General features: G+C 48.7%; 2 protein-coding genes across 2 annotated transcripts; one reads left to right on the top strand and one right to left on the bottom strand.

The window, feature by feature from the left end:
- Positions 1 to 5563: 5563 nt before the first annotated feature.
- NUFIP2 (nuclear FMR1 interacting protein 2) lies at positions 5564 to 24645 on the top strand. The gene is made up of 4 exons (XM_065418320.1): positions 5564 to 5934; positions 13059 to 14774; positions 22766 to 22798; positions 23547 to 24645. Exons 1-4 carry the CDS (start codon positions 5697 to 5699, stop codon positions 23597 to 23599), a joined length of 2040 nt encoding a protein of 679 aa, XP_065274392.1. The 5' UTR covers positions 5564 to 5696; the 3' UTR covers positions 23600 to 24645.
- Positions 24646 to 35859: 11214 nt separating this feature from the next.
- CRYBA1 (crystallin beta A1) lies at positions 35860 to 46517 on the bottom strand. Its single transcript, XM_065418314.1, has 6 exons — positions 46487 to 46517; positions 43578 to 43642; positions 42335 to 42453; positions 39037 to 39178; positions 36952 to 37094; positions 35860 to 36007 (listed from the first exon to the last, which is right to left on the bottom strand). Exons 1-6 carry the CDS (start codon positions 46515 to 46517, stop codon positions 35860 to 35862), a joined length of 648 nt encoding a protein of 215 aa, XP_065274386.1.
- Positions 46518 to 54128: the final 7611 nt, after the last annotated feature.

Raw genomic sequence — 54128 nt, 5'->3', positions numbered from 1 at the left:
CAGATTCCTCAAATCTCTAACAAGAAAAAAATGTAGGAGTGGGAGTTAGAATTATGGTGGGAGAAGCTTTACCACCTACACAACAAAAATGCCCCCTGCTGTTTGATTTGTAAACTGCCAACTACACTTTGTATAAATAAAATTTGTAATCTGTAAACTCTGTGGGGCAGGGACTGTCTTTGAACAGCGCCCAGCACAATGGGGCCCTGATTCTGATCGGGATCTCCGGGCACTACTGAATTATAACCATTACAATTATGTATATTAAGGTTGCAAAGTCAAGCTCTCAAAAGTTAGGTAATGTCAGTTTTACGGTTGTCTGTGAAAGGTTAATTCAGCCCCCTTGTGTGTAGGCCTCATGATTAAGGCTGCGATTTAGTCATAGAGGTCGTGGAATCCATGACTTCAAAAGACCTCCGTGACTTTAGCCAGCGCCGCCACCGCTCCCAGCCACCATGGGTGGCAGGGGGTATCTGCTGCTCCTGGCCACCGTGGGCAGCAAGGGGGACCCCCACTGCTCCCGGCTGCTGTGGGTGGCAAGAAGGACCCCTGCTGCTCCCTGCCCATGCGGGGGTCGGGGGGACCCAGCGTCTGGTGCAGGGCCATCCCAAGGGGGGTGCAGGGCCCAGGACATAGGTGCAGAGTTTCTAATCTGTCGGGGGTGCTCCCCCCCACCTCTGCCCAGGCCCTGCCCCCACTCCATTCCTTCCCCCAAGGCCCCACCCCGCCCTGCTTCTTCCCACCCCCACTCTGCCCCCGCCCCACCTCTTCCCTGCCCAATTCCACCCCCTCCCCCGAGTGCGCTGCGCCCTTGCTCCTCTCCCCTGCCCCCAGCACCTCCTGATGCCACGAAACAGCTGATCCACGGCAGGCGGTAGGTGCTGAGAAGGAGGGGGAGGCACTGATCGGCGGGGCCCGCCGGCGGGCAGGAGGTGCTGGGGGGAAGGGGAGGTTCTGGTAGGTGGGCTGCCGGTGGCCGCCGCTCGCCTCCTCACCCTTCCCCCGCCCACCGCTCTCCTCCTCGCTATCTACCCACCCGCCTGCCTCCTCACCCCCCTCCCACCTGCCGCTCACCTCCTCACCCCGCTCGCCTCCCGCCTCACCTCCCCACAATTTTATCCAAGCGTGAAGCCCAGGGCGGTTGCCCCGATTTGCCATACCCAAGGGACAGCTCTGCCTGCCCCCATAATGGAAATAAGGCATACATTTTTAACAGCAAGAGTAATTAACCATTGGAACAATTTATCAAGAGCCAGGGTGGATTCTCCATCACTGATGATTTTTAAATCACGATTGGATATTTTTCTAAAAGATCTGCCCTAGGAATTATTTGAGGGAAATTCTCCGGCCTGTGTTATACAGGAGGTCAGACTAGATGATCACAGCGGTCTCTTCTGGGCTTGGAATCTATGACAAACCCCATCCTGCCTTATCTCCCTCTGTTCCTGTCCTCCCCAGTCTGCCCTGTCCTCCTCTGCTTCTGTCCTTCCCCACCCTGCTCCTGTCTGTGCTCTGCTCCTCACCCCTCTGCATTCAAGTTAAGGTGCTTCTTCCTTCAACTCCATGCTGCCTGTACACCACCAGGGAGCATTTTAAGAGAAAAGGAAAGACAGTCTCCCTGCTCTAAGTTCTAGTACCAAGCACCACAGTGGCTCCTGCGGCCCAGGAATAGCAATTGCAGGGAAAGTAGTGCTAAGCCCTGGAGCCCTGAGCTGGAGCACGCTCAGTAGAGATGCAATGTTTGGAGAATATAGCTGCTAAACTCTAACAAACCTCTTCTGAGCATGTGCACGTGGTGATTTCCAGAGAGTTGCAAATGTTGGTGGGTTTCACAATGCAGCAAAAAGCAGCTAACTCCAGAATGACACCTCCGCTCCAGTCAAATTTCAAAGTCCCCGCTGCAAAGATTGGCTACAATTTTTCAACAAAACCACTATAATAATTTTTTAACCTTGGCAAAACAACCTATTTTCCTCTAACCGTGTTCTCAGAAATGACAGAATCATTTTTGCTGAAGCTTTCCAGAAAAATTTAGCCTGAGGCAGACACCAGCATGGAAAATGTCAGCCCAAACAGTTAAAATTTGGCAAAATACAAGGAAATTAAAACAGTGTCTTTCTTACAGCAGAAAGTGTTAGGCAACCTTAATTATAGGTGTTGCTGCCTGCTTCTCGTGTAATACTAATAATTTTCGGATTAGATCCTAAAAGGCACTAACACAAATACAATACTGGAATTATAAGAATTCACAATTTCAATATCAAACACATTTGAAAGTATATTTTAATGACAACCTAAAAATATAAAGAACATATGCATATTACTGGTTTTACACTTGAGGGTTGAAGAGTCTCTTATTTAAGAAGCTCTGTCATCTAAAAATACCCCTGCAGCTACATCTTACTAATATAATTTCAAAAATGGTAAAGAATAATTCTGAGTAAGATATATTTTTTGTACTTCACACTTTTAGTTAATTTTAGTGCTGGTGAAAAATGCTGACTAACAGCCATGAGGACTGAAGGCCTCAATTTCTCCACAGAACAGGTTCTAGGTGCCAATGAAACCATTCAGGTAAAGTTCTGATTAAAAGCAACACAAAAGTTGGCATGACAGACAAGTGTAACCTGGAACAGCATGTGCATTCACTGACAGAGCTCTGAGCGTAAACTTGTCAGTGTTGTTCTGCTTCTAGGCAAAACTATAGGCTTCCAACTTGTCTGGGTATCAAATTCAGCCCAAATACTTTGTACAGAGTAGTCAACATAAGATATGGCATGAATGGCATTAGAACACTTTTTATTTTGGAAGGCTGTCCCTAAAATAGGCTATTTAAGGGTGACAAGAGAATAGTGACAGGGGTGACAGGTTTGTATAATTTTTGGTGGTGCCCATAACGGGTCCAAGTCCTACCCCCACACACACACCTGCCTAAGACTCTGGGAGGGAGTTTGGTGCGGGAGGGGTGTGGGCTCTGGGAGGGAGTTGGGGTGCAGGAGGGGGTTTGGGCTCTGGGACGGAGTTGGGTGCGGGTTGCGGGCTCTGGGCTGGGGCAGGGGGTAAGACAGGAGGTAATTGTCCTGATCTGTTCAGCACTGGAGAGGCCTCAGCTGGAGTACTGTGTCCAGTTCTGGGTGCCAAACATTGGGAGTGATGTAGATAAATTGGAATGTTCAGAGGAGAGCAACAAAAATGATAAAAGGTTCAGAAACCCTGACCTACAAGGAAAGGGTTAAAAAAATGGGTATGCTTAGTCTTGGAGAAAGGAGTCTGAGACATGCCCTTATAACAGTCTTCAAATATGATAAGGACTTTTATAAGGAGAATGGTGATCAATTATTCTCCCATCCACTGAAGGTAGGACAAGAAGTAATGGGGTTAATCTGCAGGAAGGGAGATTTAGGTTAGATATTAGGGAAAACTTTCTAACTCTAAGGATAGTTAAGCTCTGGAACAGGCTTCCAACGGAGGTTGTGGAATCCCCAACGCTGGAGGATTTTAAGAACAGGTTAGACAATATATGTAGACCATCCCTACCAGGGATGGTCTACATATATTTGTCCTGCCTCAGCGCAGGGGGCTGGACTAGATGACCTCTTGAGGTCCCTTCCACCCCTACATTTCTAGGATTCTATGTCAACAAAATAATTCTAAGACAAATAGTGCATAAATAACACTTATTTTCTTCCTTACTAGTATTGGTAATAACAAGGGATAGATGTTTCCTACTATGCGGAAACTTTTCTCACTAAAGACACTCACCTTGTAGTTATTTTCCTACTTTGTTTTGCCAAATTTGGTGTTGTACATGACTGAAGAGTTGCACGGGTACTTAAGTGATGAGATCCAGATAACGGGTCTCTGAGTGTTTGAGCGATGTGTAATTGATACCTTGTTGTGAATGGTGCAAAGCAAGGATACAACATCCTGCAAAGGTCATGGAGAATCTTGTCTGTCCCACATGTAACCATGTTTGTGGTTCTTGAAATGGTCTGACCTAGCAGGTTCACTTACAGTGTTTGCTGAATCCTTGTATATGGACATCAATGTGAGACTCCATCATTTCTATTTTGTATTTTGTTTAATTGGTTGAGTGTGCTTTCATCTGATAATCTGCTACTGGAGTTCTAGAATAAGACCGTATGTTCCAGCTCTCTCAGCCTACTCGTGCAGTTGAATTAAGTTTCTTTCTGAAGAAGCTGTGACTCTGACCAGGGGTGCTGGAGAGCCATTGAACCAAACTGTAAACCCTGCATACAATGGAAACCTCGTCAAGCCAAGGGGGTGTGGCAGCACCCACAGCACCCCTAGTTCCAGCACCTATGACTCTGACATCTTAAATAAGGGTTAATACAAATACAATAATTTATAATTTGCTAATTTAAATCCCTGGCTCAATCAATTTCAGTTTGCTCATTTTAAAAGTTATTTAAATTAAATTCTGCTTAAAACATACACCCATGCAACCTCACTGATTTAAATAGGGTTGCCTGGAAAGTGATGGCAGGATTTGACTCATTTATGTTTAAATGAGTATTTGCTTCTTCCCAACCTTCCTCTAATTTGATCCTGCAGTGAAGTCAGAATCTGAATTAGGACATGACATTCATTTCCAGGATGTGAGATTGTGGAGTTGCAAAACAGAATTATGACAGACTTTTCTGCAGAATCATGATGGAAAAAGCTTTTATTCAACCCTTAAAGGCTGAAATAATAGCAATTGGAATACAAAAAATGACTGGCCAAATACACTGTTTTTGAATGAGTTATTTCCCCCCCTAATTTAACTATTAGAAAAAAACATGGTAAAATATCCCCCACCCCCACCCCCTTTCATTTAAACTAGTCCTAAATCAGAACTTTCTCTTAGCAGCAAAACTGATCTTACCTGCCGTGTTTCATTTCCTTTTGGAAACTTTAAATGTTGATTCTTCCCTGTACAAAGGAAAAATTGGTTAAAACTGCACCGTGCCCTTTTAGAAAATTACACAGACACTGCCCGTGGAGCTTTATAATCCCTCCATGGAAATGAAGAGATTAGCATCTGAATGCAATGCAAAATGAATCCAGAATACAAAATGATTTGCAGGCTTCTTTAAACGTTTGCATTATTTATTTATTTAAATTACTGTTCAGTTGGGTTGGTGGCATTTTCCTTGTGCTTCAGCACCCCTCCTTCGTTAGAAAAATAAAATAACGAGAGAATTTGCAGTTTGCAAAGGGGGTCGGGGGGAGGGGAGGAAACAGAGTCGATGCAGAGGGAAATCAAAGTAAAAGGACGAATCGGATCGCTCCAGAAATGGAATCTGCTTGGCTGCACTGAAACCTGCCTGTTCGCAGTGAGTGTGGAAAGTGCTGTTTGCAGAAAGCAGAGTGAAGGAGACAGGCAGACAGAGACCATAGTGCTGACGTTGGAGGCCCAACCCTTGTGAGGTTGCAGAGGGTAAATGGTACGGCGCTGGCTGGCGATGGGGGGGGGCTGGGTCGTGGGCGGGGAAAGAGGCCCTGGAAGCTTCCTGATTGCTGGAGAGAAGCTGCCAGTCTGCTCGGATCCCCCAGTCAAGCCGAGCGCTAGGGAAAGAGCCACACTTCTCGTCTCCCCCAGCCGGAGTGTGAGCCGTGTGTGCCCGGCGAGCAGCCCCACGCCCGGACGGTGCAGCGCGCAGCAGCCAGCCAGGGAGCCCCAGCCCCTTTCAATGGAGGAGCAGCCCGGCCCGCCTCAGCAGCACAGCCAGCACCACCACCACCACCCGCAGCAGCACCACCACCACCATTACTACTACTACAACCACAACCACCACCACCACCTCCAGCAGAGCCCCTACCTGCAGCATGCGGCCGAGCCCGGCCCCAAGGCCCCGCCGAAGCCGCTGCTGAAACATGAGCACAAGCACGCGGGCCCGCAGCACCAGGACACGCCGAAGAAGAAAACAGGTGCGGGAGGCCGGGGCCCGGGGCGGGGAGAGGCGCGGGAGGCCGGGGCGCGGGGCGCCGAGAACCGGGGTGGGGGGCGGGAGCGGGGGCAGGGGTCGGGCGGGATCAGGCTGGGGCTGGGCTGGAACTCGGGGCGGGGCGGGGGTCCCGGGCAGGCTCGGCGGGTGGCAGTGACGGGGGAGGATGGGAGCGGCCCCTGCCGTGTCGTGTCACCGCCTCCCCCGGGAGCGGCCGGGCCGGCGTGACCTTCCCGGCTGCGGGGCGGCCCGGCTCCCCCTGGCCCTGCGCCGGGTCCTCGGGCGGGGGTTCGGCCGCGGCCCCCTCCCCCGGCCCGGCTGGAACATTCTCCGCGGCTCTCGGGCCGCTTCCTGTCCGCCATGTTGGGAGCCGGGCCCGGCGCGGGGAGCCGCCGGCCGGGCCTAGGGGCTGGGACCCACCCGCGACGGCCCCACCCGGGCCCGCCTCCCGCCGCAGCGGCCCCTGGGTGGGCCTGGGCGGGGGCGGCCCTCCGGGCCCGCTCTGGGGGGCCAGCGTTTCGGCGCGGCCTGCGCGGGGCTCGGCTCAGCGGGCACGTTTCCCGCTCCCCGGCTGGGCGGAGGGAGCTGTGTGGGGGGGCTTGGCGGGGGAGAGGGGCCGCGGGGGGGGGGGGGGGGGCTTGGCGGGGGAGAGGGGCCGCGGGGACCTGGCGAAGGCGGGGGGAGGGAGCTGGGAGGCCTGAGGGGGCGGCGGGGGCCGGGGCCTGGCGGTGGTTGGGCGGGGCCGGGCCGGGGGCCCGCGGTTCTGGCGAAGGAGGCGGCGGGGGGAGGCGAGGGGCAGCGCGCGGGGCCTGGGAGCTCGGCGCCGCGTGGGGCGCTGGCGGGGCTAGGCCTGGCGCTCTGGGTGGGACGGGCGGGGGCTGCGGGGAGGCCGGGCCGCCCCTTGGTAGTAGCAGCACATGGCCCGGGGGGCACGTTGGGGTGAACCCCGCTCAGCCCGGCTGCAGGGGCCCAGCTCCCACCCAGCGCCTGGGCTTGAAACACTTGGGCGGCACGGCCAGCTGCCTGTCCCCGGCCCTAAGCAGTGGGGGGCACGGGGCAGTGGAGATTTTATCCTTAATGGAGGTGTTCATTTGTGCAGCAAAGATGGCTATGTATAGCCTTCTCCCCCAGGTCCTTTGTGTGAGAGGAGTATAAACTGGCCCCTTTCCCCTCCAATACGTGTCTGGTTTTATGTTGGAGGGGGTGGGAAGGGGAGATTTACAAGCTTTACCTTAGGTTTGTTTAATGTAAATGTTGTCCGAAAGCTCCCCACTGTAAGTGAAGACAAACACTGGGTTGTAGGTTAGAGAGATTTGAGAGAAGCGCCTAGCTTCTCTGGAGTCAGACTTCAGTAAGCAGGATTAAGCTTAAATTGATTTTATTAGGGCTCCATGTTTGTGACAGTTTCTAGAACATCACATTGAAATATAAAATTTCAGTGCAGTGTGCATTCAGACACCACTCCTCAGGAAACCTTTTGTGCCCTTCAAATGCAGGCAATGGCAGCTTTGCCTCGATGTCTGGAGAAACTGGGGAATTCTTTAGACTCTCTGAGAAAACTTAGCTGGTGTTCTGGATTTGCTGAAGGATCAAAAAGAAATTACTCTGCTAATAATGTAATGGCAATAGATTTCTAAGGCCCTGATTCTGTGAGTGGAATCTTAGACTCATTTGGATTTTCATCACCATTAATGGGACTCCACATGGGGATACGGGCCTGCCTGCCTGCTCAAATCTGGTTGCAGGATTAGGACCTGAGAAATAAGACCCTGTACAATATGGGGTCTTTCAGTCTCACAGATCCTCAAGTGCTTTTTGGGTATATTGAGGGATTGTGTTATCTACCACTGAAAAGCAGCAACCTCTTGGGTGTAGTAGTTGTTTAACAAATAACACAGAAACCCTACATAATGGTTTAAGGCTGCAAAGTCAAGAATCCCATATCCATTTGAAACTATGGGTGAGACCCTAGACACATTTGAATTTGGCCATGACACGCTGTACATTCTTCACCGGGGCTAGGGCATCATTAATAACATAAGGGGTCAGGACCTTAGGTTTTCATCTTATGCCATAGATGGCAATTCCAGCCAATACAGTGCATCTCTCACCTCCCAGCATTATCCTGGCATGTGCTGAATTAACACCTCTGCTGCTGAATGGCTTATTCAATCATCAGCACCTTAGAAGTAGGGTATGCGCCTGCCACTACAGACCAAATGCCGTCATTCCTTGGCCTGGTCTGCACCTAAAATTTAGGTCAGCCTACCTACATCACTCAGGGATGTGAAAAATTTCACAGCTGTGCAACATAGGTCGAGGTAACCCTCACTGTAGGTGCAGCTATGTTGATGAAATAATTTCTGTGGACCTAGCTACCACCTCTTGAGAGGGTAGATTTACTACAGAAACCAAAAACACCCTTCCATTGATGTGGCAAGTGTTACACTACAGTGATGTAGTTGCAGGTGTGCCTCTGTAGCACTTGTAGTGTGGACATACCCTTGGTTTGTGAGAGCACAGGCTGAGGTAGTATAGTTGTGCTACTAAAAAACCTAGTAACACTGTTGGCTGGTATTGTGATATGACTGTGTGCACAGAGGAATTTTTTTTCTTGTTGTAGAATTAAAACTAAATGAACCGTAAATTCCCACAATGGTCCTATAATATATAAGAAAAATGTTCACTCTGAACAGTTCAAGCATGGATTAGAATGTGTTCTCATGAGAACTAATTCTGCTCTTATCCCCAGCACAAGAGTGGTTAATAACCTTCACTTCTGCCTTCAGGATGTGGGCTTTCAGCATGGAAAGACAGGCATTGATATTACATCTGACAGTGGCAGGGGCCTGCCACCATGATACCAGCACTGATCTTGGTACATGGGTGTAAATGGTAGTGCCAAGTGCTGGCAGATCTCTCCCCTGTCCTGGCATTATTTTGTCTAGCTAGTGTATTTAAAAATAAAATGTATTCGTGCTTGTCCATAACAAAAACAATTGGTCAAATTATAAAATGTGATATAAGACAACAAATAACACTACACATTCATTAATTCTCCACACAATTCAGCATCAGTATTTTAAACTTCATAAAGCTTCCTGGGAGAGTGACAGCACATTGTCTCGTTGTGATTAGAAAATCATTCCTCTGGTTTTCTTACTTTGCCTGCGAATTAGGTATATGTTGCAACTGCTCTGCAATATCTTCCTTTCAATACCCAGGTAAAATCCTAGCTTTTGTATTAGTGGAAGAAAGGCTGTATTCAAAAGTAGAGATCCCAGCCACTTCTCTGGGGGCTTGATTCTGCTTTCAAGGAAGCCCATGGAAAAACTCCCATTGCCTTCCGTGGTGTGAGACTGGTCTTTAAGTGATTTTATAACTGGCAGTCCAGAAGGTCCTTCAGAGAATTCATTCCAAATACCCCACTTTCATTCATTGAAAACTAAACTGTGGGTAAGGATCTGATCCTAAATCCATTGAAGTCACTCTGGAGTTTTTTTTATTGACTTCATTAGACTCTGCATGGGGCTGGGATTCCTAAATGCTATTCTCAAGGAGCTGAAGGGAAGAATCTCCAAACATTTCTCTGGCCCACATCCAGTTTAATGACAGGCACGTTTTAGGATTTTTTAATTTTTCTATTTCCCTGTTACAGAAGGTTATTTGTATGTTGGGTGAATAAGACCATCAGCACAGAAATTTGGAATTGTGTTAGCATCTTTCTACCAAGACCAGTATTTAAACATGGTTCTCCAGAAAAGTGGTAGCTAAAGCAGACTGATCCCCACCCACACAGAGTCCACTCCATACCCACACAGATCACATTGCAGGATCGGGGCCATGGTTTCAAATATCAGTGTGGCCAGGACTTCATTTTTACAACTTATATTACTGATGCCCATGTGAATTAATTTTTTTTTATTTTTTTTTTTGTGAACACTTAATGGTATGTTATAGTAAAGTTCAGAAAGCTGTTGGAATGCCATGTGCATTTAGTCTTTTAAGATGTTCTTTTGCTGGCTACCCAAAAGGCTATTAGGGACCTGAACTGTATCAAAAATAGATGTCGAGGTGCCCCAAACCTGCATGCTAATGAGTCTTGCACAATCATCTGCAGGTGAGTGTAATAGGGGACTGACTAAGTATATGCTGAAACAAGTTATTAAGCAAAATAACTGAATAAAAATAATATCCAAGTTTACCGCCTTTGGATATATTGGAAAGTTGTGTGCCTTTGGACTAATGCCTGTCAAATTCCAGTTTAAAAATGTCCTTCTGAGGTCTTTTTTGGGGTCTCATGGCCAAACAAAACATCTGGAAACATACTTCTGTGTTTCTAAAACTTGACAGTGGCAGAATAAGCTTCTCTATTTGAAGTGCACTTTTACAGCTGTCAAGCCAACACCTTGTATTCCAAGCATTAGCTTGGAGAGAATTTACGCAGTTCATGTAAATGCCTGAAAACTGGAGCTTGAAACTGTTGACACTCTTAATGAAGTCAAAAGCAAAATCCATTAGTTTTTCTCACTCCTGATGCGTAGTGGTCTTATGATCATTCTCTTTATTTTGTTTTATTAAATAGTGATGTCAGAAATCTGAGTCACAAAAGGCCTTATACAGTATCTTATCCTTGAAAAGACTTGCTCTCTGCATGTCATCCTGAAACTAATTTTCAATCCTTGGCTCATCCATCAGAATTCCATCAATCTGTGCTTGGTTGGGTTGAAGTATTTATGGTCAACAATATTAACACCATTACATTATTGGAAAACTTATAGCAGTTGCTGATAGTTACACACTGTCTTACTAACCTCCCTCAACAAGCTGAGCAATGGGGTTCTTGCAGGAATCTCCCTGGTTCAGAGTTCCACAAGATATGACCACTTACCCTCAGATGCCTGGCAGCTGAATGTCTGCACTATAAGTACTACAGCAACCCAGCTGCAGCTACGCCGCTGTAGTGTAGACACTACAGCAATAAAAGGGGTTTTTCTGTAGCAGTAGTAAATCCACTGACCTAGCTGTGTCTGCATTGTGGGTTAAGTTGACCTATCTGTGTTGTACAGAGCCTGAACTTTTTCACAGCCCTGAGCGATGTAGCTAAGTTGACCTTAGTTTTAGTTGTAGACTAGGCAGGAGTGTTTAGGATGCAAGATCCCTTAATTTTGAGAGTGACCGTTTTTAGCATAGCAGTTGAAGACTAATATTTCTGCTTGGAAAATATTCATTCTGAACTTGCTAGACCAGGGTGTCACCTGCCTTACACCATTTTTAAAACCGTGTAATGAATCAGGCCCAACATGTTTTCTGTTGAGGAGAACACATGAGTTTTCTTGCATCTGAAAAGTTTGACACACTCAAGCCATATTAAGGTAATTTGAGGCCCCAGAGATGCCAGGACATTGGGGGGGGGGGCTGGCTTCTGGCCCCCCTGCCCTTGAAGTGGCAGTAGTGATCACTCTTTCCCCCCCCCCCCAAAAGAAAAAGGTTAGGGGCAACACCCTGGATCTCCTTCCTTGTCCCAAGAGCTCCAGCAGGGCCCTCCCCCTCCAAAGGGGTAGCAGCAGGGCACTCCATTATTTACTTGTTTATGGTGGATGGACTGAGCCCACTGCATTCTTCCCCTGTCACAAATATAGTCCTCTGTTGATGTAGTGATGGTGGGGCCCTCCAGAGCGGTAGGTCTTGGAGTTGTGCGCCATTCATGTGCATGGGACAGTTCATGCTTTTCTGCAGACATCAATGCATCAGTTGCACCTGGTCATGTTTTTGAATTTCTCTTTGCAACCACGAGGGCTAGAAACCTACTTTTTCTTTTGAGGGAAGCTGAGATTCTGATGTAATCACGATTCAGTGAGGTGGGGATCTAGGTAAGGGCCTGTGTTTCCTGTACCTAAATCCAGATCTGCCAATACTTCCATTTTTCCCAGGGTGCCCTTGTAATACTGTAGTTTTTCAATGGCTTGGCCTCACACTGATGGAAAAGTTCATCTAAAGAATAGAAGATTATTTCTTTCCAGTTGTGTTATCTTTTTAAAGCTAATAACTCATGCAGGGAAGTGGTGGGCCTCCTATCACTTTTAACACTATTTTGAAATGACATGAAGGAATGTTACAATGGGAAATTTTCTAAAAGCATTTCCAAAGCTGATGAGCACTGGAAAATGTAGCTCACAGATGGTACTTAGGGGTAGGATGAAGTGAGAGTTGGGGCTATTTGTCTCTCACTGTCCTGGGTGCAAAAAGCAGTGTTTGAGAAACAATGACAAGGTGGAAACGTAATCAGTGTATGAATTGGATGAAGTCCTGTTGATCAACAGGGACTTTGAAGTAGCTTGTATAGCAATGTCCTAAGCATTCTTAAACTTACCAGAATCAAACCATATTATCGTGTATCTTTAAGTGAATAAGAATTTTACTAGGAAAATAGCATAATTTCTTCATCTTCACACCAAAAATACAGTCACATAACAAAGAGGTGGAATTTGGTCATGGTTAACTAAGAGGTATCTATCACTGACATTTGTGCACTTCAGCTTTGCATGGCAGTCAGTTCTAAATAGTATTGCAGACCTTAGAGATGGCAGGAGCTTATAAAAATTGGCCCTCTGTTCATAATATGCTGGGTTTTAAGAAATTGACTTAGCAAAGGTGGAAGATCCAGCTGTCCAGTTGTAGCTTCTTGGGAGTGAATTTTCCCCTTCCTTGATCTGAAAATCCAAAATAACGTTTCAGTTCTCTTCAGCATTGTGAATAGCCTGATTGCTTTCTGTATGCAAAGGGATATATTCTTTAAAAAAATAAGAGTCCAGAGGCCTGCCAAATGCTCTGTTGCATGTTAGAGTCCATAGAGAAGTGTTTCCTTCTAGTGGATTTATGTGCTTAACTCCCATCATTGAGGTGAGACCGTACCCTTTACTTTGACCTTAAGTGGTAAGGACTTGCTTTCACATATCAAAGGGTGGACGCTTTTTACTCTTTTAAAAAGCCTATTTGAAGAAGCTGGTTATGCTTAGAGGTTTAATTATAGCTTTTTTTTCAATCAGAAGTTTAACGTTTCACATTTTAATTCTTGCCTTTTTGTTGTTTTTTGCCTGTTTTTAGGTTATGGAGAGCTAAATGGTAACACAGGAGAAAGAGAAGTATCATTAAAGGGCCTGTGTGCTGATGAAACAACCAACCCATCTTCCAGGGTACCAAATGGCAGCCAGCAACTTGTAGACACTAATGTAAATCCAAAGCAGACTGATAAGGCCAGCACCTTTGGGAAAGCTGGAATCAAACCCAAGAACTTCATTCAGAAAAACAGTATGGACAAAAAGAATGAAAAAATTTATGAGAATAAACTTAGAGAAAATCAATCCTCAGACAAGCCAGAGGCAGTATCTATTCCAAATGGTGTTGTAACAAATAGTTCTGGTTATATCACTAATGGCTATGTAGGCAAAGGGGCAGATAATGATGGTAGCGGGTCTGAGAGTGGATATACCACACCTAAGAAACGGAAAGGCAGGCGTAACAGTGCCAAGGGGTGTGAGAACTTGAATCTAGTGCAGGACAAAATAATGCAACAGGAGGTCAATGCCCCATCCTTAAAACAGGAACTTGAGAGTTTCAAGACTGACTATAGTGAACAAAAGGGAAACCGAGTTGACAATACTAAGCCTGTTTGGAAGTATGAAGCTGGGCCTGGAGGAGCAGGCCGTGGGAAAACTGGGGTTGGGGAGGTACAACGAAAAAACTCTGATGCCAAACCTGGGATTAGCAGCAAAAAGTTTGATGACCGGCCCAAGGGGAAGCATGCATCAGCGGCTGCATCAAAAGAGGACTCGTGGACCCTGTTTAAACCACCCCCTGTTTTTCCAGTGGACAACAGCAGTGCTAAAATAGTTCCTAAAATAAGTTATGCAAGCAAAGTTAAAGAAAACCTCAACAAAGCAGCTCAAAACCCATCTTCGTCTCTGTCTTCTTCATCGTCGTCTTCATCTACTGGAGAAACGCAGGCCCAGATGCCGAGTCGACTGTCCCAAGTCCCCATGTCTGCTATGAAGTCTGTTACTTCTGCTAGCTTTTCGAATGGGCCCATTTTAGCAGGGACTGATGGAAATGTATATTCTCCAGGGACCCAGCCACTGCTCACAACTGCTGCTAGTACTTTAACCTCAACCTCGTCTGAGTCCGTACACCAGGACATAAATACAACTTCAACAGCTGTTGAACAAAAGAAGTCTAGCCTTTTTATCTATCCTTCAAATATGCAATCTGTGCTTTTGGGCGCAGCACAGGTAGATCTGCCGTCTCAGACAAATCAGCAGAACCTGGGGGATATCTTCCAGAACCAATGGGGTTTATCATTTATAAATGAGCCCAGTGCTGGGCCTGAGACTGTTCTGGGGAAATCAATGGATAATAAAATAATGGAAGTGACATTTCAAGGGGAATATCCTGCCACTTTGGTTTCACAGGGTGCTGAAATCATTCCCTCAGGAACTGAACAACCTGTGTTTCCTAAGGCTTATGAGCTGGAAAAACGGACTAGCCCTCAAATACTTAGTGCTATTATAAAGCCTGGGACTGCTAGTGAGATTGGAGTCTTGTCTTTGGAGCCACATCACATAGGTGACCTGCAAATGGCAGACACCAGTAGCCAAGGTGCTTTAGTGTTCCTCTCAAAGGACTATGAACTAGAGAATCCCTTGGCCTCTCCTACGAACAATTTGTTAGCCTCCGCCAAAGATCAGAGGTACCAGAGAGGCCTAGAAAGGAAAGATAGCTGGGGTTCTTTTGACCTGAGGGCTGCTATTGTATATCACACTAAAGGTAATGGTTCAATTTGTTTCCTAATGGAGCTCTCTCTTAATTGGTTTGGGAAAATCCAATCCGGTAAAGGTTGCATGCCTTGATCTTAAGAACGGCCTTGGTGCTCCCTGTCTTTGATGGCCAGCAGTATAAGAATTTTGTTTTTAAAATACTCTAGCAGTCACTTGATTTCATTCAAGCTATGTTAAAGGTGCTCACTTCTCTATTCATGTGGGTAAGTGTGTGAGATTTGGTAGAGGTAATAGTTAGCAGCTGTTTTACCTTTGGTGCCTGTTTGTGTCTGTTTAAATTCATGTATGGTGAGTAGATCTTCCAAAACTTCCTGACGTTGAAGAGGGTGAAAGCTCAGCAATGGACCCACTGGTTCACCTGGTCTGTTCCTCTTGTTTTAAGGCTGTCTGTCACAGACAACGCTTCAGGGGTTTTTTAAAAAGAAGAGCTGGGTGTTTGAGACGTGACATGGATATTTCCAGCTAGGAGCCAATAGAATAAAATGACTCAAATTTTTATTTACCCCTCGTTCTTGTTTGGCTCAGAAGTTTTTGAATGTTCACAAGCTCTCTGCCTCTTCTTGCCAGCTCTGCAGTTCAGTTAGCTAGGTCAGGGGCGGGCAAATTTTTTGGCCTGAGGGTCACATCGGGTTTCCAAACTTGTATGGAGGGCTGGTTGGGGAGGCTGTGCTTCCCCAAACAGCCAGGCGTGGCCTGACCCCTATCCAACTGCTCCCTGTCCCCTGACTGCCCCCGGGACCCCTGCCCCCCCAACCCCCCCCCCTGCTCCCTGCCCCCCCTGCCCCCTTACCACGCTACCTGGAGCACCAGTGGCTGGCAGTGCTACAGCTGTGCCACCTGGCTAGAGCCAGCCACGCCACCGTGCCGCACAGAGCACCGGGTCAGTCCAGGCTCTGCAGCTGCGCTGCCCCAGGAGCTCACAGCCCCGCTGCCCAGAGCATTGCGCCGGCGGCGGAGCAAGCGAGTGAGCTGAGGCTGCGGGGGAGGGGCTGGGGGCTAGCCTCGCGGGTCAGGGGCTGGGCAGGAGCGGGCCATAGTTTGCCCACCTCTGAGCTAGGTGCTCTTTTGACTTGCTGTTGCTTATCTACCTTTTGGGCAATTCCCTTTTATTTTATTTTTTACTATCTCTTCTTCTTCCCCCCACCACCACCACCAAAAAAAAGGGAAGATGCTCCAGGCAGTCTTACATGAAGTATTCCTTTCAGGGGAGAGCTGAATGATAGCTGCTCAGAAGTGGGGGACAAGATTTCTTTAATGGCCTAAGTGGAAATTTAATGCATTATGACCCATTGCAGAGAGAGAGTGCAAAATTACCTCTCCAAGGCCTTCATAGTTCATTCAGGTAAAGCATAGAAATCTTGGTGGCTTTGTTTGCTATTAAGCAACTCAAAAATTATTCCAGGTCATCACACTGTAATTTCGTAACCCTTTATGCTCTAGTATTCTCATTGGGAATAACAACCTAGTGTTCATCAATTTATTTTTATCTACACTTCAGGATTTCTTTTAGTTTCTTTTAGTCATGAAGCAGAGCTTTAGAATTTTGTGTTCCTTGCACCTGTTGAGTCTTGAATCTCAGCCAGCCTTTCAGAGAAAACCAGGGACACTGGGAAATAAAGTTCCAGACAAGCCTCATCCTGCCATGTCTGGAGATTTCTGCAACAGTTGCAAACTTGGATTTTTATTTTGGTTTTGCTCAGCTTAAATTTATTTTTTAAAGAAACTAAGTAGCTATTCTGTTACCACTATTCTTTAGATCTCTTCCCTTCTTCAGTCAGCTGGGCAAGACAGTCTCCACCTAAATAGTAGTAGCTACATTGGAGGTGATGAACAATCCCCCTTCCACGTTCTATGAAGGAGCTAATCATTGTCAATGGCAGAAATAAACACTTAATGGGAATGAAAGCACTTCTAAACTAATTGTGCAGCTCTTTCCTTTGCCAGCAGCCCCCTCTGCCCACACCTGTACACACACTTTTTCTATTTTGGCCCATCCAGAGCAGTGACTCCAGTCATACTATGATTCTGGGATGTGTTTGGGGTGAGCTGGAGTTCTCTGCCCCAACATCCTTCTCAGGTGCCTTCTTTATTTCTCAACTTGCCTTCTCCTATACCAATTTCCAGACGACATCTTGGCTTCAGCCTAGAAGATAATGGGTGGATGTCTCTTGTAATCAATGCCATACAAATCATGTGACATGGGTTGCTGGGAAGCATGCATCATACGAGTCAGTGCTCATTAGATGCCTTTCCTGGTTTGGGGAGTGGAAACCAAAGTCCAAATTTGAGTGTGTCTTCCCATTTTTCTGCTTTCTGGTTCATCTGTATATTTGCATTTGTTCTGAAAGGATTCCAGCATGATTTGGAGCATATTTTCTGAAGTGCCATTTTTTTGGATCTGTGGTGTGAGACATACTGCTCTTCCTCACAGACAGCTGCAAAAAGTAATTACTCGTTAAGGCCATGATCCTGCAATTAAATCCTGGTGGGTGACCAGGCAGAGCCGAATTGAAATTGGTGAGCTCCACGCTGGTGCAAGGGTCTGTCTGCCCACATCCAGTTACAGGATATGGGCTGTAGTCCGTGATCTGTATGTGTGGGTGAAAATACCAGCACCATTTTCTGCTTATGTTCTGTTGCCCTACAGTCAGACCACAGCACAGAGCAGGGGGTTGGACTAGATGACCTTCTGAGGTCCCTTCCAACTGATATTCTATGATTCTGCATCATGAACAAGCTCTAATAAAATGTCTAACAAAGCTTCAGAATATGTAGAACAGCAAAATAATGGTAAGTTCTCCACTGTTTGTCTTGTGCAGTTTCCCAGTGTCCCTGATAAATAACTGCCATGTTCCTATGAAGTAAGTCTGACAAATCGTTCTGTGCTATCTGCAATGGTGAGAAGCTGAAAGCCTAACTTGTGTTTTAGCTGTTGTAGTTTGGGGGAGATTTGTGCAGACTGAACAGTTAGTGTGTTTGGATTTCATTGGGGAATTTTTCCTCTAAAGCAAATAATCAACCTGGAAAGAGAGGTGTTGATGGCTCGCTTCTCAGATCTGTCCTCCATCTTAATCTGGTAACGCTCATAGTTGAGTCCTCGCAAACTAAAACACAGGATGGTTCTGTTGATAATTTCTGTACATGTATGTTCCATCCACAAGTTGAAAGTGCTTTACACAATGTGAGGAACAGTCTCAGCTTCCCATTGAAAGGTGTTGCTGTCCTTTTACTGATGGGGAGGACGGAAACTGAGGCACGTGGCAGTACAATCACAGAGGCAGCTGGGAATAGCATTTGAGTCCTAGTCCTGTGCTCTAGGCATTGGACGGCGTTGTCTTTTCAGACAGGGTACGATTTGCTAGAAGGTCTATTGCTGGATATGGGAATTCTTGGAGTGGAATGTTGGTACATGTGAAGACATGTACTCGGTGTGCTTTTGCCCTCATCAGTTTGCTGGGCACATGGGTGTCCGGCACTGGAAACATGCTGAAGGTCTGGCAGTGCTTGCTTGTGCACCTTTTTATTTTTTGGATGCTCTGAAAGTTAGTTTCACAAGTCTTTCTCCTGCTTTGCCTCCAGGGTTCCATTGAAAAGGGACTACTATGATCATCTAGTCTGACCTCCTGCGTAACACTGGTCCATTTCAACTAGTAATTTCTGTAACAAACCCATAACTTCTGGGTGAGCTAAACAACCTGTCTCTTTGCTGATAAACTCATACGTCTCCACTATGTACTGCAGCACTGTAAAAGGAATCAACTATGTGTTAAATCAATCTACTAGCTAAATATTGGGCCTGGTTGCTACATGGTTGGAGATTGGACCATCATTTTGGATGGGAGTCTGAAAAACCCCCAGACCTGCAGGAGGTGGTGTTAACTCTGCAGGGGGCTTCACTTCCCTCTGGATCAGCACTGACCCAGTCATGGCAATGCAGTAGGGGCTATTGAAGTGTCATCTTTGTTGAGATAAAACTGTGGTCTTTACCAATTCTGGTGGTACCTTGTTTTTTAAACAAGAGTAGGGTATATTTGTCCCAGCTATACTTTAGCTGAAGTAACAACTACTTTCGGATTGCTTTAAATGCTCCCTTTAAAAAAATATATTTCATATCCTAAATGGTCATGTATTGGCAGCTGTTTTAAACACAAAGGCTACATGTTCTAGGTCAGAGGTGGCTGCATTTCAGGGATTCCTCTGTATGATGTGGGTGTTTGGGGGGGGTATTGTTAGCTAAAGGAAGAAGGATTTAGGTCTCATTACAAAGTAGTAAAGACCCCAGATGAGGTGGGGAGAGAAAGCTAAAGTTGTATCTACTGTTCTTTCCTGCCTGTGGGTTCCTCCCAGTGCTCCTGCTTAGTTCCTTCTTGACTTCTCTACTGTACCCCATGAAGAAACACGAGTGGCATGGGAAGTAGAGCAAGCAGCCACTAGTGGCTTTCACTGGAATGGTGAACTGGGTCAAAAAAATAGCAGAGCTGTGAATTCAGCAGTTTTGTCTTTCTCTTTTGAAAAAAAAATATATATATCTAGTTTTCCTTTTGTTAGGTGAAAGAGGTTAGGTCTCAGTTTGACACTTTGATGTTTTTGTGGGTCCTGAATGTAAGAAAGTTCTGTTTGGTTTTTTTCTTTCTTCCCCCCCTCCCCTTTTTGTCTTGGATCCTGATCAGCAGGAAAAACAATTAATTAGTGGCTAGCACTGTGGTACAGAGTTACTGAAGATCCACACACAGTTTTAGCCTTGTGCATTGTTTCCTATACCAAACCAGAACATAATATAAATCCCTCCGACAAGCAAGTAGGGACACAAATCAAACCATGGGGAAGCTGGTATTAAAAGCCTCCCTCTCCCTAGCTTCCTTTCTAGTTTTCTGTTTTGAGCAGGATATTTACAGTTGACATAGTAAATTGAAATCAACAAACATCTAGCCCACGGCACTACTGAAATATGTAACCTGTTGGCCACTGGCAGGCTCTCTGGAGGGAGAGATTTTACGGAAGTTAAGTATCCATCTTTACATAGAATCATAACCTGGCTTCTGTTTCCCATTAGGTTAGGCCCCTCTTGTATTGTCAGAGCCATATGTGTGGGACTTGGGAACCCCATTGAATCCATAGGGCTCCGTGCAGGTGTCTCCACACAGGTCCCATTGTAGGATTGAGGCTTTAGATAACAGGATTCTTGATTTCCTAGATAAGTGGTAATTCCATAATCTCAAGCCGTATGACTGGACACTGCTGGAACGCCCTGTCCCAGACATCTCCTGAGATCACCAGGAAGGTGGAGCTCCTGCCTGCCAGAGCTGAGCCCTGGTCCTGTGGAATTTAAGAGCTTCATAGAGCATGGACCTGGAGAGCCCAGGGTTTGGGAGACCTCATGGGAAGGGTACCAGACCCATTGAATCTCATCCCTATTCTCTTGGAAGGGTTTGCTAGTGAAATCTTTCAGGGTTTGCGGGTCTCTGGAGAGAAGATGCACTGTTTCACTTGTCATTGTTCCTGAAAATCTAGCATCTCTTCTTCTTCTCCCCCTCCCTTCCCCCCCCCCCCCCCCCCCCGCACATTTCACTGATTCTTGAGGCTTTGCAGTCTGAGCTGAGGTCCTGGAGCAGGAACATACTGTGTATCTTTGTTGGGGGGGGGGGGGAGGGGGGCGCTCCTCTTGCTTTTTAAGGAATGGGTTATTCGATTCCTGGTTAAGTTCTCCTTTGTATTTCTGGGGGTTATGGAAGCCTCCTCTAGGGAAAGGCGATTGTGGAAATAAAAGGATCTTCTTAGCGCTGTCTCACTGCTGTAAATCCTGTGGGGAGCGTGGAGAAGTTGCAGCTCCTATTGTGCCTGAAAAAAGGAGGAGGCTAGGAGCGTCAAACTTCACCAGCGTCAGTATGTAAAAACCGATCCCAAAACCGAGAATGGGAAGCTGGGAAATCCACTCATAGATCTAAGGGACTTAGCCTACAATTCTAAACAGTCTTCTACTAATCGTTCCAAATTATGCAACTTTCCTTTTTCTCTGTCCTTCACCCCCGGTCATTGTCCTGATGAATTTAAAGGGGTTTTCTGCCGTGGTCAATTTGTTGAGCTGCCAGATATGAAGGGCCAATGAGTGAGGCACCGAGATAATCCAGAACTACGGGGAAAACTCAAACTGTTCAATATGCTTTTCCTAGAATGAATCTAAGAATCCAACATTAAGATTGATGGAAGTATTAAGCTCATTAGTTCTCTGTTGTAATTGGCTCAAGAGAGCCAATGGGGAGAGAAGTATTTTTCCTTCATGAAAGAGTTTCAGCCGGTAAATAAAATGTTCAGATAGTATGGGGTGACTGCATTTCAGTGTTACAGGTCAGTCAGAGGAGAGGAACATGTATTTGTTCTTATTTAGCATTTAAACCCATTCCTTATCAGAATAGTTAATTCCAGGTTTATGGCAGTCTGTCTCAGACTAATGTGATGAGCTCATAAATTATGTTAATTCTTCAGGATTTGTCAGACGGTACGCTTTGATAACCATCGCTTCAAGATAGCCAGGAATTACAGGACCCTGCTCCAATCGCCCTCGTCCCTTCTACCTGTCCTCCTTGGGAGAAAAAGGAAGATCACATTTAGAGGCTAAAGGCTAGTCTACCCCAAGTTACATCCGCACAGCTCTGTCCCTCGGGTGTGAAATCCACATCCTTGAGAGGCCAAGTTAAGCCAATGTAACCCCTTGTGTTGGCAGTGCTAGGTTGATGGAAGAATTCTTCTGTCAACCTAACCTTCACCTCTCAGGAAGGTGGACTACTCAGTGACAGGAGAACCCCTCCCCTGAATATAGAAGTGTACACTGACGCGCTGCAGCGTTTTAAGTTGAGACGTAGCTTAAGGGAGCTGCGTTCCTTTTACGTTCTTTCCTCTTCGGCATGTCTGTACCACAGAATTACATCAACCTAAGTTCTACTCCGTGTGTCAGCGATGTGTGTCCTCACTAGGAGCGCTTGTACTGATTGTACCGTCAGTGTGAGACATTGTGGGATGTCTTCTGAAAGACAGTGACAGTCAATGTAAGCAACTCCGTGTTTGCACTGACACTACATTGACCTTGACACTCTGCTGCTTGTGGAGGGGGAGTTAAGTCAGTGGCTCGCGGTAGCTACGTTGACAGGAGCAAAATTATGGTGTAGACACTTCCATAGTTAGGTTGACATAAGCTACCTTGCATTGACCGAACTCTGTAGTGTAGACCAGGCCTTAGATTACAAACATCAGACAACTTTTTGCCTTTCTCATTTTAGTTCTGTATGAGTCTGTCTTTCAGTGTCGGACATGCTCTGATGTAATACAGCTTTCACACTTGTGGCATCTGATGCAGTTAGGACCAAACGAAAGCACGGAAGCCAAGAACTTTTCCTGTTTTATTTTTCCCCATGAGAGTGGTGGTGGAAGGGGTTTGAACTCTTCCTCATCTTTATTCTAATGTAACTGATTTGAATCATTACAGTGTTTGATAGTAACTTGTTAATTGTTCTGTAGCTAGCAAGAGGGCTCATGGTTTCCAGTTGTCTTTTCCTTTTTCTTTTCCCACCCAGTTGGACAAGACTGTCGGTAACAGTGATCTTCTTTAGCAGCTAGGAAATAGTGCATGCACTGTGCCATTTTGAATGGGCAAGTGTAATGCCGCTTTGCACTTCCAACAAATGCTTCATTTCACCTCCTAGAAGGCTGCATTGCATTGATGAGTAGTGGTCACTTACGGCACGGATCTCTCTCAGGCTGTTGTGAGGCTTAGTTAATGTTTTGTAAAGTACTTTGTGTCATCTGATGAGCGCAGAGTATTATTGTTATCATGACATGAAAATAACAGGCCTAATAAAATTTTGTGACTGGCTTTGTTATAGTATATTGCTAAGCCTGAAAAGGAAAGCATGTCCTGAAGCTTTGCTGACTGTCCAGTAGTGCTGCAGAACACTAACTCTCTCTCTCTCTCTTTTGCCTTCACAGAAATGGAATCTATTTGGAATTTGCAAAAGCAAGGTAAGAGTTTTAAAAATGAAACGGTGACACTAGTAACAATGAGATGTTACATTAAACCAAGACAGCTTAAGAGCTGAGCATGGTGAAGCAGTGTCCTGAACAAAAGCAGGCAGTGGGTGAGATGTCTGGGGCTTGGCTTCTAAAGGTGCTGACCACTGTCCGCTCCTCGTGATGCTAGCTGAAGATGTGGGTGCTCAGAAGTGGTGACCATCAGGACTGTAAGCCCCATCGTGAAATGTAAAAAACAAAAATCAGGCTAGGTCTGATAACGCCTGTAATTTTGTAATTGCTGGTGTCAGACTTCACCCAAATATCAACCTTGAACTTTCCTGGGTATCCAGATTTCAGCTGTAAAAATGAAGTTTCTTTTCACTTGTGGGAAGAAGGCTAAATGAAGACCTTTGTACTTTTTGCTGTATTACTGCACTGATCTAATGTTGGGAGCGAGCACTCATCTGTGTGGAGTCAATTAGGCTCTTGAATACATTGGCTGGAGGTGCTGTTGCTGGGAGTCCACTGGAACGCTGCACAGCTCTTTTGTATAGAGGAAGTAGATCACTGACCTGTCAGCAAAGAGGAAACTGCCTTTTAAATTGTGGCAGTTCAGTGAGGGGAAAAAGGAGGGTTTTAACAATTAGCTAAGTGTTTTGCTGGTTTGTGGGTCTCCGGCCCATGAATATTTTCTGCTTCAGAACCTGAACACTGTTTGTTTAATTTGTTTAAAGCTGAATTTAATTTTTCTTTTCAGATCCCAAAAGGATAATCACTTACGATGAAGCCATGGAATGTCCAGATCAATGAAGGTAGCAGGACAAGACTGCCTGTTATAACCTTTCTGCAGCGTGATGCTGTTCACAGGGGACAAAAGGCTTTTATGCGCCTTCTAAATCTTCAGTGCAGCAGAGGAACCATAACTAGAATCACAGGATAATATATACAAATTATATATAGTTATTTAAAAAATGGCGACTGAAAGTAATTAGACTTCTTAAGGAATCTGAAAATTTATTTCAACAGACTTCACACGTGATTATTTAATCTCCGGTACTGAATAGGTTTTTTAGTTTTGTTTTTGTTTAAAGAGCGAATGCAAATGATTAATGAATACAGACTCAATTCACAAGCCTGGTTCTAAAGTTCCTGCTGTCATCAACATGGGCAACAGTGACCGTGGGAGAGGCATTTCCACTTTACAAGGTTTCTGTTTCTTGTTCTGTGACTGTAGTGATACACTAATCACAGGGAAATCGGGATGTTTCACCATCCTTCATCTCCCCTTCCCCTCCACCTCCTTTTTGTTTTACTTTGAACCCTGTGTGAATGCTGGAGAAACGCCTTGAAGTTTGCAGGGTTTCCTTTTTTCCAGAGAATATAATCTGCATGTCTTGCCAGGAGTCAAACAGCCCATCAGGTGCTGAGAAAATTGTCTTAAAGCATCGTTCTTCTGGGGGGAAAGATTGTAATTCTGCAGTTCTGGGATACACATTGGTTTTACAGAGTTGACAAAACTCCAGTTACATTTTGGACTATTACAACTGAAGAGCTCTTTCATGAGTGTCATTTTAAAAGACAACATGCAAAACAAGCAATTGGTTTAGGCATTTAATATGGAAAAAACCCTGTTCCCACACTTTTATGCCATTGTATCACTGGGAGCAAAAAAAATATATATATGCATATATATATATATATATATATCTCCTGCTATCAAATGTAGGTGCTTCATATTTGCTCTGTCTGTCTCAACACTAAATGTGCTTTTTTCCTGTTTTCACTGAAAACCTGAAGAGAAATTGTTTGTGTTCTGCTAACTTTCATCCTTCAATTATTTTTTCTCTTTAGAAATAAGTTCTAAAAAAAGAAGGAAAAAAAAAAGAAAAAAAAAAAAACAGAAAAAGGAAAAAAGAGAAAAAACCTATGGGAATCGTAACCCTTTCCCATTTGTCCCTGAAAGCAATGGGTGAGGGAATACTGTCCCGGCCATTGGAAATATTCTTTTATATTTTAATGCAGTCTGTGTATTTCTGAGCTCTTTTGCTGCTTCTCATTATATCTCTATTAAAATATATTTTATTACAAGAGCAAAATGGGGGGGGGTAGGAATGAAAATTTAAAAAAATCAAAACAAAGGAAAGCTTTCTGGCAATAGCAGAGAAGGCGGAAGAGTGCAGGCTCCAATTGTGTGATCCATACTGTTGCGCTGCAGCTTGTGTGTGGCATGTTAAAAATGTGTTGGATTTTTTTTGTTTTGTTTTTTTGGTTTGTTTTTGGTGTTTTTTTTTTTTTTTTTTAAGGTGCAAAATTCCTGGGGTCCAATGTAAGACTGATCAGTTAATCATTAGTGAAACAAAACAAGTTTTCTGCCCTGTCCAAATTCCATACAGACACAACTCTTAAATATTCTTGTGTATTCACAGCTGAGTGCTGGCTAAAATATTTGGGCATTTAGATTGACAGGAGTTAGCATCTGGTAAAATCAGACTGGATCCCATGGGGTATTAGGGGATGGAAATAACCCCATTACTTTTGCCTACTCTTTGTGCTTAGATGTATCTACTCTTTTTTAAAAAGAAAATAATTAGGTATGTAGCATGTGTGTTTTTTGTTTTAATTGTTTTATGCTTTTATTGAGGTTGTTCCTGAATGAAGCTCTCAGGTTCATAGTGGGACAAAGAAACTTAAATTTTTCCTCTACCTTTTTAAAATTGTTCGCTTTCTGCCATGCTTAGTTTTAAAAGTATAACTGTGGATTGCCTACTCCATTTTATGTATTATAACACTATATATATATATATATATATATATATATATAGTAATAAATAACTTACTGTATCAGTCCAGGTTCAGAAACTTGTGGTTGGCCAGTTGCGGAATAGTTCTATTTCACCTATAAACTGTATCACCTTTACAGGTGTTTGTAACTTTCAAATGTACAATATGTTTACAGATGTGCCCTGCATCTAGTCCTCCCACGTTCCTATTTTTTAATTCTGTTAAGTCTCCTGACTGCTTGCCAAAAGATGGAATCGCTGTCAGTTCCTCTGTGAAAGAGAACTGATGCGTTCTTGAGCTTTAAAGTGTTGAACAAACTGGAAAATATGACTTAAAAGAATGAGGCGAAAAATGTTTGGGTTTTTTTTTAAATCTTTCAGGTCAATAGCAAAGTCTCTAGTTTGTTTTACAGGCTTTAAAGTTCCGCTGTATATTTATTTGCCTTGTGTAATCACTTGCCGCCTTAAGGGCTGGATTCCATATAAAAAAGCCCTGTTTTGCTTGCGTGGGGTATAAAGCTGTGCTCCCCACAACATCTGCTTTTGGGGTTGGTGTGATGCAGGAGCGGAACAGCAATATCTTTTAAATGGAATCTGACCCTTAGAGTTTAGAAATGTGTCTTAGTCTTGCTGAGTATTGAGGAAACTCACCTTAGCCAATCCAGTGCATCTTTCAAATAACGAAATAAGTTCTCAAAAGAAACAGAATAAAATCTCTAAATGTTTGTTCCCCCTGCTTTTACTCACACCTTGCCCCTTCCCTAGGCACATTGGTATTTGATGCAGAAACACCTTCTACAGTTCTCTCCATTGTGTTTTTGAGCATCTCATCTCTTAAAATATTTCACCATCTGCCTCTTCCACTCGAAAGCTCCATTGGTTGTACCATTGGCTTTAAGCAGTTAGGAAATTCTCTTTCTTGGAGCCCTGTAGTTCCAGCTTGCTAACAAAGGCAGTATTTCTGGGCAACAGAAACTTTGGATAAACTTTATTGCCTAGGGACAGGCAGGACCATGGAATAAATTTCCTTTGCGCTGTTTTGTAACACTTAACCCTCTCTGTGTCTGCAGTCTTTCTCCTTAAGTCCTCTCACAATTCTTTACTGAGCACTTATTAAAAAAATCTTAAGAGTTAATCTGTTTTCTGATTATTTTTGTGTAAATTTATAAAAACAAATTCAGCTGTGACTAACTTAGTCCATTTAAACAATGCTATTGTGTTACTGAATTGTCCTTGGGCTCAGAGTATTAGTACTGTAGCATAAACCAAATACAGCCTAGAAAAGGTGCCACCTTCTCCCATCTGGGGACTGAACATGGTGTGAGGGTGCATGAAGGGAGGTGGGACGTGAAGACTAGGAACTGAATGAATGTGTGTGCAAGTGTTTTATTCCTGTTTGGAGAACGAACTTTGTATTTATTTTGTGCCATTTGTTTTTATTATACTGAGTAAAATAAGTTTAAAACAAAACCCTAAAGTACATGTAGTATTGGAAAGTGGCACTAAGAATGAAATCATGATCTATTTTTTTAATAGCTATGAAGATACTAATTCAGGTTAAAGGCTTCTTTTAACTTTCTCTTTTGATTGTAGGCCCTATGAGTCAACCTACTCCTTACCCCTCCCCCTTCCCTTACCAAATGAAGTTTTATATTTATTTGACTATTCCAGCACAAGAGGTGGGTGGGTGGGTGTGTGTGTGTGTGTGTGTGTGTGTGCACGCGCGTGTACGTGTCCTCTTCCTTCCTCCTAACTAAAATCTGAACCCCAACCCCCCACCTCTCTCCTTTCCTCATCCCTCTAGTGGCAGGTTTCATTGGGGTATTAGCTGTAATGTGTCTTGCACAAATGAAACCTGAATGTGTACCAAAATAAACACGTGGCTATTTCTCTTTGGTGGACTGAGGTGTGTTTTTGGTCCACTCGAAGGAATGGCTTAACAATTGCCCTGTGTTTCCCCCTTCCCTCCTATGATGGAGATGTCTGTCCTTGCATTCAGACAGCATTGGCCTCTGTGCTCTCCTCATTTGGTATCCCATGAGACTGACAGGGCTGCGGTTACTTTCAAGTATTTGATTTAAAAAAAAAAAAAAAAATCCCAGCTCAGTTATTTGGGGACCCTGATTACAGCTGCAGAGGCCAGTTGCCTAGCAGATCTGGTGTGCACCTTTGAGAGCTACCTGTGTAGTGTAGATGGCTTCTGGTTTGGCAAGGCCAGGCCGAGTTCTTGTCACTAACCCATTTTGAACCATAAATCTGACTGTTTGCCTTCTTTGATTGCTGCAAACTTCTTTTCAATATGGAAAAGCCATTTTGCGGTTAAATTGGTAACTCTGTCATGTACTCGATGGCTGGGGGAGGGGACTAGAGAGAGCAGGCTATTTCAATCAAAATGAAAATCACTTTCTGCTTTGATAAAATAACTTCAGAGAGATGGAAATTGTCCTCTCTAACTTCCATAGGCAATTCGTGTTTTTCTACCACTCCTTTCAAAGACCAGGATTTTGATGCAAATGCACCTTCTTCATAAACAGCTGCTAAAAGGTGGTGGTGGTGGTAGAAACATTTCTTGATGGTAGCATGGCAGAAAGTTGTTACATGCATAATTATTGCAGGACAACTTGTACGTGGCTAATAGTGTCTGTGTGTTAAGGTCTTGCTCTTTCTGGTAATAGCATTTTCAATGACTTGCTCCAGTGTCTGGTGCTTTCAGTAATCCTATCACTCGGATGTTTTTGTATATGTTTAGTGTTCATTTTCATTATCGAGGCTGTTTACAAGGGAGGAGGTGAGCGGGGTTAGGAGAGGAGAGAGCAAGGCTAAATATGATTCAAGCTGCTACAAGAGTTTTTTGCAGGTGCACAAGGCAAGATTCACTTGGTGGTTGCAAGATCTTTGCTAACCAAGTGTGGTGTGACTGAAGCAGGGAATGGTGGGGGAGGGGATAGAAGTCCTGGCTTTTGGCACCGTAGGGGTAATGGAATTGTGCCTACCCATCTGAAAAAGTGAAACCAGTTGAGAACCATGAATCTGGACTGATGCAAAGGATTGGAAGATCTCCGGCTCCTCTACAGACACACTGCATTACAGAGCTTCAAAAATGTGCCCAATTTGTATTACATCACAGGGTAAAGCTGGCTTCCTTATATCCTGTCTAAAGTCCTCAAAGTTGTATAACTTAGCACCATGACACTAGAGGTAGTGGATGTCTGAGGCAGCGCAGGAGTGTTGTATTGTGTGACCTTGTGTTCAGAGTGTAATAATTCCTCAGTGATACGCTGCTAGGAGTGTTGGGTTGCTGTTGTGAAATGGAAATCTCATTAAAGGAATAGAAGTCATAGCTTCGCTTTCACTGGGGGATACTGAGTTGTATTTATCATTGACTGTTAATCAGAAAACTTCACTTGTGTCCAGAGTTCTAAAGCCATTTTGTAACATAACAGTATCCCTTTTCTACAGCCTTATTAATGAGTTTAGTAGCTTCTTTAAAAAAAAAAAAATCAATTTTTCTTTCTGTGGTATGAACATTGTATACTGCGAACATATGAACGTTCAGCAAATGTCAAACTTGCAGTTTTTTCTTAAAAACTGTCTGCTTTCCATACAGTCTTTCCTCAGGTGCTAAATAAGGGTTCCAAAAAAACGGATACTGCTTTAGGAGTTTCTGCTTTATTCCTAAAATACATATTATTTTTTTTGCTTAGGTGTTATAAAGATTCAGTATTTTAACAAGAATGTTTGTTTTTGTTTTAATATGTAAATAAGAATATGCTTCTTTAGTTTGGTTTTATCCTTTTTGGGCCTATGTTAGTCTCATTTATCCTTTTGAGAAGGACTTTCTTGTGACCTTGAAGACATTTCATTAAGTGTTGCGTTTAAGAATGAATCTACAATTGTTCACGTCTTGGATTAATGCTACTGCTGCTATCAGTAACTCTGAAAATCAAGAATGTGATGCACTTTTTACATGACCATATAGTTCTTCTAAGGACGGTTTGACCCCTCCTGTAACACAGCCACGAATTCTGAGGCTAACCTAGAAACTTTGGTGCTGAACCATCTATGAGAATTACTATGCAATGCAAGCAAAGGAACACTGTGTATCCTCCCTCCCTCAGACTGCTATTGGAAAGGTGGGGCAGATGCCTGAGATGTCCCTTTCTCTTCCTTTTGGCTGGAACAGGGAATACAGCTAAGAGTAACCTTAGGTCAAAGAAATCTAGTTGAAGCATATTCTGTTTTTTAGCCATGTAGATCTTTGGAAGGAAAATGCTGATCGCTGCAAAATCTTTTTAATGCTTAATCTCAATGTGAAATTTATGGCGAGGATTAACCAGCAGTATTAAAAATCATCTGACCTCCCTAGCCAATTGCAGCTCTGCTTTCCCAAAGTTGTGAAACACTCATTATTTTTGCCTGGTGTCTTCTCCAGCTGTTCTCAGGCTGATGGGGGAGCCCAGCTGGCATCTGAGGTTAGCTGTCTTTTCCCATGTTCCACTAGTGCAGAGAGACCTTGAGGTTGTTCTCTCTGCTTTGTTTAGCTACAGAACAAAAATGTGAATGATTACAAATCAATGAAGGCATACAGGTTAGTGAGAAGGGGAGTGTCTCTGGTATAATGGCACTGGCTCATTTGACATAGAAGCACCAGAGCTATTCACCTTTGTAGTTCTCAGCCAGATCACTCACAAGCCATGCACTCCTGTTCCACAGGAGAGCTTGCGTGCCGTTAAGTGAGAGAGTGCTGGAGGAACAAAAGGGAATTTACTTGATCTTTCTGTTGTAGAAAACTTTAAAAAAAAAAAAAAAAGTGGGTAGAAATTTTTGTAGGGTGAGGGAAGAATTGAGGGGTCTGAAATTGTATGTGATCATGCTTCTGAAACATAAGTCAAACTGCAATATGGTAGGTAAATATAGAGCAGTCTTCTGCCTTCTTCATCAGCTTGTCAGCACTGTATTTTTTGTTGACCGGTGTTTGCTTTTTAATATAACGTGCCTTGCATGCCTGTTTAATTTTAAAAATATATATATATTTCAAATTGTCAAACTCACCAGTGATTCGTTGTGGAGCTTTGCATTGGTAATTCTGGACTTCTCACCCCCTTGTATGGCATAACGAATTCCCCCTTCTGCAATCTGGGATTGGCTATAGTTCTCAGTAACCAGCTGGATCAGCTGTCAAACGAGGGCATAATCTTAAATTGACTCTGAATAGTGGCTGTTTTACAGGCTTGGGGGGGAAATTCCAATCCTAGGATATGGCACCTTTCCTATCTGAACGTGACCCATATTTGTGTGTGTGTAAAGGAACCTGGCTCACTGTTCTTCCCCTATTCGCAAAAGAAGGTGTTGTAATGCTTTGTCTGCAGAACTGTGGAAGGTCTGGAATCAACTACACTCTGGAATTCAGGTTTTCTGCAGAGGCCGAAAATTCCATTTACTGGGCTGGATTTTCCTCCTGTTCTTTCCCCCCCCTTAAGTTTTGTAAAGGAAAAAAGAAAATGCACCTTGCTTAAAATAAAAAGAAATAAAAAGAAATGCTTGTTTGCAACCATTGACTATATTAAACTGTGCAATTCTTGTTTTCTCCATTTCTGCATCTCTCTAGATTCAGTCTCCCCAAAGTGATTTTTTTTCTGTTTTAAGCCTCTGTATTTCTGCCACTGTAAATGTGAAAGCTTGCTTGCATTACTTTTTAGAAATGCATTTTGCACACTCGGGTTTCGCTGAAGCTCCGTGAAAAGGTTAGTCCTAAGCAGATGAATAAAGCTATGCACATGTTTTGAAAGTTTAATTTGTGTCTCATTACCAGAAGTGACTTATCTGTTCTTGTTTGCATTCCTGTGCTATCATTGCATACGTTAGCTTTACCATCTCTATGAGAGTGTGACATAAGATGGCAGTTCTGTGCTATCAGTCCACTAGCAGAAAACTGGTGCTTATTTTAGTAGCCTGAGGGTTTGTTTTTGTTTTTGTTTAGTTTAAAAGCCTAATTTAGAGATTTAAGTAGGAGAGAGAAGGGTGTGGTGTGTCAGTTTGCTGGATATATCCCTCGATATCCTTGAGTGAATGTGTCCTTTCTGTTAAGGACATGACGAGGTGTTGCCTCCAAACTAGCTGAGAAGCTGCAGTGTAGGGGAAGGCTGATCAGTTTACACTTGCTGCTTTTCAGTCCCATTTGAAAGGACAGCCCTGATTATGGGATGTTAATTTGAAACTAGTTTAACCCATTCGCTTAGACAAGTGTGGGGTGGACTGTGTAGAGGGAAAACAATTTAAAAAAACCATTTAGTCTTTGCCCATAGTGCAAGGCAAGAGACAGGCTCAGCTGTTTTAATTGCTGCAGTATGCCTGCAGTAAATTGGTGACATATTGGCCACATTGAAGCTGATGGCAAAAATCTCTTTGATCTCCAGGAAGCCAAGATTTTTGCCCTGTGTCTTTACTTTTGTTTATGCAGATGTGTGGCTGTGCTACATTGGTTTGATTGAACCATCCTTGAAAACTCTTCTGTGATCTAGCCCAGGCCCTTGGTGTGTAGGAGTGGCTGGATTTCATGTTAGACCGTATCCCAAACCGCTTTCTTCCATGTGCTCCCTTAGCTGTGGCTGAAATTCGTACTCATTTTACAGGAGCTTTTTCTGTACAGAACAGGGCTGCTTTTCTATCTGTCACACATGTACTTACTGCCTTCAGTGGCTCAGGCACCAAGTGGCTTGGAGGCTCTCAACATGTTTACTTAGGGGAAAATAAAACCACAATCCCTCCTGACTATTTCAGTGTTAATGGCACTTTGAAACTCAACTGCATACTACAGACCCAGAAAGTTGGGCTCATACGTGTGGTCTCTCATGGCAGAACTGCAGGAGCACAGCAGGTGGTGTCTTGCATGGATAACAGCCTGCGCTCATATATCTGCCAATAGTTCTCATTTCTTTTCAGTTTCCTGGTATGTATTTTAAAATCACAGCAGATCCTGTCTTACCTGCTCAGGAGCTGAATTACCTCTTCATGTCTAAGCGGGATAGCCCCTCTCTGTTACCGGTGGGGTAGCTATGTACTACCACACACAATGTTAACGGTAGTTGTTTTCTTGTCCCCTTCCCAATAATTTGAAATAGGCAAAAATATTGTGTACCCAGTTACAAACATAGACATTTTCCAGATTGTGGGAGGGGTGGCTAGAGCATTTAGTGTAATACGTAAATACCTGCTATAGCTGTATCTAGTGCAGGCTGTTGCAGCCTCGTATGTTAGAGTGATGTCACGGAACGTAAGGATAGATACTGTCCATGAGCTGTAATGGCAGAATAGATCTTTACTGAAGATGTCATACTTCACACTTTAAATGTTTAAAAAGTTACCTTAATTTCATTTATTCTATATTGCATCAACTGGTCTTCAAAAGTTACCCAAATTCACTACTTTATCAGGAAGAAAACAGAAAATTGTGTAGCTCAAATACATTGACGACAATAAGTGATGTAAATTGTTGAATAAAAAATTTAAAATCTGTAGGTGTCTGCGTGTTTTTCTCATTCTCTCTTACGGGGTTCCTTTAAAAAAAAAATTCTGGGGCTGATTACTTGAGTTTTACTCTTGTGCATTATCAGGCAATGACATTGCACAAATGTTGATACACTTTATTAGCGAGCCCTGGACATGAAGAGAAGTGGGTCTGTGGATGCAAGCACAGAACCGAGTATAGAGTTGTCCATTACAGAGCTGCCCTGGTGGCTTAGTGCAGGTGTATCCAGCTGCTAGCCAAATAACCTTGATTCATAGATTCCAAGGCCAGAAGGGACCACTGTGCTCATCCCGTTTGCCTTCCTGTACAGCACAAGCCAGAGAACATCCCCATCATAATTCCTAGGGCAGAGCTTTTAGAAAAACCTCCAACCTTGACTTAAAAATTGTCAGGGATGGAGAATCCACCATGACCCTTGGTAAATTGTTCCAATGGTTAATTCCTCGCTGTTAAAAATCTTCACCTTATTTCCAGTCTGAATTCCTTGCTTCAACTTCCAGCCATTGGATCATGTTCTACTTCTCTTGGCTAGATTGCAGAGCCCAGTGTCAACTATTTGTTCCCTATGTCAGGACTTGTAGACTGGGATCAAGTCACCCTGAACCTTCTCTTTAAGCTAAATAGCTTGAGCTCTTTGAGTCTCGCTCTAAGGCAGGTTTTCTAATCCTTTTAATCATTCTCCTGGCTCCTCTCTGAACTCTCCCCAATGTATCACCGTCCTTCTGGATGGTGGACACCAGAACAGGGCAAAGGATCCCAGTAATGGCTGCATCTGTGCCAGAGGTAAAATAACTTCTCTGCTCCTACGCCATTTCCCCATTTACGCATTAGCTCTTTTGGCCACAGCACCACACTTGGGAGCTTATGCTCAGCTGCTGCCCAGGATCGAGTTCGCCATGCTGTAAGTACGGCCTGCCTTCTCTGTTCCTAGATGTGCCCGTTTAGCTGTATTAAAACACACGCTCTGTGCTTATGCCCAGTTTACCAATTGATCCAGCTCACTCTCTGGTAATGACCTGTCCTCTTCATTGTGTACCACTCCCCTCATTTCTGTGCCCTGTTTTCTTCAAGGTCATTGATAAAATGCTAAATAGTGTAGTGCTAAGAGCCAATCCCTGCAGGATCCCACTGGGAACACGCCCCCCGATACGCAGTGCTGGTCTGAGCTAGGGTGCCATGCTGGTCAGTAATGCCTAATGGCCAGCTAATGCAGCACTGGTAACAGGTCGAGGAGGCAGGTGGACTCAGCTCAACCTCCTTCACTGTGATGCTGTTTTTTTGCAGTGCAAGGGAAGGAGGCCAGAGCTCTGCGGTCTGTCACTTCAGGGGAGAGGGCGGAGAAAAAGAAGTTGAATATTTTGTAGCTGTAGTGCAGCGATGAGTGGATCTGCCCATCTTGGAGAGAACTGCTAAAAACTGGGGGAGAACATCCTGTCTGCAGGTCAGTGGCCAGGAGACCATATCTGCTCCACGTGGTTTGAACACGGACGGCTTCTGCTGATTGCTACATCACACTTGGATTTTAACTATTGTGACAGACCCAGACCAGTGGGGTACAGGAGTCTGGTAGAGGGCAAATATACTGGTCACTGGATGAGTAGTTTTCTGTTCCCTGAGTGACCAGAGCAGGGGCTGCACTAGAGTAATCAGGAACCTGCTAGAACCAGTTAAGGCAGGCGGGCTAATTAGGACACCTGGAGCCAATTAAGAAGAAGCTGCTAGAATCAATTAAGGCAGGCTAATCAGGGCACCTGGGCTTTAAAAAGGAGCTCACTTCAGTTTGTGGTGCGAGTGTGAGGAGCTGGGAGCAAGAGGCGCAAGGAGCTGAGAGTGAGAGGGTGTGCTGCTGGAGGACTGAGAAGCATAAGCGTTATCAGACACCAGGAGGAAGGTCCTGTGGTGAGAATAAGGAAGGTGTTTGGAGGAGGCCATGGGGAAGTAGCCCAGGGAGTTGTAGCTGTCATGCAGCTGTTACAGGAGGCACTATAGACAGCTGCAGTCCACAGGGCCCTGGGCTGGAACCCGGAGTAGAGGGCGGGCCCGGGTTCCCCCCCAAACCTCCCAATTGACCTGGACTGTGCCTTCTTCCAGAGGGGAAGGTTTCTGGGCTGTTCCCCAACTCACATGGTGAATCTCTGAGGCAAGAAAATCCGCCAATAAGCGCAGGACCCACCAAGATAGAGGAGGAACTTTGTCACACTATGTTGTCTCCCTGTTTTCACTGCAGCCCTTTTCCACCATAGACCTATATTGAGTTGGTTTTGCAGGGAGCTAGGTGTGCTGATGACCTGCCCGCTGACAGACTAATGGCTGCAGTAGCGTGCTTGTGAGAAGATTGCCTAATTCTGAACTCACTGGTGTAAATCTCAAGACACTCCACTGAAGTCAATGGACTTACCTATGTGTAAAGTCGTTGAAAAGAAGGAGAATTGGGCCCAATGTCTTGGCTAGTTGTGATGTGAATTTGAGACGACCTAGTGCACGTTTCAATACCCTCTATTAATTCTGAACACTGGAGTGACAGAGTCCAAACTGTCCAGCAAGGAAAGCTGCAAACAAACATCATGGTAGCATTTTCTTTCAGTGACATTTATTGGTAATTGCAGCAATTAGTACCATGAAGAAGTGATGTCCCAACAGCAGTCACAGTACAAGAAAGGAATCTGTTTTGTAAGGGGAAGTGCTAGCACCATAGGGATCAGTGTGCTTTAGAAATCCAGTGAAGACGCTCTTGAAGGAGGAGAGCCTGTGAACACAAACATCTATTGCTGGACACGCCGAATAGACTGGACCTGAAAGGTCTGGGCGTGTGAGCCCCACTCTCTCCAGTGCTTGTAATCTCCACCGTGATGGTCACTCTCCAAAATGTACTGGTAGCCACGGTAACCAGGATACTGGTAGCAAACCCAGCTGGAACAAACAGAAGAGTCAGAAAGCTGTTGGACTTGGAAAGGGGAGAAATCCCCTAGCCTACAAATCTAGAACTGTCCTAGAACTGTCCTAGGTGTATCTTGGTGAATTGCTCACCCAAACCCAGAAAGAGAGAGAGCCAGATCATCTGCCTCTAAACTGCTCCTAGAAAACAGGGAGAGGAAAAGACCCTATATGGCACTAAAGAAGAAAGTACTCTTTTCTTGTCAAACTGGAGTGAGTTTCCCAGCTTTATTGTGGGTAAGCCATTTGCAAACCATCATGAATTTGTCATTGTGCTCAGATGTGAACCCATGTGCTGCTGTGTCCAACAGGACTGCAGATTGTGGCGCTTTCTGGAGTGCGACCAGCCCTCTGGCTGCTGCAGAATTCCTGCTCGATCTGCTGTTTTTTAAGGTTGCATTCCTCTGAAAAAGAGGTGCTTCCTCTGAGCCCTAGCCCAGGTAGAGCTGTCTTCACCTGAAAGCCCTTGGCTGCCCATGCCCACGTGCTGAGGTACTGATGTGCTTGAGCAGTGCCACAGATGAGGGACTAAGGAAAGGGTAGAACTGCATTGTGGCCTGTAGGATGAATTCTGCATGTTCCATTTCAACAATGGAGATGGCCCTTGCTTGGATAGCCTTGGCCCTGCCTACATTAAGGAAATTTGCAAGTTGATGGAGTTAAACTAGAGCAAGCCCCTAATGCAGATGTGGCACTGGCAGAAAAACAGGGTGTCCCTAGCCCAGTACCATACCCAAGTTATCTACACCTGCTGCACTCCGGTCAGAACATCTCCAGCAGGGGTTGTGCCAGTGGTGGAGCTGTGCACTCCCCCAGCAGGGCAGGCCTGTCCTTTAGGAGACCCTGCTGTGACGGGGAATCTTACAGCCAGCCTCCTGCTCTCAGGCCTCGGGTGCGCTAAGCCTGCGTGTCTCACTTACGCGCCACACTGCACCTTCATGGAGCCCACTTCGTTGTTTCCCCAGCCCATTGCCTGCAGGGAGGGGTAGTCGTCCGATAGTTCCCACTGGCGTCCCATGAAGTTCTCCTTCTCAAAGACTGTCATCTTGGACTCCTTGTGATTCTGGGCCACAGGAATAGAGCAGACATGAGAGGGAAGCCAGCAGCATCTTTCAAACAGATTGTGTGGTGAGAACCAGGCCGCTCCTAGTGCTGGGCCCCTCGCTCCAACACTCACCCTGGGTTCTGACCCCCAGTGACCGGCTGTCTCACATCTATTAACCAGGATAAGAGATCCACGTCTGAAGCAGAAGGTATGAAAATGTTACGCTAAAGAAAGGGAGGTGCGGCCATCTACATCCCCTGCCCTATTGCTCAGGGGCTTGGATACTGCAGCGATGGACAGCCAATGGTTCTGCACTTCCCTTTCCAATCACATCAGACTTTAGCAGCCCCTGGCTGTAGCTTGCCTTACAACTCTACAAAAACGACCCAGCTAATCGTAGAACCAAGGGGGGGGGGAATCTGAGTGCATCTGAACCCCCCTCAGAGGTGCCTTACTTGCCCCTAGGGCCCAGCCGTGCTGCACAATCACGCCAACGGGGGTGAACAGCCAGGAGAACTGTTCCATTGAGCCTCCATGCTTTACCCTAAGCTTACAGCCCATCATCAGCTTAGCCCTGCCGGCGGTGGTGCTGCATACACTCCTGAGAACTGGGCCGTGGGCTCATCCAGCACCACACTTCCATGTGTTCTACACAGCACAGAGAGGACACGTCGAAAGTCTGTGGGCGATACCGAGCTGGGAGGGGTTGCAAGTGCTTTGGAGGACAGAATTAGAATTCAAAATGATCTGGACAAACTGGAGAAATGGTCTGAAGTAAATAGGATTAAATTCAACAAGGACAAATGCAAAGAACTTTCCTTAGGAAGGAACAATCGGTTGCTCACACACACAAAATGGGAAATGACTGCCTAGGAAGGAGTCCTGCGGCAAGGGAGCTAGGGGCTATCATGGATCACAAGCTAAGTATGAGTCAACAGTGTAACTCTATTGCCCCCCAAAATAAAAAAATAGAAGCAAATATCATTCTGGGATGTATTAGCAGGAGTGTTGTAAGCAAGACATAAGGAGTAATTCTTCTGCTCTACTCGGCTGATTAGGCCTCAACTGGAGTATTTGTGTCCCGTTCTGGGCGCCACATTTCAGGAAAACTGTGGACAAATTCGAGACAGTCCAGAAGAGAGCACCAAAAATGATTCAAGGTCTAGAAAACATGACTTCTGAGGGAAGATTGTGGGGGGGGGGGGAAATTGGTTAAGTCTGGAGAAGAGAAGAGAAGACTGAGGGGCGACATGAGAACAGTTTTCAAGTACTGTACATAAAAGGTTATGAGGAGGGAGAATTATTGTTGTTCTTAACCTCTGAGGACAGGACAAGAAGCAATGGGCTTAAATTGCAGCAAGGGAGGTTTAGGTTGGACATTAGGAAAAACTCCCTAACTGTCAGGGTGGCTAAGCACTGGAACAAATTGCCTAGGGAGGTTGTGGAATCTCCATCATTGGAGATTTTTAAGAGCAGGTTAGACAAACACCTGTCAGGGATGGTCTAGATAATATTTATTTCTGCCTTGAGAGCAGGGGACTGGACTAGATGACCTCTTGAGGTCCCTTCCAGTCCTACCATTCTACTTAGCTGCAGTGACTGACCATTTGTAATCAGAGTGGTTGTATTTGCTCACTTACTCTCCAGCTGCCGTTAGTAATCTGACTCTTTAACACCAGCGTGATGGTTTCCCTGCCTCTAGTCCAGGCCTCCCAGCAGCATCCATCAAAGGGAAGAGTAGGTGACTGTCCGGCTGATTTGCAGCAGCTGGTAAAAGTTTTAGGCTACTTCATTCCAAAAAAAGTGAGCCCTTCCCCTCCCCCGGCCCTGAGCCCAGGAAGCACCTTTTTGGAGGAGTGCTTTCTGCATAACTACACTGAGCATGAAGGCAGCAGGGTGCTGGGCACCTTTGCTGCTGGGAAATGCAACAGGGTTGAAGAGGCCGGGGAATCGCACTTACAGCACAGCAGATGGGGCGGAAGGACATCAGGCGCTCGGTGTGGTAGGCGTTGCTCCCACTCCAGGCATCCCACCGTGGGTATTCTCCCCTTTCCAAGACAAACTGCTGCCCACAGAAGCTGGTGTGCTCATAACCGATCCAGCTGCAAGGACAGAGCAGAGCTGCAGAGCTCCTCCTGGGGCAGCTCCGGGCCTGGAGGCCAGGCCCCAGACACGCAGTGGGGGAAGCAGGCAGGCCTGCCCTGGCCGGCTCCACCATCGTCTGTGTCACTCGGGGAGAAGGGCCCAGAAAATCCCCATGGGCTCCCTCGCTGCCAGAAGAGAGAGGAGACCAGGCATGGCCCCAGCCCCCTCCAGCTGTGCTGTCAGGTCTGGCTGGCTGCAAGCTGTTGCTTCTCCTGGGCGGGCTGCCCGCGGGGAATGGAGAGCGCATGGCACCCGGGGCTGCTAGCTGTGCCCAGGGTCAGGACAGGCCCTGCTCTGATAGTCACCTGAACTGGAGGCAGTATGGCACCGAGCTGCGTGCGTTCGTGCCAAGGGCCCGCACGGCTGTGCCAGGCCTGCCCTGTGTAAGTGACTGCAGGTTGGGCCAGGGATTGGCCAGGCTCACTACACATGCCTGGGTGTCTTCATCACACGGGCTGCAGCGCTCGCCAAGACGGAGCAGGGGGAGGCTCCAGGGAATGGACTCCCCTGCTGGAGCCCCCACGTCCCCTGGGTTACAAGTGCCCTGCACCGGCTCTGACAGCTCCACCCTCCTTCGCTGCGCTGAAAGGGAGATTTTCTTCAGCTGGTTTTTACTGTGGAAATATGGGGACTGTCACATGCTGCTGCTCCCAGATGTTTCGGGAGGAGTCCCGAGGGCCTCTGCTGCCTATGGTGAACCCTGCACCAAAGGGCTGGGGGAGGTTTGATCTTCCCAAGAGGCGCCAGCACAGTCTCTAGGCCTGGGAGTTATGGGCGACTAACACACAAGATGTTGTCTCCGCTCCTCAGTTGCTCGGGTTTCGCTCTCTTGCAACGCTGTCATTGGGCTAGTTCCCCAGAGGCAGCGGCGGGCTGAATTCCTAATGTCCGAAACGCCGCCCCCTGCCCCGGTTCTCCCAACCACTCGCGCCTGCCTCTCTCCTCCACCACCACCACAGCAACAAGGCATCAGCCCCGCTCTGAGAGACGCTTCCCTGGTCGCCTCTCGTGCCCACAGCAGCGGGCGAGTCTCTGTGAGGCCAGTACCCACGCTGCCCACCGGAGGGCCTGCAAAGCAGCCGGGAGACGGCCTGGATGTGACTAGGGATGGCTGCTTCCGCCCAAATCTGTTCTGCGGTTAGAGGTGAGATGAATTTCTCTTCCTTTCTGCGCCTTCAGGAGCGAGAATCTGAGCCTCTAAACCCCCCAACCCCCGCTGCGTCCCTGCACCTGTCTGCCTAGGAGAGCGAGTGACTTGAGTGGTAGGTGGGATGGGGCAGAGATGCCCCTTGGTGCATTGTCCGCTTGTGCCGGCGCTGGGCCGCCCGCAGTCCCCTCCTGTCCTGTGTATTAGAATCTCTAGCGGGGCTTCCCCACTTCAGCTGGATATAACTTTTGGAGGCGGGTTGTTGGGCACAGGGAGGGTGTGAGGGAAAACAAGCTCACCCGAGCATGCAGTGGGGTTTGAGGGCTGAGTGGCACGAGCTGTGGCTCTACGCTGCATGGGCATCCTGGCTGCAGCCTCAGGCGAATGGCCAGTTAGTAATATGCCCAATGGAGGGGGGAGCTAGTTGCTGCTGCCTGGCTAGTGTGTACCTCCTGCCTTAATCCTGTGAGCAGTGTCAGCCTCTCTCCCGCTTCCCCAACCCTCACTGCAGCGGGGTTCTCACTGCTGGGCCTGTTCTCAGCATTAATGGGCTGGAAGTGGCAGAGAAATTGTCCCTCTGCTGTGCAGTGGATTCCCCATTTTGGTTGGTGGAGAGGGGCTCCTGCCGCTCCTGGAGCCCTGAGTCTCTCCATGTTTTTCTGCTGTGGACCCCACCTTTCCGGGCAAAGCAATGGGGCAGGGGTCTCTTCAGCGTCCTCCGTGCTGCTGCTTACCTAGCTGGTGGTGTTGCTGCATGGTGGCAGGCATGCTGCTACCAGGCAGAGCATGTGGCCAGCGCAGTGCTGTGTGATGCATCCTGGTGACTGGGCCCAGCTCTCCTGTACGGCAGCGGACAGGCCGAGCCGGTGTCATTGACTGCTGGGATCCCAAGCAGTCAAGAGCCCCAGGCCCACAGTCACTCTGCAGGCAGGTTGGGACTAGACTGCCGCTCCTGGGGCGAGAGAACTGTTTAGTGCAGGGCTTGCTAAGCCCGGAGGTTCCACTTAGCCATTTGGCGCACTAGACGCAGAGCTGGAGGGGGCTTTGGTGCAAACGGGGCCATACTGTCTGTGGGGATGCTGGGAAGGGGAGATACCTGTGGGCAGGGCTCTCTGCTCTCCACAGGTGGCTGCCTTGAGGCCGTGTCGGGCCTGGCAGGCCTGGCTGCGTGAGGAAGCTGCACTAGGTTAAGCAATTTCAAAGTGACGTGGTTAATCTGGTGCAGAGCCCTGGGTGGGCACGAGCTGGGGCTCTCGGGGTTAGCTCACACCGATGGGGAATGGGATTACGCTGAATCACACTAACCCACGCTCCAGCCCGTGACTTGGTGTGTCGTAGGTGACTATAGAGTGCAGGCCCTGGCTGCAGCTTCAGAGCCGCTCTCAAACTGAAGTAATGGGCTTAACCCCCATCTCAGCAAGGGGTGTGTGACTTTCCCATGTATACAAGGCCTGCCAATGGCGAACGCTGGCACAGAGACTGGCAAGGGTTTGCCAGCAGGCTGGAACCTGTGGCTAGGATTTGCTCTGGATGCTGGTGGGTGGGTGGGGATCTGCTGCTTGTGCATGAAGGACTTAAGGCTTCCAGCACAGAGACAGGCTCAACTGTCCCAAATCTGCCCCCGTTCCTCCCTGCCCCTCGCCAGCCCCCTCCTTCTCCCACAACAAGCCTGCCACGGTGGCTGCTGTCCCTGCTGCTCACTTTAATTACCTACGTTTTCGTGTTGGTGCCATCCGCACTCTGCTCCATCCCCCTTGGGTGCAGTCGTGCGCTGCAGGACCCAAAATGGGACACTAGCTTCTCCCCTGCTGGGTAAGCGGAGCCCAGGAGCCACCTGGCTCGTAGCCCTTGTGTTTTAGCTTCTCCTGAGGTGAGATGACAACCCGGCCCGGCCGTGCTCCGTCCTCATCCGCCAGCCAGTTCCCCAAAGCCGCGCAGGAGGAGCCGCCCAGAGCTTGGTACTTACGCGCCACTTTCCACCTTCAGGGAGCGGATGTTCTCGAAGCCGCACTCGATGATGGTGGGGCAGGCCGAGGTGAACTCCATCTTCTTTCCCTGGAAGTTTTCCTGGTCGTAGGCTGTGATCTGAAAGGAAGAGTCGTCCCCCCTGAGTGTCACTGAATCGGGGGAGGGGCGTGGTGTATGTTAACAGTCCTGCTGAACTGGGTGCTCATTGAACAAGAATTAAGGTTAATGCCCCAGCTGCAGCTAGACATTGCGTGGGCTGCATCTGTGCCCCACAGTGCTGACCCCCCAGTGCCCCTGTTATTCCAGCTATGGGGCTCTATCACCCAGCTGGGACTTGTAGCACTCAGGTGCAAGGGAGGTCAGACCAGCCTTGGCCACATGGACGCGTTCTTTCTCACCTCCCCTACGGCGCATTCTCCTGTCTCTGGCGACGAGCTCCGGCCTCAGCTGGGGCATCCCCGGGAGGGGTATGGAAGCGACTGCAGCCCCGCTGAGTGCACGGAGCCGTGCTGATGCCAGGCAGGCTGCAGCTTCGACAGCCCTAGGGCTGTACTTAGAACTCACGCTAGTTCCACTCCAAAGTCTCCGGTGCAAAGAGGGTTAGGTGGAGAAAGGAAGAGCAGGGACTTTCCCGGTGCCCTGGGCTGGTGCACAGGATCATCACCTCCCCCCAGCAGCATCTGTGGCAGCAGCTTCTTTATCCACCCCCTAGATTTACACACCTGCTTCTCTTGTTCCTTCTCACACTCCCGCCCAGCAGGCCAGAACTGCTTCCAGCACGACAGCTGCTCCCCGGCAAATACGCTAGTAAACCCCTTCGGTGGCAGCTCCGTTAGACCTCAGCCGGCTTTGCTCCAGCCACACTTGCTCCTCTCCCCTTTGCACCTCCACCTTCGGGCTGCTGCGCTTGACGGGCACAGGCCTTCCCGGCAAGCGACTGCCGAAGCTGGGCCAGTGAGCATTCACGCCAGCAGTGCGCGGCCACTCCTTACCCAGGGCAGGGAACTCCTGACTTCTGTGCCAACAGACGGGGGTGCTCGGCGTGGTCCAGCAGGTCAGCACTGGGCTGAGGAGACCTGGGCTCTGCCACGGGGGTCACCTTGGCCAAGTCACTTTTGTCCTTTCCCCTCCCCTCCCTGTTGGTCACATCTAATGTGTGTGCAGTGCCCAGCGCACACCCAGCGGGGGCCTCGAGCCCCTACGTGATACAATTTATAACCTGCGGTACAGCTGGGACGTACCTTCCACGGGCCCATGGGGCCAGGCAGAGGGTTTGTCTGAGCCATCTTCGCTGTGGAGCCGGTGCCTGAAAAGGAGGGAAAAGCACAACTCGCATCACAATGACACTGGCACAGAGCCAAGCAGGCTACTTTGAAAAAGCTTTTTGGCGCTTGCTAGCGCCCACCGTCCTGTCATTCATTGGGTCACCCCTCCATTCACTGCGGCCCCATGCACTCCCCGTTGTCCCCTGCAGAGGGCGGTGTGGGGCAGCGCTGTTCTCAGTGGCCACCACTGGGCATGTCTGACATGAATTGAGTGAAAGAGAACGCGCCTGGCAGCAGGCCGGGACCGAGACTGTTCCAGGGCAGCTGCAACCTTGTGAGGCAACTGGGGACAGGTAGAGACACACCCCACCATGGCTTGGTACAGGTCTACACCCCCACCCCCACCCCACCATGGCTTGGCACAGGTACAGATCTACACACAGACACCCCACCATGGGTTGGTACAGGTCTACACACAGACACCCCCCCACACACACACACACCACCATGGGTTGGGACAGGGACAGGTCTACACACAGACCCCCCCACACACACACACCACCATGGCTTGGCACAGGTACAGGTCTACACACACACACACACACCAGCGTGATGGGGTAGAAGTAAACACACTCCCTCACACCCCACTGTGGTTGGAGACTGGTACAGGTATATATATACACACACACACACACACACGCACACCCCAGCGTGATAGGGTACAGGTACACACACTCCAGTGCGAGAGGGTACAGGTATACACACACACACACCAGCGTGATAGGGTACAGGTACACACACTCCAGTGCGAGAGGGTACAGGTACACACACACACACACCAGCGTGATAGGTACAGGTACACCCCCCCCCAGCGTGATAGGGTACAGGTACACACACACACACACACACACCAGCGCGATAGGGTACAGGTATACACACACACACACACACAGAGCGCGATAGGATACAGGTTCTTGCAAGAACAGGTTCTGAGCTGGTGGCTTGGGGGGGTTGTGTGGGCTCTCGATGCCATATGGAGCTGATCCTCCCCCCCCCCCCCCGGTTGGCTTTAACCCAGGCAGTGCTCTGGTTGCTCATGCCCCCTGCTCTGTAGGAAGCCTGGCCTGGGTTATGTGAACCTGGCCTGGCATTTAGGGACAAACAGCTGGTGATTTTCTCCTTACTGGTGCCCAGAGATGGTCCCCTGGGCCTGGGGTGCCCCTGGGAAGAGGAGGTTTGTTTCCAAGGAAGACCCTCCACCTGCAAGCCTCCTTTCCCCACCCGCCCCTGGGCCTGCAGCTGAGGGGGATTCATGCAGAGGAGACCAGAGACCCGGGTTGATCTGCTGATTCATTCAAGGTTCTTTTATCTGTTACACAAACAGGGCTATCTCTCAGCGGACACCACACACCTGCTGTGGCCAGGAGCCCCCTGCTAGCCTGATCAGGGTTAATTCCTGGGAGTAGACTCAGATCTTCCAGCCAGATGTGCTGGCAATGAGCATCCTCCCCTAAGGGCAGGGATTTGGGGGTTGTGGTGTATGAGATCAGTCACATCACCCCATACAGATAACAACACCCACCAGGGATGGCTACAAGGTACCTCCACCACAAGGGGACGTGGTGTTACCCCCCTGCTTGGTAGCATTGTTAATTGACAGAAGAAATGCTGGCAAATACGAAAACCTTGATGAGCGCCTCAGTCTAGCTGCACTCCTGGCTTGGCTGTTGTTTCTGTGGGTCCTTCTCACACAATTTAGTTTTCAAACATTGTCATTGGGAAGTTCTGTCTACTACCTTCCCCCCCCTCCCCCCATATACCCCCATCACAGCAGGATTGGAGCAACCCCCCCCCCCCCCGCTGCAGAAACAGAACCCAAACACAGTTCTCTCTCTTTTCCTTCCAAGACTGTAGGAGGAAGAGCTTATAATGTGTGTGTGTGTGTGTATGAGCAGGTGTGTAAGTGGGGAGGTGTACTATGTGTCTGGAAGTGTGTATTCCATGTCTGGGTGGGTGTGGATGTGAGTGGGTGTATTCCATGTCTGGGTGGGTGTGCGTGGGTGTATTCCTTGTCTGGGTGGGTGCGTATGTGGGTGTGAGTGGGTATATTCCATGTCTGGGTGGGTGTGTATGTGGATGTGAGTGGGTGTATTCCATGTCTGGGTGGGTGTGAGTGGGTGTATTCCATGTCTGGGTGGGTGCGTATGTGGGTGTGAGTGGGTATATTCCATGTCTGGGTGGGTGTGGATGTGGGTGTATTCCATGTCTGGGTGTGCAAAGATCTGTGGAGTAGGGAACACGTCTTCCTAAGTGTTTACACAGCACCTAGCGGAGTGAGGTCCCAGTTGGGGCATGTGAGCATTACCACGATATAGATATTAAACGCTACGAGTGACAGCTCGTCTCCAGGCAGCGCAGCCCAGGTATAACAGAGACATCACCTGCATACCCAGCTACGCTCTGCTGCATCCTCCAGGCACGGATTCCCTGCTCCGTCCACGCATCCTCTAGAGACTTTACTTTGCCCCTCAGCAGATAGCTGAGGTGAAGAAACCATTTCCACTGAAAATGGCAGAGCGCCAAGGAGGCGGCTGATCTCCAGGTTCCTGGGCGGGGGTGTTAACCTGAAACCTCCCCAACTATCTTGTCCGTGTCTCTGGCTGTCACACCCTATGTGTGACCTGAGACACTTGGTCACGGGTTGAAAGGCCCAAGTTGAGAGCTGTGGTGTATGACTCTGTCTTTGCAAAGGGCTCACTCCTGGGCAGTTGGATTTCAGCTCCTGGCGCTAGGCAGGAAGGAGGCTGGGTCTGCCTGGCTCTTGGGAAAGGAGAGAGAATGGATGAGGCGATAGGAAAAGTTGAAAATTCAGCCCCAGGACTCACCTAGCTCAGCCTGCACTGCTGCTTCCTCCATGTAATATCTGCCTGCTCCAGCGCCTCTGGTTATATAGCAGCCGGCTGGCCGGGGCCCCAGGCCAGGGTTTGTAGAGCAGTCAGCACTATGCTTTCTCTGAGATCCTTTCTGCTGAGCCTCAGAGATTCCAGCAGCTCAGCCCCATAGTCTGAGCCACGGTCGCCTGTTTGCACGGCTAATCTTGGTCACAAATGACTCAACAGCTTTGTTGCTCTGGTACTTTCCAGCCTGGCAGCATCATTCTGTCATGAGACAAGCTTGGGGTTCTGTCTCTGTCCCCTCTCCCCTCCCCTGCCGGGACGCCCCCCACGATTGCTCAGAAAGGTTCTCGGTATTTCCTTTTTCAGGCCAGTGTTTTGACTGTTGTCAGAGAGGAGCCTCGCAGAACGGGACAAAGCTTTTCCCCAGCAAGAGAAGAAAAAGAGACCAAGAGTGAAGGGGGGATGCTACCCAGCCTGAAGCACCCCACCCTGCTAGCAGCTGCTGGGAAAGGGGTGAGTCCTGCTGCCTGACCAAGCCAGAGGGCTTGTTACCCCACATGCATGTAAAGGGAGGGGAGCAGCTCTCTGGGCAGAGAAGATTTAGGGTGTGGGCTGAGTGACCCTGAGGGAGGACCCCTCTCAATCAGATGGCCCCCGTCACCCTAGTATCTGAGAACCTCACCATCTTTAATGGATTTACCCCCCAGATTATCCCATAAAGGGAATTATCCCCATGGTTCCGATGGGGGAACTGAAGCCCAGAGAGGCTAAGTGACTGGCCCAAGGTCACACAGGAATCAGTAGCAGAACCAGGAACTGAAGACTGGTCTCCCAAGCCCCAGGCCAGCACCCTGACCGCTGGGCTGTCCTTCCTCTCTAGGAGCCTCAAAGCGAGTGAAGGCGTCAGAGCTGAACGTTACCTGGGTTTTGATTTCTGTGTTAATTAACCTCCCTCCCAGGGGGGAGCCAGGGCTCCCTGGAGGTTTGCTGTCTGAGACCAGCTTGGGAAGGGCTCTGGCTGAGGGCTCCGAGACAGAGGCAGCCGCTGGACACTGACAGAGACAACGAAGTGCATCACTCCAGGTCCGTACCATCGAGTGCAGGCCTGGTGCAGTGTGAATGTCAGGCCATGCGCCAAGGCCCTGCTCAGCAGTTCCCCAGCCTGGCATTCCAGGGCCATCGTCTCGCAGCAGTTGGTGCTGAGCAGAGGGGTCTCTCCAGGGTGTGTAACATCCTGCAGCACAGAGGGCCTCCCAGGAGCTCTGCAGGCGAACGCCAAGCTGCTCAGGGGGGAGGAAAGGAACCTGCAGCCGGTCTCTGGGCCACACATGCTCTTCTCAGCACCTGACCTTCAGCTAACCGGGGTGGGTGCAGGCTCCCAGAACTACCCTTGTCCCGGTGGAGACAAGGTGGGTGAGGGAATATCTTTTATTGGACCAACTTCTGGTGTGGAAGGTACAGGCTTCTGAGCTTCACAGAGCTCTGCTTCCCCTCTGGGGAGTGTAACCGGAGCTGCTGAGATAAAATACAAGCTGGGCAGATGGTTCAGCGTGTGCCAGAGGAGACCTTCTCTTGGTGCTTTGCAGACCAGCTCGGGGGGTGTTTGTGGGCTGCAGGAGACCTGCTGTGTCTTGGCAGAGCCCCAGCCCGCGAGCTCTCTGGGCAGGGGCTGTCTGTGTGCTGGGCCCTGCTCTGTTAAATACTCCCCTGCTAGCTATCAGAGACCTGCAGAAAGCGTCTCACCAACAGCCCAGCTCCAGCCTACACTGGCGGCCTCACACCCCATGACTGGGGCCCTGATCCTGCCTGCCCCGCGCTCTTTGGTAACCATAGTTACCGGATCTCTCTCTGTCCCATCCCTGCCCTGGGGTTATCCCAAGTGGCCTGGTGTGAGCAGGTTTCAACCCAGGCCCACCCACTGCTGACCCCTGCAGGCCTTGAGTCCTGTGGGTGGACGGGCAGGGCTCCTTGTCACCAGGCCCTGGGCCAGGGCATGCCAGGCCAGGCCTGTGTTTGCTGTGAGGCTGCCGGGGCCTGGGGCCTTCTGCCTTCGCATTGACTGCACAGAGGTGGCTGCCTGCCCTGCAGCGCTCTCAAAACAAGTGAGGTCATGCGCAGGCTGCCGGCTCAGCGCATTGCTCCCCGCGGCACAATGCGGCCGCTATGACGTCTGACTGACCCTTTTGTTTGGCACTAAGCAGTGAGAGGGGACAAACAAAGCGCCCCGTCAGCTCCACCTGGGCCTGGCTATTGTCCTAGCAGGGCTCTGGAGGCTGGGTTCCCACCCCAGCCCCGGCCAAGGGGGCACACAGGGGCCCTGGCTCTCCCCGGCGCCCTTCGCCTGGAGCCACCGGGGGCTCTGGGCTGAGGGAGGGGCCCTCACCCTGCAGGAACATTCCTGGGGTGGGGGGAGCATACAGCCGTCTTTTCAACAAGAAAGCCTCCCCCTGGGGTGTCTGCCCCCAGTGCCCCCCCCGGGCGTGTGGAGGGGAAACAGGGCAGCCTGAAGTCCCAGGTAGGGCACAGCAGGTCTCTGTACCGCTGGGGAGGAGAAACGCCAAGCTGCAGTGTGATTGCCCAGCCCCTGCCCTAAGGGCCGAGGGCTGCGTACCCTCCACCAGGGATGGGAATCAGACGGGGCAGAGGAGCACACCAGCACGGGAGAATCAATGAAGGCTTGTAGGAAGAAGCCAGCCTCAAAGTGGGTTATTGCTCCTACAGTCGCAGGACTAGGGCTCGATGGTGATTTGGGCTACAAGCCCATGCAGGGGCCTAAGCCCCTCATCATGCCCACATGTGGGCTACACAGTGCACTGGGGCAAGTGAGAACTGGGCACCTTTCCCGCTTACCCTGGAACAGGGAAGTGGGGAGTAGGTGGAGGCTGGGCTCTGACCCCTAAAACACCAGCCAGCCCAGCTGAGCTTGCATGGGGCGTGGTCCCCTCTCCTGGAGTGCGCCTGGAGGGGGCTTGTCTGAGGCACACTCCTGGGGCAGTGCAGCTCCTGCACTCCCCTGGCTCAGGGCTTTGCCTGACGGCACAATTGAGCGCTCAGAACAGTTTTTACAAATTGCGTATTCTAGGGTGACCAGACAGCAAGTGTGAAAAATCGGGACGGGGGTGGGGGGTAATAGGTGCCTATATAAGAGAGAGACCCAAAAATCGGGACTGTCCCTATAAAATCGGGACATATGGTCACCCTACATTACTAACCTGGAGAAAGTCTGCCCCTAGTAGGTGAGGAGGGAGAGGAATCTGTGCTGATGCCCCACCCCAGAGCTGCCTGGTCTTCAACAAGAACAAGGAACATGCTACGCCCGACAGACAATCACACCCTCGCATTGAGTTTTAAGGCCAGAAGAGCCTCCCCCAGGGATTCTTGCAGTGAGCCCAGATCCATTTCCTTCCGCAATCCCTCGGGGCTGGATTTAAAGCTGTCAGGTGACAGAGAACCACCCAGAACCCTCAGCGAGTTGTTAACGGTTAATTCCCCTCCCTGCTAGAAAATTGTGCCTTAGCTCTAGTTAGTTCCAGTCTGAATTTCAGCTTCCAACCATTAGACCTTGTCCTGCTTTTTGCTGCTAGTATAAAGAGCTGCCTATGATCAAAAATCTCTTCCCCAGATCGGTCCTTATAGACCATGATCAAGTTACTTCTCAGCCTTCTCTTGGATGAGATCAATCGATTGAACGTCTTTTAGTCTCTCACTCCAAAGCAAGTTCCCAGACCCTGAGTCCTTCTTGTAGCAATAAACCCATTTTTGAACCAGTTTCAGTTTGCAGCATCCTGTCTGAACAATCTCCTCCTTGCTGCCTTAGATATTTGTGTGAGATCGCTGCCCAGATGCTTTTCAGAGCACGGAAGGCCCAGCGGATCTATGGATATACACTTGCTCCAGAGACCTTCTCCTCTATTTGAGATACGGACAGTGTGCACTGAAGTCATCTCAGGCCAGACTCTGCCGTCCCTACTCATGGTAAGTAGCACCTCACTCTGCAAGTACCCTGGGGGAGTAAAGCACTACTCAGTGTGAGTAACAGTGGCAGACTCTGTCCCTTTCCTACCACCTCTGTCCCGTATTTCAACCAGCAACGCAGCTTCCCTTAATAACAGACACAGGATGTGGCTAATTAAGCTGCAACTTCAGGTGGCCTGTATATGCCAGCAGACTTGGAGAAGTCCTCTGTGATACACCTAGTCAGCAGCACGTGGTGTAAGTGTTGCTTGCTCTCTTTTCTGACAGCAACACGGGAATGGGGATACAGTGAGTACAGAATCGGGCCCCCTGGTGTTGCCGTACTGCTTCTGGCCACTGGAGGGAGAGCGAATCACAAGAAGTGAGCTGGTCCGTCGGTGCCCAGGCCCGGCAGCGGACACATGCGCCCAGGTGGCCTGTGGCCCTGCTCGCTGCAGAGCTCTGTCCCCTCCAAAAGCCACCCAGGCGCCCGCCAGCCAGACACAATGAGAGCGTGGGGTGGGGGGTGGGGAAGCGGAAACTTTCCCTGATCGTCTCCTTTGGGACGGGGGTGGGAGGGGATGCTGGTTCTTCAGCCTCGAGCAGGGAGCTGCAGAGGGACCCAGGCTGGGCTGATCGACGGGGGCCCGTCTGCACCCCTGTGTGGGGGGACGAAGGAAAATGAAATGCTCTCCGTAAAGCTGCTGTTGTGCTCCTACGGCTGCTGGTTTAGTTAGTCTTTGTAGCCAAAGGCAGAGGCTGTTAACGGGGAGCAGACCTACAGCATCTCCCTGTGATCCTCGTGTGCCCTCATGCCCCCCGTCCATCGGCTTCCACCAGCTGCCCCTCGCCTTACGCTTGGGGAAGGGGCTGTCCTTGTGCTCTGTGCTGGTCCAGTGCCTAGCGCAACGGGGCCTGATCTGCACCAGCACAATACAAACAGTAATGAACAGACAGGAAAGGCAAAAGCAAACCCGGCCAGTGGTGGTCGTGTGCAGTGCTGGGAGCTGTGCCCTGCGGGCTGGGCTGGACAGCTTCCACGCTCCATAACGCTGACGATGGACATGGGCAGGAATCAGCTACCCCAGTCTCAGACCCTGTAGCCCAGGATAACTGGCTCCACGCTAGGGGCTGTACCATTTACAGGTCTCCAAACCAATACAGCTGTGCCTAGGCCAGCTCTGAGTTCTATCCTTGCCTCTGACATCAGCTCCCTCTATGGCTTCAGGTCACTGCCTCCGCCACGCCCCCTGCAGGAGTCATGTGCCCAGCTAGCGGGTACAGGGCACACGCCTGTCCCTTGAACCCCACAGCCCAGAGGCTGAGCGTGTGAATTCCATGCCCGCCCTGCCATGCTCTTCCCTAGCCAGCACAGCCCCAGAAGCAACCACCCCCTCTGCTGTCCGCTTCCCTTTCACTGTGTACATTGGCTGAGCATTTGGTTGAATTTCTGGCCATTTGAGTTCACCTTGGGTCGGTCTAGAAGAACAGGGCCTAAGGGGTGTCCCACCCACCCCACAGCGCTCCCCACTTCAGAGAGGCGAGAGAGGTGCCTTGGTAACGGCGCTGTCTGCAAGGGCTCCCCAAAGGGCCTGTAAGACGTCTCTCTAGACCCTGCTCCTGCGAGAGGCTCTGCTAGCGCATGAGTCTGGGGGACTTTCTCCTACAAAGCTCAGCTCCCCTCCCCTGTGCTGAAGCTTGATGCAATATCCCAGCCTGAGAGGAGCCAGCCCCTTGCAAAGGCAGGTTCCCCAGGGCTGGATCTAGGTTCTTTGGCTGGAGCTGAGGAGAACACCTCAGACGGGCTGGGGTTTGCCGAAGGCTGCATGGTACTCACATAAGGATTGTGCTGTCAGATCCAGCTGGAGCCCAGGACAACTGGCTTTTCTAGATCCTCGGGATCCCCAAAAGGAGAAACCCTTTAGCACCACAGAATGAATTCCCTCCTGTTCTAGTCTCTACAGGTTCTCATACCCCCAGGGCCGCCGAGAGCAGGTTTGGGCCCCGGTGAAAAATTTTTTTCGGGCCCCCCAACAAGGGCAGACCGGCTAAACAGGGCCGATGGGGGATGGGGGAAGCCGGGCCCAGAGCCCCCTTCCGGACCGCCGGGCCCCGGTAATTTGTACCGGCTTCCCCCCCCTCTCGTTGGCCCTGCATACCCCCCGACCACTACAGTATCTGAACACTGTCCAGCAGTGCACTAAGCAATGCAGCTAGCACCTGTCACGTGTGGTTTGCTCTCGTCCTCTCCCCAGCGGGGGATTGTGCGTACAGCAGAGTGGTTTGGTTTGGAAGGTGTTTTTTTAACAGCCACGCTGCTCCGGGTTTGGGTTAGAGAAGGCCGGTGGGAGCAGGGCCCCTGGGGAGGTTTGGGGTGGCCCTGAGTTCCTGGGGGTCTGGGACCGACCCCGTGGGATGCTGTTTGCTGCCCAGCTGGGCTCTGCCCCGGTGGTAGAAAGTTCCACGGGCCCGAGGGGTGGAGTTATGGAGCTCGGTCCCCAGCCCGGAGCCATAGACCCCTCTAGATACGCTGAGCCCAGGCCGCTGAGCGCCTCGAAGACCAGACCCGAGACGTGGTATGCTATGGGAAGCCAGCGCAGAGAGCTAACACGCAGCCCCCTCTGGGGCAAAACGCAGGAGCCGCAACAGTGCACAGCCACCCCCATTCCTTACCCAAAGGCCACAGCTACTGCTCAGCTGGGAGACTGCCACTGATTCAGCCAAACGGCGCCTCCCCGGTGCGATCTGTGACCCATTGCTAGGCTGACCGGCGACTCGGAGCAAGCTTGGGTTACCCGTCAGTTGGCATGCAGGGCTGGACGGAGAAATCTGAGTGCAGCCCCAAGGCACGTGCCCTTCCCATTCAGGCCAGGGGAAAACCTGCAGCCGCACAGCCAGCTGCTGTGCCTTCCCTGGAAAGTACCCAGGCACCCTGCTCTCCTGGCCAGCCCCAGCCCTGCTCCTCCAGCTGGACAGGCGGCTCCTGGACTTCTCAGCCCCACGTGCCCAAGACAAAAGGAAAGCACAAAATGCAATGCTGACAAAGGCAGGCAGCTGTGTCACAGTCCCCTCCCCCACTGCAAGGCCTGTGTCTAATCTGCCTATTCAATGCTGGGCCGGTTGGCCACAGTCCATCTGGTGGAGCAGCCCAGGGTGTGCTGCCGGCTCTCTGGTTATGCCGGTTAACTCCCTGCTGGGCCGCCGCGGTGCAGTGGAACAATCTATTGCCTGGGCACTTGCTGCATGGCTGTAAATCTGCCTCTCCCTTTCCCAGGCGGAGGGGCAGTGACCTGCGGAGGGAATGCTGCACCCTGAAAGCTAGGTGCGAGTCCGAGGGGGTAAATGCTGGGACTGTACAGTTGGAACCTGCCTCTCTCCTGGGGCTGCAGTTCACTGCTGGGAGCAGCCTGGCGGAGCCCATGGCCCTGGTCTCAGCAGCACTGGGGCCCTTGGTTAATATATTGCACAGAAATTACCTTCCTTGGTCCCTCCACTCTCCCCAGCATTCAGAGGCGGCCAGCACTGAAACAGGGCCAGTTGCTCTCTGCAGCTGTGTTCCGGTGGGTGGATTTCTAACGGGACCTCGGCTGGACAGAGAGTATTCCAAGGGTAAGCATGTCCCTTCTGAGCCCATACGCTGGATGGGCGTGCACCAGTGCCTCAATTTGCTACTGCA

Source organism: Emys orbicularis, chromosome 17, assembly GCF_028017835.1.
Source record: "Emys orbicularis isolate rEmyOrb1 chromosome 17, rEmyOrb1.hap1, whole genome shotgun sequence".
NCBI lineage: Eukaryota > Metazoa > Chordata > Testudines > Emydidae > Emys > Emys orbicularis.
The sequence above is the reverse complement of the archived record's forward strand: the minus strand, read 5'-3'. Positions and strand labels throughout refer to the sequence as shown.

What these genes read in the sequence shown, in the direction of transcription:
- NUFIP2 (XM_065418320.1), top strand. Translation starts at nt 5,697, where the DNA reads ATGGAGGAGCAGCCCGGCCCGCCTCAGCAGCACAGCCAGCACCACCAC. An exon ending in TATTGTATATCACACTAAAG is followed by an intron (nt 14,775 to 22,765) that starts GTAATGGTTCAA and finishes TTGCCTTCACAG; the next exon opens with AAATGGAATCTATTTGGAAT. An exon ending in TTGGAATTTGCAAAAGCAAG is followed by an intron (nt 22,799 to 23,546) that starts GTAAGAGTTTTA and finishes TTTTCTTTTCAG; the next exon opens with ATCCCAAAAGGATAATCACT.
- CRYBA1 (XM_065418314.1), bottom strand. Translation starts at nt 46,517, where the DNA reads ATGGAGGAAGCAGCAGTGCAGGCTGAGCTAG. An exon ending in GCCCCATGGGCCCGTGGAAG is followed by an intron (nt 42,454 to 43,577) that starts GTACGTCCCAGC and finishes TCTTCCTTTCAG; the next exon opens with ATCACAGCCTACGACCAGGA. An exon ending in ATGAAGGTGCAGTGTGGCGC is followed by an intron (nt 36,008 to 36,951) that starts GTAAGTGAGACA and finishes TGTTTGTTCCAG; the next exon opens with CTGGGTTTGCTACCAGTATC.